This window comes from Lycium barbarum, chromosome 10, assembly GCF_019175385.1.
Source record: "Lycium barbarum isolate Lr01 chromosome 10, ASM1917538v2, whole genome shotgun sequence".
Classification (NCBI taxonomy): Eukaryota; Viridiplantae; Streptophyta; class Magnoliopsida; order Solanales; family Solanaceae; genus Lycium; species Lycium barbarum.
Genome location: NC_083346.1, coordinates 6,517,591 through 6,584,323, shown reverse-complemented (window position 1 = coordinate 6,584,323; position 66,733 = coordinate 6,517,591). Strand labels below are relative to the sequence as shown.

The 66,733-nt window shown below is 37.1% G+C and overlaps 4 protein-coding genes across 6 annotated transcripts; 2 read left to right on the top strand and 2 right to left on the bottom strand.

The window, feature by feature from the left end:
* Positions 1-20,275: 20,275 nt before the first annotated feature.
* LOC132612657 (uncharacterized) lies at positions 20,276-20,872 on the bottom strand. The gene has a single exon (XM_060326772.1). The coding sequence runs from the start codon at positions 20,870-20,872 to the stop codon at positions 20,276-20,278; it is 597 nt and encodes a 198-aa protein (XP_060182755.1).
* A 1,317-nt stretch (positions 20,873-22,189) lies between these two features.
* LOC132615282 (uncharacterized) lies at positions 22,190-23,870 on the top strand. The gene is made up of 2 exons (XM_060329847.1): positions 22,190-22,664; positions 23,271-23,870. The coding sequence occupies exons 1-2, from the start codon at positions 22,581-22,583 to the stop codon at positions 23,520-23,522; spliced, it is 336 nt and encodes a 111-aa protein (XP_060185830.1). The 5' UTR covers positions 22,190-22,580; the 3' UTR covers positions 23,523-23,870.
* A 7,602-nt stretch (positions 23,871-31,472) lies between these two features.
* On the bottom strand, positions 31,473-38,917 carry LOC132615793 (uncharacterized). 3 transcript variants are annotated; one of them, XM_060330383.1, is made up of 17 exons: positions 38,669-38,917; positions 38,469-38,563; positions 37,547-37,663; positions 36,878-36,913; positions 36,645-36,740; positions 36,224-36,307; positions 36,031-36,149; positions 35,797-35,898; positions 34,993-35,109; positions 34,459-34,527; positions 34,222-34,288; positions 33,544-33,597; positions 33,373-33,459; positions 32,796-32,843; positions 32,602-32,640; positions 32,005-32,144; positions 31,473-31,907 (listed from the first exon to the last, which is right to left on the bottom strand). In XM_060330383.1, exons 2-16 carry the CDS (start codon positions 38,484-38,486, stop codon positions 32,037-32,039), a joined length of 1,161 nt encoding a protein of 386 aa, XP_060186366.1. In that variant the 5' UTR covers positions 38,487-38,563; positions 38,669-38,917; the 3' UTR covers positions 31,473-31,907; positions 32,005-32,036. The 3 variants fall into 3 exon arrangements, with proteins under 3 accessions (XP_060186366.1, XP_060186365.1, XP_060186367.1); XM_060330382.1 differs by having other exon boundaries at positions 31,993-32,144; positions 38,669-38,915; XM_060330384.1 differs by having other exon boundaries at positions 31,993-32,144; positions 36,224-36,304; positions 38,669-38,914.
* Positions 38,918-44,656: 5,739 nt separating this feature from the next.
* Positions 44,657-47,930, top strand: LOC132612656 (uncharacterized). Its single transcript, XM_060326771.1, has 4 exons — positions 44,657-44,800; positions 44,883-45,794; positions 47,524-47,577; positions 47,925-47,930. The coding sequence occupies exons 1-4, from the start codon at positions 44,657-44,659 to the stop codon at positions 47,928-47,930; spliced, it is 1,116 nt and encodes a 371-aa protein (XP_060182754.1).
* Positions 47,931-66,733: the final 18,803 nt, after the last annotated feature.

The following is a 66,733-nucleotide window of genomic DNA, read 5'->3' as shown; positions in this document are numbered from 1 at the left end:
CGTCGATGAATACAATCACGAATAGGTCCAGAAAAGGCCTGAATACATTGTTCATTAAGTCCATAAACACTGCCGGTGCATTAGTTAGCCCAAACGACATTACTCGGAACTCGAAATGGCCATATCTTGTTCTGAAAGCTGTCTTAGGGACATCTTTCTCCCTAACTCTTACTTGGTGATACCCGGACCTCAAATCAATCTTTGAAAACCATTTGGCACCATGCAATTGATCAAATAAATCATCAATCCTCGGGAGGGGATACTTGTTCTTAATTGTCACTTTATTCAATTGCCGATAATCAATGCACATTCTCAAGGAGCCATCCTTCTTCCGGACGAACAATACGGGTGCTCCCCACGGGGATGAACTAGGCCGAATGAAGCCTTTTTCAAGCAAGTCTTTCAATTGCTCCTTCAACTCTTTCAACTCTGCGGGTGCCATCCTATAGGGAGGAATAGATATGGGATTAGTGTCTGGCAACACATCAATCGCAAAATCTATCTCTCGCTCGGGAGGAAGGCCTGGAAGCTCTTCCGGGAACACATCCGGAAATTCGTTCACTACCGGAACTGATTGAAGAGTCGGCGACTCAACTTCTACATCTCGAACTCGCACTAGGTGATAAATACACCCTTTAGTGATCATCTTCCTCGCTTTTAGATAGGAAATAAACCTACCCTTTGGTGACGCCGTATTCCCTTTCCATTCTAAGACTGGTTCGCCCGGGAACTGGAAACGAACCATCTTCGTTCTACAATCAACATTGGCGTAGCAAGAAGCCAACTAATCCATGCCCATAATAACATCAAAATCTACCATTTTTAGTTCATGCAAATCAGCTACTGTACGGCGGTCACATATTACCACTACGCAATCTCTATACACTCGGCTAGCTATCACCGATTCGCCAACGGGCGTAGACACCTCAAAAGGCTTAATAGACTCCGGCTCAATTATAGATCGACCCGCAATATATGGAGTAACATAAGACAATGTGGAGCCCGGATCAATCAAAGCATATACATCATGAGAGAATACCGATAATATACCTGTGACCACATCAGGAGAAGACTCAAGATCTTGGCGTCCAGCCAAAGCATAAATACGGTGCTGAGGACCGCTGGAACTGGGAGCTCTGCCTCTACCTCTACCATGGCCAACCTGCGCATGTGAACCTGGCCCCATAGGGCGTGCAGATGCTGAAGACCCGGCTATCGACCCTGATGGCTGGGCCCTACCTCTACCCTGTACTGAGGGGAAATCACGCATAATATGGCCTGGTCGACCACAAGAATAGCAAGCATCTGAACCTGATCGGCACTGACCCCAATGCAACTTCCCACACTGGGAACATCGTGGCACGGGTGGTCTAGACTGGCCTGAATCATCTCTATACTGAGGCCCTGAATAACTCGGGCTCGGCCCTGAATGAGCAGATCTATCCAATCTCTGGCCTGAAAACCGTGGGAGCGCACTGGTCATAGAGTAGCCTGCATGCCTAGGGGGCTGCTGCCGGTGCCCACCTCTGGACTCACTCATCGGCCCCGAAGATCTAGCCCTCTTGCTATGTCCCCTATCCTGTTCACGTTCATTCCTCCGCTGCTGTAGGTGTTCCTCCAATTCCTGAGCATGCGCCTGAATACGTGCAATATCCATGCCATCCTGAAGAGATGCAGTCAAGCATTTATCCATCAAATGTGGCCCTAGGCCCTTCACAAACCGGTGCACCCGATCGCCCATATCCGCTACCATGGCCGAAGCATACCTAGCCAAGGAATTGAAGCGGAGACTATACTCTGTAGCACTCATGCTACCTTGCCTCAGATTCAAGAATTTATCGGCCCTAGCTCGCCGAACTTCTGGAGGCATGTAGTGACGGAGAAAAGCATCGACAAACTCTTGCCATACCGGCGGAGGTGCATTGGCTCCCCGCGAAGCCATCCAAACCGTGTACCACTGGATTGAGACATCCCTCAATCTGTATGACGCTAGCTCCACCGATTCGGTGTCTGAAGCATGTATCAATCAGAGCGTCCTTAGCATACCATCAACAAAGTCCTGGGGATCCTCCTCCAGTTTCGACCCAAAGAATTCCGGGGGTTTCAAAGCAATGAAGTCACGGGCCCTTGCGCTAACAGTCCTGTCACCTTGCCCCGCGCTTGGCCTCTGAGTCTGGGCCGCAACCAACTGAGTCAACAAATTAATGGCCTCTCTTACGTCTTGGCCTGAAGCATTCGGCGGAGGAGCTGGAGCTGGGGCTGAGGCTCCCACGTGCTCCTCAGTAATAGGCACTGTCTGGGAGGACTGAGATTGAGCCGCACTCTGGGACTCATCTTCCTCTACTACTGGTGGCGGTGCTCTTTCAGCCCGCTTTTCTGCCACCGTCTTGCCCCTTTGGGCTGCTGTAGCCTTTTTCTTTTTAGGCATCTCTGAAATACACAACACACGATTTAAGAACAAGAATTTCTTACATCATAGCTTTATCGCACGATTCTTATGAAGAAAGAAGGTCATATATTCCTTAAGATATCCGCAGCTTCTCGTTTATAAGTGTGGCGCGCAACACACCCATAACCAAGACTCTACTAGACACGGCTCGTAGACACATCCTAGGACTCAACTGCTCTGATACCACTTTTGTCACGACCCGACTAGGGGGCCACGACGAGCACCCGGTGCTACCCCACCCGGGCACCCCCTAATCATGCATATCATAACATCTAGGTGAACCATAATTCATTTCATGCATTTTAAATCATTAATCAAGCTAGTCCCATTGGACGACCATCATCAATTAACATATCATGGGCATCTATGCCATGTCAAATATACAAGGCCGACGAGGCCAACAAAAGATATACAAAACATAGGCCGACATGGCCAAACATCTCTACCCACATACACATGACTACGAGCCTCTAAGAGTATGACCTATCATGAGCGGGACAGGACCCCGCTATGCCCATAGTTATATACACAAAAGAATGAGTACCCAAAAGATATGGCTCCGAAGGAAATGGAGCTCTCTATGAAATCTTCAAATAGGCAGCTATGGGTCAAGTCTGTCTCCCTGTGCACCTGCGGGCATGACGCAGCGTCCACAAACAAAAGGACGTCAGTACGAAGAATGTACTGAGTATGTAAAGCATGATTAACATTGATATACAGCATAATGAACAATATATGGAATAGCATAGGAGGGGAGACAATAATATCATCATCATCATGTCGCTTACTTACTCACATCGTCATTCGTGCCCCATAATAAAACTCGTACCATGCTTGTGCTCGTATTAGTGTACATATCCTCATTCGTATTCTTATACATAGTCTCATCACATTCTTTTACATAATATATATACATACATAATAATTTCGTATACATGGCATTTACATAGCGTACCCGACCTCATTGGATCAGTATTTCATATACATACTTGGCCAACCAAGGCTCAATGTTACTCATACCTGGCCCTACCAAGGCTTCAGGGTTATCCGTACCATCTGCAGATGTGTGCGCGCGTTTCGAAATCGTATACATATTCTATACATATTCATACACATATATTCTACCCGGCGTTATAAGCTCGGGGTTTCATTATAGCCCTTCATGGGCATGTATGAGCATAACAGCCCGTAGGCACTTTTAGCATCATTATTATCACCATCATCATTACTATCATTATCGTTATTGTTACTTCTATATCGTAGTCCTACTCGTCACCTGAGGTGCGTAGCGCATTCGTAGTACCAATCAAGGATAGTGAGCTTATGAGTTCGGAATGTGAAACATTGTAGTCAACATGCTCATATAGAGGGATTAGGAGTTTGGCCAAAGAACCATGCCTTATGAAAGAAGGGTTAGCCTTACATACCTCTTTGTCGAATTATTCTACACTTGCACGTACTCCTTCGATGCTCACGTTTCTACCTTCATTAAGGCCATACTATCATTAGTATCGATAACTAGTGCACATGGCTAGAACTAGAGAAAATTGGACAGCATCTCCTTTATCTATACAACATTTGTCCATATCATAATTCAACCCCAAACGTCAACAACACATTTATAATATCATTTCCATGGCCATTAATCATCTACATTATCCACATTCTCAATTCACTTCCATTTGTCCCTATTTATGGTCACAACACCCAACTTCGTTCATCCATATACAATGTTTATTTCATGATCTTAACGTCATTTATAACACACTCATATCACAATACAACAACGATCATGATTCAATTCAAACTATGTCTCAAAAACGTCACTATTCATCATTCATGTCCTAGTGGACCATGTTTTCTACAATCCATGCATTTTAATTCTCCAATACCGTAAACATCATATAAAAATCATGAATCTTACCTTAGAAGTTGTAGGGACAAGCTTTTGTTGATAATACTCCACTTTGAGTAAAACCCTAGTTTTTCTCCATTTGGGTTTCTTGACTTTAGATGATCCTTGATGGGTTTCTACCTTGGATTTACTTGTTTAATGTGGTTGATGGATTAATACCCTTGAAAACTTGTACAAAAGTTGTAGAGAGATGTTTTAGAGAGAGAGAGGAAATGTGGAAATGATTTTCATGAACTTGGTCTTTATTTATTAAATCATCACCGAACTGTCGGGTTCCATTATACGGTCCATTATACGGTCCGTATAATGGTTATACGGTCCGTATAATAGACCGTGAAATGGGTCTGCCCAGCACCCCTTCACTGTGACTACTTGACGGTCCGTTATACGGTCCGTAAAACAGTTTTACGGTCCGTATAACTGACCGTAAAACGTTACTAGTGAGCAACCTTTCACTGTGACCATTCGACGGTTCGTTATACGGTCCGTATAAATTTTATACGGTCCGTATAACTGACCGTAAAATTCCACCAGCAACCAACCTTCACTGTGATGGTTTTACGGTCCACTATACGGTCCGTATAACATTATACGGTCCGTATAATGAGCCGTAGAACTCATCAGTCACTGAACTTAGTTTCGCCACTTCGTTTGATCTCCGATCCTCATGGAACCTTCTTAACACTTGTTTAACACTTCAATACTAATCTAAGGGACGTTATAACTCTTTCCCAAAATGCCCTTAAGTCATCATTAACCCGATACTCGTATTTCGCTAGTTCATTCACTTGCGTACCAACGGAAAATTTTTCCGAGGTGTAACATTCTCCCCCCCTTAAGAACATTCGTCCTCGAATGTCGAGAACACCCGGGATTTTATAAAAATTTCGCCAGAGTTTCCCCTATAACATGGCACTAACAACCTGTCACAACAACCTATAATATCGATGCCACATAGGGCCACATCGTAACAACATGAAAATTTTGGCCACACACGACCCAGAAGCATAAAAGGAAAACATCCATACCTTATGATTTTTGACGTCTCATCTTGGACTTCTCCCAAGGGCTGAAATAAATGCGGGTACTTGGATTGTATATTTTCTTCCGCTTCCCATGTCATTTCCTCTCGATTATTATTTTTCCACAAAACTTTAACTGAGGCCACTTCTTTGTTTCTAAGCCTCCGTACTTGCCTATCTCATATGGCAATGGGTATTTCATCATAAGTTAACTTTTCTGTCACTTGAATATCATTCACTGGGACGACCCTCGTAGGATCTCCGACACACTTCCGAAGCATCGAGACATGGAAAACCGGGTGAACTGACTCCAAGTCTGGAGGTAAGTCTAATTCATAGGCCACTTTGCCTATCTTTCGCACAATTTCATAAGGCCCTATATACCGGGGATAAGCTTCCCCTTTTTGCCAAATCTCATAACGCCCTTCATCGGCGACACTTTCAAAAACACCCAATCCTTAACTTGAAACTCTAAGTCCCTTCGACGGTTATCCGCATAAGACTTTTGGCGACTTTGAGCCGCCAACAACCGATCTTGTATGAGCTTGACTTTCTCTATGGCTTGTTGGACCAAATCGGGCCCCATTAACTTGGCCTCTCCCGTTTCAAACCACCCAATCGGGGATCTACACTTTCGCCCATATAAAGCTTCATATGGTGCCATTAGGATGCTGGAGTGATAACTATTATTGTAAGCAAACTCAATGAGTGGCAAATGGTCATCCCAATTTCCCCCAAAATCTATCATGCATGCCCGTAACATATCTTCAAGAGTCTGGATGGTGCGTTCAGCTTGCCCATCGGTCTGTGGGTGAAATGCCGTGCTAAGGCGCACTTGGGTCCCTAGACCCTCTTGAAAGGACTCCCAAAATTTGGCCGTAAACTGAGTTCCTCTATAGGAGATAATAGACACTGGGACACCATGGAGTCTCACTATTTCTTTAACATAAAGCCTTGTATAATCTTCTGCCACATAGGTCGTCCTGACCGGTAAGAAATGAGCTGATTTAGTGAGTCTATCCACAATCACCCATATGGAATCATACTTGCGTCGAGAACGAGGTAGCCCTGTAATGAAATCCATATTAATCACTTCCCACTTCCAAGTTGGGATTTCTATAGCTTGCAATAAGCCACCCGGCTTTTGGTGTTCTATTTTTACTTGTTGGCAATTGGAACATTGGGCTACAAACTCCGCTACATCTTTCTTCATCCCATTCCACCAATATATAGACTTAAGATCATGATACATCTTCGTCGTTCCAGGGTGAACGGAGTAACGGGAACAATGAGCCTCTCTCAAAATCTGGTGGCGTAAGTCTGCCACATCGGGGACACATAGCTTGCCTCGGCATCGGAGGGCTCCGTCTCCCGAAATATCAAATGGTGACCCCTCTTTCTGAGCGAGCGTATCTCTGTACTGCATTAGCCTGGAATCCTCACCTTGCCGCTCTTTTACTTCCGCTACTAGCGACGGAACTGCCGAATTCTGAATGGTAGCTCTGCTGCCTGAGTCCACTACTCGGACCCCTAGGCTGGCTAGCTGCTGAAGCTCACGGGTCATTTCTCTCTTTTCTTGTCGCACATTGCATAAGCTTCCCATAGACCTGCGGCTAAGAGCATCGGCCACAACATTTGCCTTTCCGGGGTGGTACAGGATTTCGACGTCATAGTCCTTTAGCAACTCTAGCCATCGTCGTTGCCGCAAATTTAACTCTTTCTGCTTGAAGATGTACTGGAGACTCTTATGATCTGTATAAATATCCACGTGGACACCATATAAGTAATGTCTCCATATCTTTAAAGCATGGACCACCGCGGCCAATTCTAAGTCATGGGTAGGATAATTCTGTTCATGTTTCCGTAATTGTCTAGAAGCATACGCGATCACCTTACCATTTTGCATCAATACACAGCCTAGCCCGACGCCTGAAGCATCACAATAAACAACATATCCTTCCATTCCCTCTGGAAGTGTCAAGACTGGGGCAGAAGTCAATCTGTCTTTCAACTTTTGGAAACTACGTTCACAAGCATCTGTCCATTGAAACTTAGCTGACTTCTGAGTCAACTTTGTGAGCGGTGCTGAAATAGAAGAGACACCCTCAACAAATCTTCTGTAATACCCGGCTAAGCCCAAAAAGCTACGAACCTCTGTAGGGGTTGTGGGCCTTGGCCAAGTTTTCACTGCCTCGATCTTTTGACTATCCACTCGAATACCATCAGCTGCAACAATATGGCCCAGGAATGATACCGAGTTCAACCAAAACTCACATTTGGAGAATTTTGCAAACAACTCTCGAGCTCGAAGAACTCCAAGGACGGTTCGCAAATGCTCCGCATGCTCAGCCTCGGATCTAGAGTACACTAGGATATCGTCGATGAATACAATCACGAATAGGTCCAGAAAAGGCCTGAATACATTGTTCATTAAGTCCATAAACACTGCCGGTGCATTAGTTAGCCCAAACGACATTACTCGGAACTCGAAATGGCCATATCTTGTTCTGAAAGCTGTCTTAGGGACATCTTTCTCCCTAACTCTTACTTGGTGATACCCGGACCTCAAATCAATCTTTGAAAACCATTTGGCACCATGCAATTGATCAAATAAATCATCAATCCTCGGGAGGGGATACTTGTTCTTAATTGTCACTTTATTCAATTGCCGATAATCAATGCACATTCTCAAGGAGCCATCCTTCTTCCGGACGAACAATACGGGTGCTCCCCACGGGGATGAACTAGGCCGAATGAAGCCTTTTTCAAGCAAGTCTTTCAATTGCTCCTTCAACTCTTTCAACTCTGCGGGTGCCATCCTATAGGGAGGAATAGATATGGGATTAGTGTCTGGCAACACATCAATCGCAAAATCTATCTCTCGCTCGGGAGGAAGGCCTGGAAGCTCTTCCGGGAACACATCCGGAAATTCGTTCACTACCGGAACTGATTGAAGAGTCGGCGACTCAACTTCTACATCTCGAACTCGCACTAGGTGATAAATACACCCTTTAGTGATCATCTTCCTCGCTTTTAGATAGGAAATAAACCTACCCTTTGGTGACGCCGTATTCCCTTTCCATTCTAAGACTGGTTCGCCCGGGAACTGGAAACGAACCATCTTCGTTCTACAATCAACATTGGCGTAGCAAGAAGCCAACTAATCCATGCCCATAATAACATCAAAATCTACCATTTTTAGTTCATGCAAATCAGCTACTGTACGGCGGTCACATATTACCACTACGCAATCTCTATACACTCGGCTAGCTATCACCGATTCGCCAACGGGCGTAGACACCTCAAAAGGCTTAATAGACTCCGGCTCAATTATAGATCGACCCGCAATATATGGAGTAACATAAGACAATGTGGAGCCCGGATCAATCAAAGCATATACATCATGAGAGAATACCGATAATATACCTGTGACCACATCAGGAGAAGACTCAAGATCTTGGCGTCCAGCCAAAGCATAAATACGGTGCTGAGGACCGCTGGAACTGGGAGCTCTGCCTCTACCTCTACCATGGCCAACCTGCGCATGTGAACCTGGCCCCATAGGGCGTGCAGATGCTGAAGACCCGGCTATCGACCCTGATGGCTGGGCCCTACCTCTACCCTGTACTGAGGGGAAATCACGCATAATATGGCCTGGTCGACCACAAGAATAGCAAGCATCTGAACCTGATCGGCACTGACCCCAATGCAACTTCCCACACTGGGAACATCGTGGCACGGGTGGTCTAGACTGGCCTGAATCATCTCTATACTGAGGCCCTGAATAACTCGGGCTCGGCCCTGAATGAGCAGATCTATCCAATCTCTGGCCTGAAAACCGTGGGAGCGCACTGGTCATAGAGTAGCCTGCATGCCTAGGGGGCTGCTGCCGGTGCCCACCTCTGGACTCACTCATCGGCCCCGAAGATCTAGCCCTCTTGCTATGTCCCCTATCCTGTTCACGTTCATTCCTCCGCTGCTGTAGGTGTTCCTCCAATTCCTGAGCATGCGCCTGAATACGTGCAATATCCATGCCATCCTGAAGAGATGCAGTCAAGCATTTATCCATCAAATGTGGCCCTAGGCCCTTCACAAACCGGTGCACCCGATCGCCCATATCCGCTACCATGGCCGAAGCATACCTAGCCAAGGAATTGAAGCGGAGACTATACTCTGTAGCACTCATGCTACCTTGCCTCAGATTCAAGAATTTATCGGCCCTAGCTCGCCGAACTTCTGGAGGCATGTAGTGACGGAGAAAAGCATCGACAAACTCTTGCCATACCGGCGGAGGTGCATTGGCTCCCCGCGAAGCCATCCAAACCGTGTACCACTGGATTGAGACATCCCTCAATCTGTATGACGCTAGCTCCACCGATTCGGTGTCTGAAGCATGTATCAATCAGAGCGTCCTTAGCATACCATCAACAAAGTCCTGGGGATCCTCCTCCAGTTTCGACCCAAAGAATTCCGGGGGTTTCAAAGCAATGAAGTCACGGGCCCTTGCGCTAACAGTCCTGTCACCTTGCCCCGCGCTTGGCCTCTGAGTCTGGGCCGCAACCAACTGAGTCAACAAATTAATGGCCTCTCTTACGTCTTGGCCTGAAGCATTCGGCGGAGGAGCTGGAGCTGGGGCTGAGGCTCCCACGTGCTCCTCAGTAATAGGCACTGTCTGGGAGGACTGAGATTGAGCCGCACTCTGGGACTCATCTTCCTCTACTACTGGTGGCGGTGCTCTTTCAGCCCGCTTTTCTGCCACCGTCTTGCCCCTTTGGGCTGCTGTAGCCTTTTTCTTTTTAGGCATCTCTGAAATACACAACACACGATTTAAGAACAAGAATTTCTTACATCATAGCTTTATCGCACGATTCTTATGAAGAAAGAAGGTCATATATTCCTTAAGATATCCGCAGCTTCTCGTTTATAAGTGTGGCGCGCAACACACCCATAACCAAGACTCTACTAGACACGGCTCGTAGACACATCCTAGGACTCAACTGCTCTGATACCACTTTTGTCACGACCCGACTAGGGGGCCACGACGAGCACCCGGTGCTACCCCACCCGGGCACCCCCTAATCATGCATATCATAACATCTAGGTGAACCATAATTCATTTCATGCATTTTAAATCATTAATCAAGCTAGTCCCATTGGACGACCATCATCAATTAACATATCATGGGCATCTATGCCATGTCAAATATACAAGGCCGACGAGGCCAACAAAAGATATACAAAACATAGGCCGACATGGCCAAACATCTCTACCCACATACACATGACTACGAGCCTCTAAGAGTATGACCTATCATGAGCGGGACAGGACCCCGCTATGCCCATAGTTATATACACAAAAGAATGAGTACCCAAAAGATATGGCTCCGAAGGAAATGGAGCTCTCTATGAAATCTTCAAATAGGCAGCTATGGGTCAAGTCTGTCTCCCTGTGCACCTGCGGGCATGACGCAGCGTCCACAAACAAAAGGACGTCAGTACGAAGAATGTACTGAGTATGTAAAGCATGATTAACATTGATATACAGCATAATGAACAATATATGGAATAGCATAGGAGGGGAGACAATAATATCATCATCATCATGTCGCTTACTTACTCACATCGTCATTCGTGCCCCATAATAAAACTCGTACCATGCTTGTGCTCGTATTAGTGTACATATCCTCATTCGTATTCTTATACATAGTCTCATCACATTCTTTTACATAATATATATACATACATAATAATTTCGTATACATGGCATTTACATAGCGTACCCGACCTCATTGGATCAGTATTTCATATACATACTTGGCCAACCAAGGCTCAATGTTACTCATACCTGGCCCTACCAAGGCTTCAGGGTTATCCGTACCATCTGCAGATGTGTGCGCGCGTTTCGAAATCGTATACATATTCTATACATATTCATACACATATATTCTACCCGGCGTTATAAGCTCGGGGTTTCATTATAGCCCTTCATGGGCATGTATGAGCATAACAGCCCGTAGGCACTTTTAGCATCATTATTATCACCATCATCATTACTATCATTATCGTTATTGTTACTTCTATATCGTAGTCCTACTCGTCACCTGAGGTGCGTAGCGCATTCGTAGTACCAATCAAGGATAGTGAGCTTATGAGTTCGGAATGTGAAACATTGTAGTCAACATGCTCATATAGAGGGATTAGGAGTTTGGCCAAAGAACCATGCCTTATGAAAGAAGGGTTAGCCTTACATACCTCTTTGTCGAATTATTCTACACTTGCACGTACTCCTTCGATGCTCACGTTTCTACCTTCATTAAGGCCATACTATCATTAGTATCGATAACTAGTGCACATGGCTAGAACTAGAGAAAATTGGACAGCATCTCCTTTATCTATACAACATTTGTCCATATCATAATTCAACCCCAAACGTCAACAACACATTTATAATATCATTTCCATGGCCATTAATCATCTACATTATCCACATTCTCAATTCACTTCCATTTGTCCCTATTTATGGTCACAACACCCAACTTCGTTCATCCATATACAATGTTTATTTCATGATCTTAACGTCATTTATAACACACTCATATCACAATACAACAACGATCATGATTCAATTCAAACTATGTCTCAAAAACGTCACTATTCATCATTCATGTCCTAGTGGACCATGTTTTCTACAATCCATGCATTTTAATTCTCCAATACCGTAAACATCATATAAAAATCATGAATCTTACCTTAGAAGTTGTAGGGACAAGCTTTTGTTGATAATACTCCACTTTGAGTAAAACCCTAGTTTTTCTCCATTTGGGTTTCTTGACTTTAGATGATCCTTGATGGGTTTCTACCTTGGATTTACTTGTTTAATGTGGTTGATGGATTAATACCCTTGAAAACTTGTACAAAAGTTGTAGAGAGATGTTTTAGAGAGAGAGAGGAAATGTGGAAATGATTTTCATGAACTTGGTCTTTATTTATTAAATCATCACCGAACTGTCGGGTTCCATTATACGGTCCATTATACGGTCCGTATAATGGTTATACGGTCCGTATAATAGACCGTGAAATGGGTCTGCCCAGCACCCCTTCACTGTGACTACTTGACGGTCCGTTATACGGTCCGTAAAACAGTTTTACGGTCCGTATAACTGACCGTAAAACGTTACTAGTGAGCAACCTTTCACTGTGACCATTCGACGGTTCGTTATACGGTCCGTATAAATTTTATACGGTCCGTATAACTGACCGTAAAATTCCACCAGCAACCAACCTTCACTGTGATGGTTTTACGGTCCACTATACGGTCCGTATAACATTATACGGTCCGTATAATGAGCCGTAGAACTCATCAGTCACTGAACTTAGTTTCGCCACTTCGTTTGATCTCCGATCCTCATGGAACCTTCTTAACACTTGTTTAACACTTCAATACTAATCTAAGGGACGTTATAACTCTTTCCCAAAATGCCCTTAAGTCATCATTAACCCGATACTCGTATTTCGCTAGTTCATTCACTTGCGTACCAACGGAAAATTTTTGTGTAACAGCTTACCTCATCATAATCGTGATGTAAGCGCTTACCTCACCATAGGAAATTCATTCCTATAAATAGACAGCTTATGGTTCATTTGTAACACACCAAAATCTCAGACAATACATCTGAGTGAGAGCAAAAGTGAGGTATTCCATAGACTGTAAGAAAATAGTCTGTGAAGAAAAATAGAGTGTGAGTGATATTGTAGTGAGGTGGGAAAATCAAAAGAGTGTTATTTCTTTTGAGAGTGTAGTGGTCTTAGGAGTATTTGTACTCGTTACTACACAGTGTAAAATTCCTCTATAGTGATATCAGCTGCTCCTCTTGGCCGTGGTTTTTCCCTTATTCAGAAGGGTTTCCACGTAAAATCTTGGTGTCATTATTGCTGCATTTTATTCTTGCTGATTTAACCATAAGTTAGTGTTCCGCGTTTATCACTAATACCGTGAATATTATTTTTGCGGGTCTATTTTATTCCCAACATACTTACCTTCCACAAAGCAATGTGGCACTTACCGTCAAAGAGCTATATCATAAATAGATACAGTCAGACCTCTCTATAATAACCATCTTCTATAACAACATTTCACAATTACGGCCAAAATGTATCTGGAACGGACTTACATATAATGTTATATTATATGTTCTCTATAACATCTCATTATAGCAACCAAAAAACATCTGGACAAACGACACCACTATAGGGAGGTTTGATTGGACTTTTAATAATCACATGTCTTTTTTTGGCGGTGAAAGGGCAAATCAGAGAGTTTTTAGAAGCCATTTCAAATCGAAAGAGGAAATGAAGAACAAGAATATCAGATGTCATCACTTTGAATGACAGTAAAATATTCTGGTAGCTAAAAATTTATTAATTGCATTTAAGATACATGAAAACACAATCCTTAAACATTAGATAATATCCTAAATATCTTCTGACCGTTTGTCTTCTTTTAGAAACAGCAATTCATATCTATTGGATTCAAACACATTACTCATGTCTAATTCCATCCTATACGGAATCAAAAAATAAGGTTCCATGCAAATCAGCATCAGCTCTATCTCTATTGTCCATATCCAATCTAATAAGTTTGGTCAAAAAGATCAAATAAGCAGGAACTCGAACCAGATTCCGTGGCCTATATTTCAGACTCTCTTTCTTTTGCTCACTTGGGAACTCTATGAACCAATCATATGGACTAGTTATCTACTGTCTTTTTTCAAGTTGATGTATGTCAAGATATAGACAATAGAGGAACCTTCATATGCTAAGTAGTAGGTTGATGACTGACCCATAAAAATGTATACTGCTTTTACATTATTCAGTTTTAGATCATATGTGCTTAGCAGTATTGAAGCACTAAAGCAGTCTTACATAATCCAATACTCATTTTACAGTAAAATAGAAAGAACTACTGCCTCAGGAAAGAGAAATGAGCCATTCAGCTGATACTTCTAATGAACGTCGCAAGTATATAAAACAAGATGATCGCAAAAATCAGTCATCCTCTCAAAAAGGGGGAAGGGAAGAGAAGCAAAAAGATCTAGATTTTGAACACGGACTGCGTAAAGTTTCAAAAAACCCTTAAGTAGAATGCAAGATGGCATGCTCCAAACCCTGTAAATAGTTAGAACCATCAAGTAATTTTAAAACGACGACTTACAAGTGTGGAAACTAGGAAAATGTTTCCATTCTTGACTTTGTGCAGTTAAAAACTTGCATTGGGTCATGACAGGAAACTGCTTAAATTATTGGACTACTACACTCCTAATTCTTTTTAATTATCGAGAAATCCCTGGGGTCAGCTCGTGCATCGTTTGAAATTCAGTAGATAGACTAGCTCACACACAGTTCAAAATTCAGTGGATAATAGACCATCACTTCTACCCTTCTCCACTTAAATATCATGCTTCTGTCTACGGTAAGGTTCCAACTCGACACGTGCTAATCCATACATCAGGCATTGCACTCTTACACTAGATCAAGCCACGGGGGCTTTGGAGTATCACACTAATAACTATTCTTGGGATCTATAACTAAACGGGTGCCTAGGAGTCTTTAAAGGAGAAATCCTGCACCTAAGGTGTGCCTAGTGGTCAATGAAATGAGGTCTCGGGTTGAAATTTCATCAAAAGGTAAAAACATTAGGTGATTTCTTCCTTTTGTTCAAGCCTTAATGGCTTAGTTGCTCGAACTGGAGTGCGGGTATCCGATACCGATACGGATCCGAGTGTCGGATTCGACTAAATCTAAATTTTAAGATTCGGGGGTGTGGATCCAGGTATGGATACAGGTGCGAGGATTCAGCTAAGAAAATTATAAAAATAGATCTATAAAGAACACAACCCCTTCAATTGTTGGTTTCTCTCTGTTTGGCCTAAAACATGAAGCAAAGAATGGGAGATAAAAGAACTATAATAATGAAGATATGCCATTTTCCATGTCTTAAATCTGTTTTATCTTTCATTTTGAGAAATCAAAATCTCAATTTCACCCCAAATTTGTCTATGGACTTTGATCAAAGTATCCGAAATTGGTTGACCGAATCTGAGATGTATCCCGCACCTGCACCCGTCCCAGTCTCGCGTCGAGACTGGTTCGGCATCAAAAACGAAGAGTCCTTGCAACTTAACTTAACGGACAGAGTTACCCGGTACTTGTGTAGGTGGGACATAGCAGCCTAGCAGGTAACCACCCATATAATTAATCGAGGTGTGCGCAAGCTGACATGAACATCACCATTATAAAAAATAAAAAATAAAAAAGTATATAAAGGAAAAGTTTTATCCATAAGCTGACTCTTTCTGCTATTATCCAATTAGTCTGTCAAGAAACTAACACAAATACCATGTTTTTCCCCAATTGTTACTATGATTGATAGAATCGCTAATGTGGGTAAACGACAAGATTGCTGATGGTGCAACATGGGGTTTCATTTCATCCTGCTACTACTTTCTAGCAATAAGCATTAATTATAAATTCTAAAACAATTCACTGGAAGATTCATAAGAGATAGTATTGTCATGAAAAAAATTAAAGCATTTCGGGAAAATGAAAATAACCCCAGTACAGGAACACTCTGACTGGATGGTTGTTACATATTGTTTCATAATGTAGTACATTGTATCGTACTCTATTGTTTTGATGAATAAAGTATAGTTCCCATTCGTTATATAATATCACACATTATCGTTTCCATTCGTTACATAATATCACACATTTAAACTAACACATAATGGATAAAATATGACCATTAGATAATAATAAAGACAAAACGAGAAAAAGAAAGAAGGTAACGACACTAAACTAACAAAACATCAGTAACAACCATCCAAAAAAGCTGTAAATACAGTGAAGGAAGAGAAACAAACCAGATCATTGAAGATTAGATATGCTATAACAAAGAACAACACAACAAACTCAGCCAATCGTACAAAAGTGAATACAGAGTTAACAGCTTGAGTCAAAATCAACGGTGATGATAACAGCTTAGCCATAGTTTCATTTTTTTTTTTTTACCACACAGAATAAAATGGTAAAACCCAAAGTCTCAAAAATGTAAGCTTTCACTATTTGGAAAATGTGACAAATAGAATTGAATGTTCAAAAAATTTGTATTTATAGTTTAACTACTTACATATTAGAGTTCTTGATTCATTTACTCGAATTTCTTGCTTGTTAGTTAATGCTCAAATCTTACAATTTTTTTCTCTTTCTTGTGAAGTTTTTTATATGTGAGAATATTTTCCAAATAAAAACAAAAGAAATTTAAATATGGATAGAAAAAAAATTAATCCATTTTTTCATCTTTTTCTAAAATGGAGTGTACATATTTCATTTTTTTAGCCCAACTAGGCTAATCATAAATTGAAAGAGATTAATTCCGTGATCATTCTTATTGATTGAGTTGGTTAATATACAACATTTACAACGTAATATTAGGCTACAAATGAGGAACTAATTTGACTAATTGATGCTAACGTATACTAACCTAAAATAGGAGATTTACAAAATATTCTTTGACTAAATATTTACATAATCTATCACACCCCCGACCCCCGCAATCGAAACGGGAGGTTTACGAACGCTTAGACTGTCCCGAAAATCTTCAAATAAGACCTGTGGCAGTCTTTTAGTGAAAATGTCAGCGATCTGATATCGGGACGGAACATGAAGGACACGAACGTGTCCGCGCGCCACCTTCTCACGAACAAAATGGATATCCATTTCAATGTGCTTGGTGTGCTGATGTTGAACTGGATTTCCTGAAAGATAAATGGCACTTACATTATCACAATAGACCAAAGTAGCCTTACGGACCGGACAATGTAGTTCCAAGAGGAGGTTACGTATCCAGCATGATTCAGAAACAACATTAGCAACCCCCCTATATTCTGCTTCCGCACTTGAGCGGGATAGAGTAGGTTGGCGCTTGGATGACCAAGATATCAAATTATCTCCCAAAAACACGGAATAACGCGACGTTGAACGTCGTGTGTCGGGACATCCCCCAATCAGCATTAGTATAGGAAACCAAATCAGTAATTGAAGATGGGTAGAGATGCAAACCATGATCAAGAGTACCTTGAATATACCGAATAATCCGTTTAAGAGCAAGCATATGCGTATCTCGTGGAGCATGCATATGGAGACAAATCTGTTGTACGGCATAAGAAATATCCGGTCGGGTGAAAGTAAGATACTGAAGAGCACCTGCAAGACTCCGGAAATGAGTTGGATCCCCACAAGGATCACCAGAAGAAGCACTGACCTTCGGTTTAGTGTCAACCGGAGTGGAAGAAGGCTTACAATATGACATTCCTGCACGTTCAATAATTTCCTCAGCATAATTTCGTTGTGAAAGAAACATGTCACCCTTGTGACGAGTCACAACAATGCCAAGAAAATAATTCAAAGGACCTAAGTCCTTCATAGCAAATTCCGAGCCAAGAAGAGCCATAATTGAACGGCGGACAACATCTGAAGAAGCAGTAAGAATAATATCATCCACATATAGTAAAATGTAAGCCATGTCGTGCCCCTTGCGGTAGATGAACAAGGAGTGGTCAGACCTGCTATTAGCAAAACCAATGGAAGAAACAAAATCAGCAAATCTTTTATACCAAGCTCTCGGTGCTTGCTTAAGCCCATATAAGGACTTGTGCAACAAACACACATAATCAGGATGAGATGGGTCTCTAAAACCCATTGGCTGATGCATATACACTGTCTCCTTGAGCTCGCTATGAAGAAATGCATTTTTGACATCCAATTGATGAATGGGCCAATGCTTAGATAGAGATAGACTTAATACAATGCAGATAGTTGCTAGCTTCACTACTGGACTGAAAGTCTCACCACAATCAATGCCAACCTGTTGTGTTTTTCCATCACCTACAAGACGGGCTTTATGCCTCTCAAAATCACCATTAGACTTTTCTTTATGAGTAAAAATCCACATAGAACGAATAACATTCACATTAGGTGGACGGGGTACCAAATCCCATGTCTTATTTTTAATAAGAGCATCATATTCATCATCCATGGCAAATTTCCAATTCGGGTCACATAGTGCATCCAACGGTTTATGAGGTATGGGGGACTTCGTAACCGTTGTATGTAGATTAAATGGGCGCTTGGGCTTAAAAACCCCGTGTTGACTACGAGTGACCATGCGTGGTTGGGTATTGGGTTGCTGGACAGGAGGAGGAATGGGTGAGTTGTGTGGGCTGGGGACAGGCTGTTGGGCCAGATTCGCGGGCTGGGCCAGAGGAGAGGAAGACGCATGCTGCTGCCTAGGTGAGCAGGAGTCTGCGTGGGCCTGATTAGCAGGCGGCCCATCAGAGAGTGGCGTGGGCTGCTGGCCCAGACCAAGCGAAATAACACTGGGCAGCGTTGGTTAAGAACAAGGCTGCGATGTTGGGCCGTTTGTGAGATGATGGACCAAGTAAGGGGAAAGGCCATCATCAAGGAAGTCATAAGTGGTGGCAGTTGGAGTATGGATTTTAGAGAACGGAAATTGAGTCTCATCAAATAAAATGTGACGAAAAATAATGATTTTATTTGAGGATAAATCAAAACATTTGTAGCCACGATGGTTTGGTGGATATCCCAAAAATACACAACGAGTTGACCGAGATTGCAACTTGTGAATAGTAGTAGATGGACAGAGGGGATAACATAAACACCCAAAGACCCGGAGATGAGAATAAGATGGTTTCCGTTGGTAAAGGACTTCTAAAGGTGATTTTTGACCCAATAACTTGCTTGGTAAGATATTAAGGAGATAATTCGCCATTTGCAATGCATGATGCCAAAAAGATGGAGGAATAGAGGCATGAGCAAGAAGAGTCCGGATGACATTATTTATTGAACAAATTTTTCTTTCGGCTTTCCCATTTTGAGAGGATGTAAGAGGACACGAAAGACGAAAAGACATCCCATTGGACTAACAAAATTTTCTGAATTGACCATTATCATATTCCCTCCCATTATCACATTGGACATTCTTGATAGGACGTTCAAATTGAGTATGAACGTGGGCCTTAAAAGCTAAGAATTTTGAGTAAACATCAGATTTTCTAGCTAAAGGGAAGGCCCACAAATATTTGGTAAAATCATCCAAAAAAGGAACGTAATAACGATGCCCCATAGAACTCAAAATGGAAGAAGTCCACAAATCACTATGAATAATGTCAAAAGGAAATATAGTTTCGGAAATAGAACTAGCAAAAGGCAATTTAACATGTTTACCAAGCACGCAAGAATGACAAATACTAGATGAACTAGAACTATTACATTCAATGCTTTTATTGTGCTTAAGAAAATCCAAAATAGAAGCTCCCGGGTGACCCAAACGATCATGCCAAAGTGTAGAAGACAAGGTAGCAAAAGTTGATGGTGAATTTGTGGTATTTTTTATGGTGGATAATGGATAAAGATCACCCCTACTATCACATCTCATGAGAGTCGTCCCCGTCCGGAAATCCTTCACAGAAAACCCATAAGGATCAAATTCAACACTTACAGAGTTATCAGTAGTAAATTTACGAACCGATATTAAATTCTTTATGAGTTTTGGAGCATGAAGGACATTTTTTTAAAATAATGGAGGCTTCGGGGGAGACAATTTAGCATGACCACAACCACGAATTGGAATTGAATTACCATTACCAACAACAATACCAGTATTATGATTGCTCAAATTAAAATAAGACGAGAGAGTACCGTTCGTGGACGTCATATGGGATGTGGCGCCGGTATCCATATACCAATTGGGGTCGGGTTGGCTAAAGGTTATTGTGTGCAAGGCGGATTTAATGTCAGTTGGAGCCCACTGTGTTATTGGACCTGCTGCTGTGGTCTTGAGCCCAAGATCCCTGGTTGGGCCATCATCCTTGTTGGGCCAGAAGGTGGACGAGCCCACTGTGTTGTTGGATATGGGCAAGGGGGAGCCCAGTGAGGCATCCATCCCCATGGCCAAGGTGAAGGAGGATTCTGCCACTGCTGCTGCACCGGTACCTGCTGCGTCTCGCCGGAGCTACGACCACTACCGTGACGGTTGCCACCGCCGCCGCCAGAACCACGATTTTTGTGGTTATTTTTGCCCCGATTATGGTGAGAATGACTCGAATTGTCAAGAGACGCAGAGTCATCAAACTCACGGTGGGAAGCTGCCACCATAGCCGCCGGTGAGTCATCATTCATTTCAGCCAATGCCTTTTCCTCAAGGCACAGACTCGAGCGAGCTTCGGAGAATGGTGGAAGGGGCTTACTTTGACGGATATGAGTGCCCACGTTCTTGTACGCCTCGGTGAGGCCAACCACCAGTTGAAGAACGAGGCGGTTGTCGGTTACTGGAGCCCCCACGCTCTTGGGTTGATCGGCCAGGGTCTTGAGTCGTTGACAATACGCCAAAGCGTTTGGAAAATCCCACATCTTGACATGAGAGAAATCGTGTTCCAAGGCAACGGCACGGGAGTTCTTGTTGTCTTGAAAGAGATTACGGAGGCGATCCCAGGCCTCCTTTGCCGAGATATCTTCTTCGATGATTGTATGCAATAAGTCAGTGGAGATGGTTGCATACACCTATTGAAGTACCGTGGCATCCAAGGTGGACCACAACTCCTTTTCTTTGTCGGTGGAAGGAGCCTTCTCCTTTCCGGTTGGCAGAATGTGGGAAAGGACACGGTGAGACCGGGCATGAAGCTTGAATAATTCGGCCCAAGCCGAAGAATGTTCCGTTTCCATCTCAAGAGTGATCGGAATGTGATTCTTGATGTTGGAGACAGCCAAAGTAGGGTGGAGCTTGGTGTCTGTCATTGATGGAAGACAAGGAAAATGGACGGAAAAATAGAGGAGGGGGAAGGAGACTAGGGCAGCGGAAGATGAAGGTGGAGAGAAGAAAGAGAAACCCTAGTATCTGATACCATGAAAGAGATTAATTCCGTGATCATTCTCATTGATTGAGTTGGTTAATATACAACAGTTACAACGTAATATTAGGCTACAAATGAGGAACTAATTTGACTAATTGATGCTAACGTATACTAACCTAAAATAGGAGATTTACAAAATATTCTTTGACTAAATATTTACATAATCTATCATAAATTATTTTAGATGGTAACAATTATATGCATTGTTGTTTTTTATTAGTGTGAGCAGATATGAACAATGAGTTCGTCTATCGAATCATAAGAGACGTTAGAGGCAAATTAAAGATGGACGATGCTCGATACAAGGAAGGATAAGAATAGATAACTGTTATGAGAAAAGATGTTTTAAGGGGGTGAAATAAATTTTTTGACCCTTTACAAACTTTTTTAATTTTATGACTCTTTTACGCTGGTAAAAAATAAAGATTAGCGAAATTTACCAAACACTAAAAACAATGAATTTAGAGACCATACAAAGGTGGTATGTTAGTACAAATTAGTACTACAAAAGAATCAAAAGTAGTGTTGCTTTTGAATTGCAAAACAATTATTGGATTCTATTGTGTCTAAATTACCTTTCAAAAGAATGTTACTATTAGAGAATCTTCTACGTATTAGTTTTTGTGCAATTTTATCTCTGCATAGTTTTAAATTTTCTATTTTGGTTAATTGATTTTTTAAAAGCAATTAACTGTATTTAGGAAAACTTTTCTATTTATCCAATCCAATGGAGATGACTTATCTGTCAATTGTCATGAGAAACTTATTTTTCAAAATAGCTGATAGAGGCCAATAATGACACACATAATTCCACTCACATAGTCACCTAGTGTGTTACTGCTATGCCTGTGACTTCCCACTTGCACTATAATCCTAACTGTGACCCAACTAAACCACTCATTTCACTTCCCTTCCTTCCCCCAAAATCTCCATTTTCCTTTTTGCCTTTTTCTTTTCCATTTTCAAACAACACACACACCCCTGACTTCTAATTTTAACTCTTTCTTGACTGTTCATTGCCATTAATCCAACACCCCACTTGTTCTTCTTCCTAACTACTTTATTTATGTGAAGAAAGATGAAGAACCAACCTTAAAGTTACAATCTTGAGTAAATTTTTTTTTCTTTTCCTCAAAATTGTGAGAATATATTGAACAAAGATATATTCATCTTTGTGTTTTGTTAAGAAAGAAAGGAAGAAAATAAAGATGTCTGCTACTATTAGTGGGGTTCTTTTCCCCTTTCTATTTTTTGTGTTATTTATTAGTTCTCATAGTGCCCCAATTTCCCAAGTAAGTTGTTTTCTCTCTTAATACTGTTTCTTGATAGATCCCATCATAGTTCTTGGTATAAAGATTGAATTTTTATGGAATATTTAGATATGTTTTGCTTATGTAGGCAAAAGGGTGTGAAATTGTGACTATAAAGATTGAAGTTTTTATGGAATGTTGAACTATATTTTGCTTATAGGCAAAAGTTCTGAAATGGTGACTCTAAAGATTGAATTTTATGGAATATTGTGATGTATATTGCTTCTCTAGGCAAAAGGGTGCCTATAAAGATTGAATATTTATGGAATATTGAGCCATGTTTTACTTCTGTAGCCAAAATGGTCTGTGATGGTTGTCTATAAAGATTGAATTTTAATGTAATATTGAGTTGTATTTTGTTTCTATAGGCAAAAGGGTCTGAGATTGTGCCTATAAAGATTGAAATTTTATGGAATGTTAAGCTATATTTTGCTTCTGTAGGCAAAAGGGTCTGAGATTGTGCGTATAAAGATTGAATTTTTATGGAATATTGAGCCATATTTTGCTTCTGTAGGCAAAATGGTCTGTGATGTTTGCCTATAAAGATTGAATTTTTATGGAATACTGAGCTCTTTTTTGCTTGTGCAGGCAAAAGGATCTGAAATGGTGCCACTAATTGAGCCAGGGAAGGCAGAAAAAATGATGCTTATGCTGAATGACACAAGGAGGAAGCTTGGGAGTTTTCAGATTTGTGCACTTTGCACTTGCTGTGGTGGGGTAAAATCAGTATGCTTGCCTACTCCTTGTTGCTATGCTATCAATTGCAACATACCAAACAGGCCTTTTGGTACCTGTTCTTTCACTCCCAAAACTTGTAATTGCTTTGGATGCCATTACTAAATCCCACAAGAAATCAAAAAGTATCTCTCTTTCTATAAAAGAAAAGAAGGGGAGAAAAGTTAAGTCACATTAGATCTTTTTTTGGTCTTTGATTTGTTTTTCTGTGAGTCTGAAAGGGGAGATGGAATATCTGTTCTTAGATTTGATTTGTTTATAATTGTTTCAAGGACAGCTATTTCCAGGTAATCTTTTGCTACTTGATGATGGGATTTGTGCCCTTGAAGTAGTGTTAGTGTTTACTTTTTCAGTAATGAAAAAATGTGATTCTTTTTTCTAATTAAGTAGCAAAAAACATGGATGAAGTACTAGTTTCAGAGTGAAGTATAATACATATATCCATTGAGTGTTTCTCTCTCTTTAATGAAGTTTAGTGGAGTTGTATATTAACAATGTTAGCATATTTTATTGTTGTTGATAGTTTCTTTCATTATAAAATATTATTTGCTTAAAATGAGGATGGCAATTGAGGTATTCATTGATGTCATTAAGTTATGTTTGTTGTCTCAATGTTTTGGTCATTAATTAATTGGTCAATGTATGGATAACTTTATTTTTATAGGAAAACGATAGTGTAAACACTGAGCCTAAGGTTGAATTTTATCTTGTTGTCTTAGCAGCTAGTCAATTGAAAAATATGGTGTACTGGATTTTCTAGAGAATAGGACAATTGTTGTTTATTATTGAGGTCGAAAGGGTCTTCATGTGATATTGGTTTGCTATTTAACAAATGATGCAGCCCCCACAAGTCCCTATTATGTATAAGGGAAAGAAGAGGAAAGATTGGGAGAGAGCTTTCACTTACCCTAAGCAATAAAGAAATTAGATGGGCTTTTATTGCTAGTGGAGAAGAGAATGAATAGGGTTGTTGTCAATATAAACAAACTTAACAATTATGGTGGGTGGAAGTTGGGTAGGGTAGTTTATCCCAGCTACCATAATAATGCACTGGTGTTTAATTGTAGAGTGCTAGATTCTATGTTCTAAACTTTTCATTTTCCATTGCATGTGTTTAATTATGGTGTCACCATTTATTTCAGCTTTATGTGTGATCTATGTAGATGATGCTAAGTACTTTGGATTAAGTCTTGGTCATGTCAGTACATTTACTTTAGGTCCTACATGTTCTAGGAGTCCTTTTAGTCTTGTCAAAAATTTATATGTCAATATAAAACATTTAAAGATTATACTATTTTATATTTTATTTTGTATAATATTGAGACTAAGATGAGTTTAATGAGTGACATGATTAGTGGTTCTAACTGTATATCAACTTGCTTTGGATTGAGTTGTATAGTAGTTGTAATTCAGAGGTGGTGAATCATGACTTTGTGTGTCAAGGTGCACCTTTCCTCAAGAAGAAAAGGTAGTAGATATATTATAGAATTAACACATCATGGATGGTAGATAAGCATGTGGTGGTCACATGTAACGGTTCTTTTTCTTATAAAGAATAATGGTGTGGTGTTCGAGCCGGTTTGTGTATTTTGATTGTCCTCCTGGATATCTGCTTCCTCCTATCAATTATATTGCTCAGACTCTTCAAAAATATTGTCGCAGCCGTATCGGATCCTTCAAAAATACACTACTTTTGGAGGCCGACACACATCCATTGACATTTTTAAGTGTCCGAGCAGCATAACCTACCAGTACAAGAATCGGAAAACTCTATCGGCGGAGACTTAGACAAATACAAAAAAGTCACCTTGCAATTTTTTTGTCTCCGCTAAGAATTGAACCTTGGTCTCATGTGTTTTTTAGCTTGTTTGGCTAATTTTGAGTTTTGATGGCACTAACTATGCAAGCTTGTGAGTGAATGAGAATGTGAATGGGTGGTGCTGACCAACCAAATCTGAATCTGCTGTTTTAAAACTCTTTGACTCTATAGATGTGTGTGTGTAGGGAATCTAATTGACCTTGAGTTTAGGACAATTATCCTTTAGCAACCCATGTGACCCTTCCTTGGGACAAAATAAGAAGTTTTGTATTTTTGTTTAATCAGCAAGAAGTATGGTGAGATGAATGAAATTCTTATATCTTTAAAAGTCTTGGGTTCGAGTCTCGAAAATGGAGAAATTCCTGACATGAAGTGTTTCTCTGTTTAGTAAATCCTATGCGACACGAACTCGAATTAATTTCCCTTATGAATTCCGGATACCGAAAGCATAAAATAAGGAAAAAGAAAAGAAAAGAAATGTTTTAAAGAAGTGGTTGCTTTTGGTGATAATTTATGTTGAGTTCAAGAGTTGCTGCTATTTCATTATAACTTATATACAATGCTACTATAATTCTTTTTACGCTATTAAGTTACTCAAAAGATGTTTATATAGGCAATTTTCAATAAAATATGAAATTTGTAATCTTGAAATAAGACAAATTATGTTACGATGAGTAGAGATTAATGGATAGCGTCAAATTTCTCTACATTTTGGTGTATATAAATTAATTTCTTTCGTTATTTAATAGGAAAAACACTACATAACTAGAGATATTGCCATCAAAAGGGAAAGTAGTGACTTATATGCACATAAATTTAAAACTTAGGTGTTTTTTTTTTTTTTTTTTTTTGGGAGGGGGGGTGGGTGGGTGGGTGGGGGACTGGTGAGTAAGAATTTAAAGATATATTGTGAGGTCATTACATTGGAAGACAGGGCATCAAATGACATTAATCGAACATTTCCAAAAAGCCTAAAAGGACCAATAGGTCGGACAAAAGAGTACTAACTATGAGCTAGGGTTAAATTTTTTTCCCAAATTAGAGCAACCAAAGAAGATGGCAAAAAGATAAAAAAGGAGGACCATATATGTGTTTTAGATTAAAGAGAAAAGAAGTCAAAGAAACATGTGCTTCTCTGTTTGAAAATTTGGTACTCTTTCCTTTTATAAAATAAAATTTTAATAATTTGAATTTTTAAAGGCTCTATTGAATTTAAATAGCATGTATCCAAAATTAAAGAAAATGTTAGCTTTCTTAGAAAGATATAAACTTTCAATCATGAGCATCATTCATTTTCCTTTGGTTAAAAATATAAACAAAAGTATAAGCAAAGAGATAAGAAGTCTTCATGTAGAAACAACCAAAAGACCTCAAATCATAAGCAACAGTAAAGTAACCTAACAACCATGGCCAATGAGAGGGTCGGGATATAATGGTAATTGTTCCTTCGTCCTTAACCAAAAGTCTCAATTTAAGTTCTAGATATGAAGTTGATTTTATTAGGCAACAGGTACCAAAAACCAGGTGGAGAATAAAAAACCCAACTATCATGTTTTTTTCTTTCTTTTTTTTGATACCAACAAGTTATAGCACGATTTTATTCTGTTGTCTTTTTCTTTTTAGCCTAGTTTGGATATGCAGTTGTGGCCAGCTTGACATAAAAAGGTGGAAAAGAAGATAGTTCAGCGCACAGATTTTCGATAATGTACGCAGTTTTATTTTGTATTCCTGCAAATATTGTATCCAAATATTCTCGACTTTCTGTCTATATTAGACTTCGAGCCGTTACTATAATCCACCATAAAGGTTGTGGTACAATGAATACAATTCCTTCTATATTAGACTTCGAGCCGTTAAAATAAAAAACATCTTGATAGGAGTGCCCTACTCAACGTCCGGTGGGGACTAAAGCCAAATCTAGATGGTGTCAACCGGTTCCAACCGGAACCGGACCGGTAACCGGTTAGGAAACCGGCCGGTTCCGGTTCCAAAACCGGAACCGCCTAACCGGTTCCGGTTCCAAAACCGGAACCGCCTAACCGGTTCCGGTTTAACCGGTTCCGGTTAACCGGTTTGAAGGTCCAAACCGGAACCGGTCCGGTTTGGACTCGTTAAATTTTTTTTTTTTTTTTTTTTTGTATTATATATATATATTATAGTATTTATTTGTATATTGTAGGTATATTTACATATGTTATACAATTTTATAATTAAAGTTTAAATATTTACTGACTAACAGCCTAACAGCAAGTCAGCAATACAGAATAATGCTTTTCATACACATATATATGTATAACTTACATATACTTATATATATGTACTATATACTTATATATATGTATAACTTAATATATATATATATATATATATATATATATATACTATATGTACTTATATATATGTACTATATACTCTATATACTTATATATATGTATAACTTAATATATATACTATATATACTTATATATATGTATAACTTAATATATATACTAAATATATGTATAACTTAATATATATACTATATATATGTACTATATACTATATATAGGATAGCTTAATAGATATATAGGTATAACTTAATATATATACTATATATACATATCTACTATATATACAATATATACTATATATATTTATATAATATATATACTTATATACTATATATACTTATATATGTGTATAACTTAATATATATACTATATATACTTATATATATGTATAACTTAATATATATACTATATATATGTACTATATACTATATATAGGATAGCTTAATAGATATATAGGTATAACTTAATATATATACTATATATACATATCTACTATATATACAATATATACTATATATATTTATATAATATATATACTTATATACTATATATACTTATATATGTGTATAACTTAATATATATACTATATATACTTACTATATATACTTACTTATTATATATACTATATATACTTACTTATATACTATATATACTATATATACTTACTTATATACTATATATACTTACTTATATACTATATATGTACTATATACTATATATAAGTAAGTATATATAGTAAGTATATATAGTATACTTACTTACTTATATATGTGTATAACTTAATATATATAGTATATATACTTGTATATATGTACTGTATACTATATATACTTACTTATATACTATATACTATATATACTTACTTATATACTATATATACTATTTTTTCTATATATACTATATATACTTATATATGTTTAAGTATACTATATAACTTAAGTATATTCTTAGTATATTTTAGGTATATTCCTAACTTAATAAAAGTAAAAATATAAACACAAATAAATAGAAGAAAGCTCAATGAGCCATATATTTTATTCATTCTTGGATAACATTTATTTGCAAGTTGTATTTTTTTTAACTTGCAAATAATACATGAGTTATACAAAAATAGTAGAATAATAAAATCACCAATTTTGAACCATTTCGTTAATTTCCCCCACATCATATTCGGTCATGGAAATATCTTCAAAGTCTTCCATTTGGTCCGGTCCACTAGCTATCAAATCTTCAATTTCTTCGTCTTCGCCTTGCTCCGCTTCTGAGTTTTGGTTGCGTCGCTCCGATCTAATCCAATCTCGAATGCACACTAGTACTTGCAAGCTAAAGCCGGATAATGAATGTCTATGGTCTCCAATTTGCTGTCTTCCTTGGCTAAATGCGCTCTCCGAAGCCACGGTTGATACTTGAACCGTAAGGATATCTCGAGCCATTCTTGAAAGTATCGGATAGCTTGCCTTGTACTTCTTCCACCATGCTAAGACGTCCACCTCATCCAGTTGGCTGATATCCACATTTGGCTGCATCAAATAAAAGTTAAATTCATCAAAGTTTGCAGTAGAAGAAGATATAGGCTGTGAATCCCCCCCACATTTGAATCCCCCCCACATTTGAACCCGTTTGCTCTCCCCAAACATCCATATGTTTGGTTCTCATATGAGCATTTAGTGTACCCGTTCCACCATCCTTACCAGTTCCTTGCTTAAAACTAAATACTTGTCCACATAGGGTACATGTAACTGATTGATTTTCCCTATCCTTAGTCATAAATTTCCAAACTTTAGCTGTTGGCCTACGAGTTCTAGGCGGTTTGTCTTGTGTATGTGATTGTGCAGGACCTGTATCTCCTATAGGATTTTCGGGGGGTTGTGTTTCATCATCATCATCATCATCTAAGTCTTCATTAAAAGTGTCGGTAAAATGTTGTTGCATTGCCTCATGACCTAAAAGTGGATTATTTCCACCAACATCAATACCTAAATTAGGTGTTTCTTCCACAAATGTTTCCTCATTAAGCGCACCCCTAACAGTACGACTACTACTACCGGCACCACGTCTTAATCTCTTTGACATTATTAAATAGAAATAATTTAAATCACAATAAAATAAATTACAACAAATTAAATTGCTAGAATTAAATTGCGTAAATTAAATTTCAAAAAATAAATTGCTAGAATTAAATTGCGTAAATTAAATTTCGAAAAATAAATTGCTAGAATTAAATTGCAAAAATTAAAGATAGAGTTGGAACGAAGGTACCAAATTGCCGGAATAATTTCCAACAAAGCGAAGGCGGCTAGAATTGCAAATCCACCAAAGCTACTTCGGATTGTTGCAAAATCACCAACTCCACCAACAATATTATAATTGCAAAATTAATAATTGAAAGTTCAAACTATAATAAGACTTTGTGGCTAATTATTGCAAAGTAACTATAATTGAGAGATTGAGATTTGAGAGAAAGATGAAGAAGAGTGAATTGAAATGAAAATGAAGAAGGGTTTATATAGGGGTGGGGGAGGGGTTAAAGTGTTAAAAAAAAAAATTTGGGGGCCAAAAATTAAGAAAATGACCGTTTGGCAACGGCCATTTTTGCAAATGGACCGTTGCCAACGGTCCATTACCGAGGCCCAAGTCCAACGGCTCTTTTTTTTTTTATTTTTTTATTTTTATTTTAACCGGTTTAACCGGTTTAACCGGTCCGGTTCCGGTTAAACCGGTTTAACCGGTTCCGGTTAAGAAAAATTTGGAACCGGACCGGTTAACTAATATCCGGTTAACCGGAACCGGTTAACCGGTTATACCGGTTCCGGTTCCGGTTCCGGTTTAACCGGTCCGGTTACCGGTTAAAACCGGTTACACGGAACCGGTTGACAGGCATAATGAGAGGCCCTAACTTTTCTTTTAAAAAAACTTCTTATATTTATGAAGTCTATTTTTCTAACCGGTGCAATCAACATTGGTAACAAATATATTAGTTTTTCTTCCCCTTTTAATTAAAATCATATCTTTTTACTTTTAAATGCTACTCTCTCCATCCCAACTTATGTGATCCTTTTCACTTTTCGGGAGTTAATTTGACTAAACTTTGAAACTAAATTTGATTAGTTAATTCAATATTTTAAGATTTAAAATTTATATATTTGAAAACTACATGAAAAGTACTATAAGTTATAACTTTTTTTCACATCAATTTGGTGAAAAATACATCTTAGAATGTTGGTCAAAATTTATGCAATTTGAATTTCGAGAAGCAAAAAGTATCATATACATTAGGATAGAGGGAGCGATTTTTTTTTTTTTTTTTTTTTAAAATAAAAATAATAATTCATAAATCTATTATTATTGAAAATGGGCTCCCCAAAATTAAGCCATTGCTTTGGCTGCCTTACCCTTCAGCCGACAATACTTCCTCTTTAATGAACCTTACGTGGGCGAATTAATTCAAATTAGTAAGAGCCTAAAACGAGTACCGGGACGGGAAACAAGAATAATTATTACAGATATCTAAGACTTCCCTTCACTTTAATAGTTGAAAGAAAAGAAGAAAAAAAGATTATCAACAAATTGCACTGAAGTCAAAAGATGATTAAGAAGTATGAATGTGTACAGAAACATTGTCATACATGAAAATTGTGCATATGATAGCAAGACCTTTAGAGAAATGGTCACCTCGTGACAGCTAGGACTATATTTGAATGGATCACTTTGAGTTTTGAGTGTATTATATCATAGGAAAAAGGCTCAAATTTTATTCATCAAGTATACCAAAGATTTACATTTTATTCTCAGTATATTTTGAATGACCTCAAAGTATAACAAAGGTTAAAACTAAGATACTTTGTATAGCAGAGGGGTTCCTTTGTAGCTTTTTGCTATATAATATTTCCGTGATAACCGTGTAACTTTTCACAAAAAATTGCTATTCATAGGGTAAAGGCTACCAAAAAGGGTGAACATTTACAGAGAATCTCAATATATTACATACATTGCTTAAAAAATGTGTAACTCGAATTCCTATACATACAGATACTACACAATCTTTATCACTTTCAACTTTTGAGTATCATATTTATCTATCAAAATTGCAACTTTATAGAAACTGTACATTCTGGCGTTCTAAAATTTAAATTCTTCTACTTTACATTTTTGATGATCATATGATAGATATCTGATTCTTTAAACTGTGAACTCACAAATTTGAGATCCTTCCTTCTGTTAAGGCGAAAATTTTAGCATTGATCATGCTCAATTAGGCAGCTAAATATGCAAACTTTGCCTATCTCCGTTTCTTGAATCTGCAGCATCTCGCCCTCATCTTATCCCATTCTTTTCAAGAACCTACACGTGGAAAATGGGCTGGTTGGGTCAAATTTCGACGGGTCAAAACGGGTTGAATCAATAAAAAATGAGTTGAATTTGCCACCTCTCCGAGAACCTGATGCACTGAAAGTCTATGTAAAGCAAGCTTTACGTCTCTGACTCTGCATAGGGATCCGTCCAACACGTGTCCTCCTCGACTGCCTGTTTCCATCGTCTTTTGAATATCTTATACTCATTGTAGGATTGTCTTCTCACCTGAAGAAGCTCACAACATAACTGGAGTTAAAAAAACGGCTTTTCATTTCTGAATGAACATAAAAAGGAGTGTTTTAAGTGCATTCTTCGTTAGTATTAGACTCCTCGTTTCATTTCACCCTAACATGGCAGAACCCAAATAGCTTGAGATTGAGGCGTAGCTTTTATTGTATTTCATGTTAGACTTCCACTCAATCTTGATACTACTAAATCAGTTTTACAAGATACCAAATGATCATACAATATTGTCAACACACAAAATCTCTCCTTCCACGCATATTGAAAGAATGACATGAGACATCCCGGAGGAAAATGGAACAGAAGAAAAAAGGAATAAAAGAAAGAATAATGGTTTCTTCGCTCAGATCATAATGACAGTTCGGCCAACTAAATTTTGACTCCAATGTCAGTTTGCAAAAATAGTAGTGTTCATGATAAAAGTGGACCAGAAGCTTACCTCCACTCTGAAATTGAGAGCATTGGGTTGAGATGGTGCCTGCATTCATGAAAATAGTATTTAGCTCTGATGTTAAATAAAAAACGCGTTAAAAACTCATGAGTAAACACATCTATTATGGTGGACGCGGCAGGTAAGCTTTTTACTCTTTCTAATATAAAAAATAATCGCTGGATAAGCTATTTAAAACATACTTGTTTTCCAAGGCTTGTGATGTTTTCTCCACTCACTGTCAAATTCTTCTGCATGATTGACATCAACATGAAAAAGTCAGAAATTGAAGAGGAATAGCCTGAATGCGCAAATCTCAGGAAAATTTAATTGTTTCACAAATAAGAAGAGAAGAATTAGAACTTTGTAATATACTCAAAAGAATGTTGTAAGTGTGGACCACAAGCATAACAGGTTGACACATAGAAAGGAAACTTTACTGCTGCTACTGCTTAATATTTTTTCAGAGAACTACAAAAGGAAATATCATGTTGAAGGAAAAAGCATTGTGTTACATGTCTCTTTATGCCGAAATGAACTCAAAACAGTCGACTTCATGGAGTGAAATGTGTAAGTACAGACTGTCGATCAGGCGGGAACATCAACCTAACGTGACTGCTTCAATATTATCTCACACATACAGTTTATTTGTCGGTTGCAGTTTTCAAAGTTCATTTTGAATGTGCTTGTGTTCTTCTCTTATCTTGAAGTACTTGAAGAGTTAAAAGAAAAAATCAATGACTACAACAAAAAAATAATGTATTACCATGTTGTAATTACCTTCTTTTCAGGCTCTCCTAGTGTCGGAAGGCCATAATGAACAATGTATTCAGCATCGACAACCCCAATATTTAGAGTTCGGTCTCCCTATGACAAAAATGACCAAGGAGCATCAACAACTCACGACTGTAACATAAGAAAAATTAATGCCCTGCCCAAATCTAGAACTACCTGTGCACAGTAACCAAGTTGCATGTCCAAACCCCAAGCATGGATCAAGTCATTCTGTGAGAAAACAGAGAACTAATGAGAAGTAAATATTGATTATGCCGGATGAACTGAACTAAACAGCGGATTAGAACAATGATTAGCCTGTTCGACCAAGCTTCTAAAATCTGCTTATTTTGAAAAATACTTTTTGGCAGAAGTGCTATTCAAAAAAGTACTATTGGAGAGTAGCAATTTGTGTTTGGCAAATCAATTTGTAAAGTACTTTTGTCAACATTAGAGCAATACTTGTGCTTGACCAATATTTCAAAAGTGCTTCTGGGAAAAGCTACTTTTTTTAACTTTTGAAACACAACTTCTGCTATTACTCATGAGTACTATTTTTTCCCTAAAAGCTTGAACAAAAATACCTCAACTTTCTAAAATAAGCACTTTCTGGAAAAAATAATTAGTACCTTTGGCTTCCCAAAAAGTTGGCCAAACAAGCTATAAGTTGAAGTCAGCAGCCAGTAAAAATGAATGATTTCAGCTGTGACATGATCCAGCTTATCATATAAACGGGCAATCTATATAACTTTTTCTTCAAAGACCAAGTTTTAACAGTACAAACACAAGAAATGCAGCTATAGCATGACATATATAATTATATGGTAACAATACATCGTTTCTAAAAGGAAAAACCTGGATCATATACCAGACGCAGCGCCAGGCAGAGTTTGAAAACACAGGAGCCATTACTTCTATCCACCTGCAATATCAGAGACGCCTTATGACTTCCGTAAAATAATTGAATTTCTACCTTTTCCATGCAGAAAAGGAGGTTATTGCTGTAATGTTCTGATTTCTGTTCCTAATTATTTCCTATCAAGATAAAAAGACTTTAACCCATGAGTGGTGCATAAAACAAAATTAAGTTACCCTGTACAAGGAGGAGCCATACTGTTATAGTCACACCGAGTGCCAGTATCGCCAGCCTTATAAGTCCTCCTGCAATGTAATGTGTTTAAATCAATTAATTCCAACATCACAATATCTAGTCCTTTTTAATCAAAGGCCATAAATTCATACAGTTACTAGCATTAATAAGTTTATGTTTGACTAATCAATTTGAAAAGCACTTTTGAGCAGCAATTAGTGTTTGACAAAGCTTTTAAAAAGTGCTTCTAAGTAATAAGGTACTTTTTTTTTTTTTTTTTTTTTTTCAGTTTCTCAAAAATAGCTTCTACTTCTACTCAAAAGCACGTTTGTTTCTCCTAGAATCTTGGCCGAACACCTCAAGTTTGCAAAAAAAAAAAAAAAAAAAAGCACTTTTAGCCTTGGACAAGCTTGGCCAAACAGGCTATAAGTGGAAAACTAAAGCCTTATGAGTACCATTCTTTTACCGCTATATGCTAGCTAAAATATAGATATATGAAAGAACATACTAAGACACAAAATTGTCTATAAAAAAACCTGTGCACTCTTGATCTCCTTCCACGAGCAGTAATCTGATGATGCACCTCTGATTTTCCGATATCTAGTGCTGGTTGTGAAATCTCAAGACCTTCTTCTCTCACAATAGATATATATCTACATGGATAATGCAAGTCAGGTTTAGTATATACAGTATTTGATTGGAACACTTCGTATCTTTTTTTAGTGGTTTCCAAAACATACATAAAACTGAATGCATATAATGCAACCAAAACAACCCTCCCCTTCTATCAAATGGAACATGTAGTAAAGATGTCAAATAGAGATATAGGACATCCTATCTAGACAACTATTCCACTATAGTCAAACCACTCTATAACGACGTCATTTGTCTGGATATTTTTTTGGCTGCTATTGTGAAATGCTGTTATAGAGAACATATACTATAGCATAACATGAAAAATCGCACATAAAACTTGGCCGTTATAGTAAAATGTTGTTATAGAGGATAGTTGTTATGGAGAGATTCTGACAGTATATAGATTACTCATAGCAGTGGATCTACTCCTCCAAAGTTTATGAAGATTCAACAAAGACAAAGCCAAAAAAGAAAAAGAGAATCAGCAATTTCGTATCAAGGTTTACAACGAAGAAACTTCGCCGAAATTAATACCAAAATTTAATATTGGATCATAAAATGATTATTTTTACTGGGTATGTTGTTGTTGTTGTAAAATGATTATTTTTCAAATGCAAAGTGAAAACAATGAAATGGCTCCAACAAAATAGTTCAGATGGTACTCCATCTCCTTTATTCTTGAGTATATACCAACTTTCACATACCGTTTTGGGTTGAAATTTTCTACTCCGAGGTCTTCATCCCAGAGGAAGATATAACTGTACTCAGCAACTATATCTGGATGTAAGAATCTCTTTGCAAACCACCTGTTATATTCATAATTACAAAAAATAAGAGTTAAGTGCAAGCAGAAAATGTTCTATACTAAAGCAACTGCATATGAAAAATACGCATGTGTCCTTGTTTCCCTCCATTGGAGATGCAAATAAAAAGTGTACCATTTTGTTTGGTTCAAAGCTGAGATGTGTAGTACACTGTTACTCCATTTAAAAGTCCTCCATTCATCAACAATACCATCGTAGTGAAAAAGCATCACCACAAAATCACTTGATAGAAACTGCCAACCAATTCAATGAGTGGACTTATGGTAATTGTATGTCATAAAATATGCAAAATATTTAAACAACTCACCTTTTGTACTATTTTGTTTACTGTTTCCTTTTGCTTTATCCCAACAGCTGCGGCAAACAGGTACTTTGAAGGCTCTTTTTTCTGCTAAACCACAATTAGAAAGTAATTGAGTTGTATTTGTACTGTAGTGTGGAAGAAAATATTAGAGTAACAGTTGAAATTTTAAGAGAAAATGGCACATTTTACCCTAAATTAGATTTGAAATATAGAAAGTTGCGAAAGTTTCACAAAATAATATTATTAATAGAATGTGCCAAACATTGTTGGATGTACTAAGAAGGAAAGAGTATCATATAGAAGGGAAAGAGTGGAAGAGTGGTATCTTACTTTGTGAAAGAGGTACGATTCATTTTCAACAGAAACATTGAACTCTCAATGTAGAACTTATGAGGAACATGGAAAAGATGGATATGAAATTAACCTCTGGATAACCCCATAAGGGCCGTCTTTCCAAGTTGGAAGTCTTAGCAATAATACCTTCAGGTAACGGCTCACTTCCATTAGGCCTGCATTCATTCTAAAACGGATGACAAAAATTATTTATGTGAAAAATAAGAACAACATCAAGGTACTCAGAAACCAATGAATAAAGTCAATCCCATTAATTTATGAGTTTGTGAAAAACCATGAATCAATAAGGACCAATAAACAAACCTTACATGAGCTTCGCACTTTCCAGCGAAAACTTTTCTGCACAATAGAATTCTTATGATTATCCATTCCCATTGTGCATAACTAGTACAGATATTAATCAAAACACGAAAAATACAACTTGCTCTTTTGTATATAAGTCACAAACACTATGAGAATGAAATAGATTGTAATCGGTTACCCGCATTTGGACATACATTTATATGCAAATAATGAACTATTATATGGCAATCAGTGTTGTTTTACCATTTCGTTCGTAGTTTCAACTACAACTTGAAATAGAGAATTCAAAGTTGAGAAACTGATTGGAGGAGTGTTTAAGTGAAATCATAGTTTTTACTGGCAAAAAACTTCAACCCTGTTTGGAGTGTGATTCACGTCCAAACACAAATAAAATGAGTACTATTTTTCAACTTCAACTTCAAAAACTTGTTTTTTCACCTTCAACGAATTATGTCCAAACGAGGAATCTCAAGTAGGCCATATTCTGTTGAGCACAATTGGCTGCTCATAACATGAAAAAAAATGAGTGTAAAGAAGTGTAATGCTGGAGTTGGTCCTTAAGTTGCATTTTGAAATGATAAAGCTTAAGTTGTGAGCAACTAATTGTGCTCAACGATACACAATATATTCCATAAACCACAGGAGAGATCAAGAGAATACGACATGCACCTCTTTATGAATCTCTGCAAAGCTCCCTAACAAGAAAATTAGACACAACACGGAAGCTATAGAAAAGAGGGCACATAAACATGACCTCTTGCTTTTTGGATCTTTGAATAATGGCACCTGAAAGTACCAAGAAAGAATCTCATTAGCACATTGAACTGAACATTTCATATAACAAGCTACTTCTTAGTTCTTAACACTACCAAATGATACTAAAATCAATCTAAAGAAAAAACACTATCAAATGAAAGCTTAAGGGAAAAACAAGACACAAGAACTGGTCCCCCCACAACTAATTGCCCATAATAAATGTCTTGTATTGCTATAAGCTATGTTGCTCAGACTCATCAAAAATGTTGTTGGGTGTGTGTCGGATCCTCCAGATATTGTGTATTTTGAAGGATCCGACACGGGTGTGGAAGCATTTTTCGGAGAGTCCAAGCAACACAAGCTACAAGATCAAACCTTTTTTGCATGACTCTAAAACTTTCCGAAATAGATAACATGAAACATCAATATAGTGACTTTAAATTCTTCTTTGATAACCAAGTAATCCCCTGTTTACGATAAAATATGATATGAAAATTAGAACATTATATACAACAATTGGCTGCCTTGTATCAATGGCTTACACAATAACTACATATGGAGGCCGATGAAGTGTATAACCAACGGGTTCAACTGAATCTAGCATTTCCGACACGAAATGTAGATATATACTATATGTGAAAAATGCTAAAAGTTTTACAAACGTTAAATTCGAACCCATAATTTCAGAAGTAGTATAAATATTTTGGTAATAAGATCATGAACCGGTCAAATTTAAATCCTGAGTACACAAACAACATTGCATGAACTTAACCATTGATGAATGCTAAACATGCAAATACGTGAAAAGATAAAAACATAACAAGAAAAAACTTACATAGCCTGAGGGCTTCATGTTCTTTCAAATTAATAAGAATAATAAAGGATCGACTGCTGCCTCTGTCTCCCTGAGATAAAACACTTCTCTGTTTCCTACATAAAAGCACAAATGGATATTATATATAAACACATCAGATTAAAAAACAAAAAAAAACATTTTTAGAAGGCAAATAAAAAGGGTCCTCTCCATAATTCAACCTTTTTCTATATTTGAGAAGAAACAGAAGATTTCCCACTTTTCCTTTTCTTGTTTTTCGGTTAATCTATTGCCTAAAAAATGTTACAAGAAAGAAGAAAAGAAGGATGTTTTTGATAATATATTTGATTGTAGATTTGTTAGTGGGAGATTGTAGAGAGGGGAAACTGAGTCAATTTTTATGACGCGAAGACTACGGCAACAAAAGAACATAAAAAAGAAGATGGAAGTGTGGGGGACGTTGTGGAAGACAATTGCGCGGTTTCCAACTACCAACAATAGTAACCATGTCGAATAAAGATTTAAATTATAATATCTGTAAAATATTAGTGTCTGACTAATTTGCGCACTTGTACCTCTTTGTTTTTTTTTCCATCCCAATACGGCAATACTTGCTACTTGCCAGTAATAAATTTGTCGACATATACTACTCTCTCTATATGATATTTTTCACTTTTCGAAAGTTAATTTAATTAAGCTTTGAAGCTAAATTGTATTAATTTAACTTAATATTTTAAGATTGTTAAAATATACTATATACTATTTGAAAACTACATAAATAGTAAGTAGTACTTAAGTTACAATTTTTCTCATATCAATTTGGTGAAAAAATACATTTTAAAATTTTGATCAAAGCTCATCGGAAAATGAGGTATCACATAAATTGAGACGAAAAAAGTATATTTTTACGATAATAGTGTCCGAATTAACTTGCACACACTTCGATTATTTCATTGAGTATCTGCTACTCCCTCTGTTCCGAAATAATTGTCAAGGTAGCAAAACAAATTTATCCCTAAATAAATGTCACCTTAGAAATTCAACACAAAATCGGCAAATATTTCCAAGTATTAATGAAGAAGCAAAATACCGTACCAAAATAATTTTTCTCCAACAAGCACGAGGTTGTTCCTTAGAAAATTGATCAAACACGTTTTGTTCTTATTGGCACTTGTGTCTTTGTCACCTTTGGTCTAGTTTCCCTCAGTTCAACCAACAAACACTTTGGGAAAAGAATACAACAAACCATAACTAACCACCTCATCCATTGGCCCGCCACTTACGCTTTTGTTAAAAACAAACGCATAATAGGAAGAAAAAAGACAGTTACCAGTTTTATGAAGGCAACTTTGTTGGAGGACAAGGACATTCGTTATTTCATAGGACAAAGTGTAAAATTTTAAAATGAAAAAGGAAAAAAATGTGAAAGATGGAACGTTTTAAAAAATTTCACTTATTTATTCTTCTAGTTATTACTTCTTCCATTCACTTTTACTTGTCCAGTATTCTAAAAATAGATTTTTACTTTTACTCATCACTTTTAGCATATTAAGAGAAGATAATTTTTTTTCCTGTTTTACCCATAGTAATAATTACTCATTCAAATCATCTTTCCAATTCATTAAAAATATGCACCAATTAATATGGGTAAATTAAGCATTTCATTTATTATTTCTTAAGGGCTGTGCAAAATTCATAGTGGACAAGTAAAAGTGAACGGAGGAAGTACTTATTAGTACGTAACTTCGCTTGTATGAACTTAATTCACATTGTTGGTTCCAAATTAAGATTAAAAGAAAAAAAGAGTTATAAAATTGAGAGTTAAAGCAAAACCAATTAATATACTCCCTCTGCCCCAAAAAGATTTTCTTAGTTTGACTTGACACAGAGTTTAAGAAATAAATGAAGACTTTTGAAATGTGTGGTCCAAAACAAGCTTTAGATATTTGTACGGCTGTAGTCTGTAAATCATCTCATAAAGTTAAATTATTTCTAAATATAGAAAGGTATCAATCTTTTTGGGACAGACTAAAAAAGAAGGAAGACAATCTTTTGAGACGGAGGGAGTATGATGTACAGAATAAGGACCAAGTCAATCAAGATCAGTAATGTCTATTTTCCCAGTGACCAACAAAATTTTATTTGGTAGATCTGAATTATGGCAAACTTACACAAATAACTATCTTAAAAGGTCCAACTTACTCCCCATAGCAACCTTTTCTAAATTACCATCCTTAGCTAACATTCATCTGCATTTGATGTATTTCAGTGATTTTTTTAATGTATTTTAGTGATTTTTTTAAATGTATTTTAGTGATTTTTTTTTGATGTATTTCAGTGATTTTTTTTTGCTTTAATGTATTTCAGTGTCTTTTTTTATATGTATTTCTGTGATTTTTTAAAATTTATTTTAGTGTTTTTTTTTTTTTTTTTGCTTTGATGTATTTCAGTGGCTTTTTTTGATGTATTTCAAAATACACTGTGTACATTCAAAATACATTTGAAGCCAAATACATTCAAATTTTCATGTATTTGAAAATCACTGTTCATCACTGTATTTGAATGGATTCAAACAAAATTTCAAATACATTATGTACATTCCAACTACATATGAAGCCAAATACATTCAAATTTACGTGTATTTGAAAATACTGTATTTGAATGAATTTCAACAAATACATTCAGATATAAGACAAAAACATTCAAATACATGACAAATACATTAAAAAAACAATGTGTTTGGCTTTTAACAAATACACTAAAAAATACAAGACAAATACATTAAAAAACAGTGTATTTGTGAGATGTAGATATTGTTGAATGTATTTGTATTTGGCTTTTAACAAATACACAAAAAAATAAACTCAAATCCGCAGATCTGAGCCAGCTAAATCTCACAAACACACTGTTTTCTGGCCATATCTAAAACACGACGGCGACACCACCGTCACCGTCGCTATCACCACAGATTTGAGCAGCCATAATACGTCGCCGTCACCGTCACAAGCCGTTACCAGCCACCGCAATACGTCGCCTTGACCAACAACCTCCCATCACCATCGCCGTCACCAACAATATCCCTATCTTGTCGATTCTATGTTTTAAAATTAACATGGAGTAAGGTGGATAATAGTAGCCTGCTTCCGGTCCTTTTTCGATTGCTAAAACTTTTGATTGTTATATGAATCTAGAATTTAATCATCTTAAAGATGAACGGAAACTAGCAAAATTAGGTAGGACCAAAAGGGGACGGGTTCTTTGGAAGGTCTTTTCTTAGTGAGAATTACCTTAAGATCTGTGTTTCACGCCTGGTGGAGCGGCTGTCTCCGGTGGTGGGGTAGTAGCGGCGCAGGCCATGGTGGTGGTGGTTATTTCGGCGCAGATGAGAGAAGGGGAGAGAGAGAGAGTTTTTTTTAGGGTTTTGAGAAATGAAAAATCTGAAACGGGTAGTGAGTGGGAATAGAGAGAGATATATGTCTTTGGGTATGTATTTTTGATATAGCTACCAATTATAATTTAGAAAAGTTAATTAGCTACTAAATATAATTAAATAAAGGGTAGTTAATATTAATAATTAGGTCTTAAAAGAAGCTACAATGAGTAAAAATTCTCTGAATTATTGTTGTTGGGCCAGGCCCAGGCTAAATTCTACGATCAATTGGCGCGAATGCCCCTCTTTTGGGCCGGTCTTTAGATTTTGCCCCTCAAAATGGTGGTCTTTAATTATTGTCCTTCCGAGCAAAACTAACATAGTAAAAAGACATTACTACCCCTAACCGTTACATATAAAACACAACAAAAATCGTTATTCTCAAATCCTTGTATCGTTAACCCAGCCCAACTTCGTTCCCAAACCAGATTTCTCAATTATTCAAATCGTTGTTTCAAGCCAGATTTCTCCATTGATTTTGCTGCTACAACATCAGTAAAAGGTACAAATCTTAATTCAACTCAATTTAACGATTTTATTGAGTTTAGATTGTTAATATTTGAAAAAGATCATCTTCTACGACCTGATTATTAAGAAACAGATGACATTACGCATGATAAAATTATTCAGGAAAATAGAATCAATTGGATTTAATGCTTTGTTCTGATTTTAATTACTTTATACCTTAATTAAATTAGTATACAATGCTTATTTACTTGAAATTGTAATTATAGTAAATTCAATTTAAATCAGGCAATGCTTATCGATTTAAACTTGAATTAAGGTAAACTGTGTGCAAATTTAGAACAAGTATGCCGGAGGAGGCAAAAGTTCAATTTACAAAAGAGTAGAGTATGCCGTTAACAGCAATGCTTTGAACCAATTTCATAACAAGTATGCCGGAGAAGGCAAAAGTTCTGATTTATGTAGAAGTATAAATTAGTCCAGTTGCGTCAATCCTCTAATTGGAATAACTGTTGCAGGCATTTGATTTAAATTGGATGAAGGTAGGGGAGGTTTTCATTTTTTTTTAAACCAAAAACAGTTACTGCATTATCATCAGCAAAACAAAAATTGATTATGCCGGAGGAGGCAAAAGTTCAATTTACAAAAGAGTAGAGTATGCCGTTAACGGCAATGTTTTGAACCAATTTCATAACAAGTATGCCGGAGAAGGCAAAAGTTATGGTTTATGTAGAAGTATAAATTAGTCCAGTTGCGTCAATCCTCTAAATTGGAATAACTGTTGCAGGCATTTGATTTAAATTTGATGAAGGTAGAGGAGGTTTTCATTTTTTTTTTTATGTTTTTTAACCAAAAACAATTACTGCATTATCATTAGCAAAACAAAAAGTGCTTATGTCGGAGGAGGCAAAAGTTCAATTTACAGGAGTAGAGTATGCCGTTAACGGCAATGTTCTGAACCAGTTTAATAACAAGTATGCCGGAGAAGGCAAAAGTACAATTTACAAAGTAGTAGAGTATGCCGTTACTGGCAAAGTTCTGAACAAACTTCTGAACAAGTATGCCGTAGAAGGCAATACTTCTCTTTAGAAGCCATTAAAGTAAAATTCTACAAACCTAAATAAACTTACACTTCATTAACATACATTTATATATATATATATATATATATATATATATATATATATATATATATATATCCACAAAACATAAAATCCTAACTTCATAAGTACCAAACTACCATCATCAATTCTAATTTCACGTGTACCCATTCCAAATTGCCCCATCGTCAACTTGGCCAGTGTGCTGGAATAACCTCTGCCTTACAAATCGTAATACTCTTCGCAGATCATCATTTTCTCTACTTAGAGCACCGTAAAGAGCCCTCAGAAAATCTATATCTCTTTTGATATCAGCAATTTCATGAGTAATTTGCAAATTTGCAATATTAGGATGGATTTGGTTATGAGGATGGGCATGTTCATGTGCTTGCCCGTGGCCACCATTAACATGTACAATATGTTGATTTTGGTTCATTTTGTATGATTATATTTGGTTTTCAGAAGTAAAGTGTTTTTTTTTTCTTTTTCAAAGTTGTGTTGGTTTATATAGAAGTATAAATTAATCCATTTTAAATTGGAATATCTGTTGCGTGGATTTGATTTAAATTGGATAAAGACAGAGGAGGTTTTTCAGTTTCATGAAAATAACTGTTGCAATTTCATTGGAATAACTGTTGCAGAAACAGTTACTCCGTTTTTGAAGAATGCTGGTAGCGGCAAAACTTCTGTTTACAAAATGGTAGAGTATGCCGTTTCAGGCATACTTCATGACTTTACATACAAAGCCTGTTGGGAAGAGCAGAATTTAAATTTTCAGAACTAACAACTTAAATACATTTCATTTTGTTTTTTTCACAAGTGAATCTCTCTTTATGCAGGAAGTTTAACAAAAAAAAATGACACCAAGATGCATCTACGTAGCCTTCAACGGCAAATGGGACGCCGCCTGCAATTATGTTAATCATGAAACCAAGCTAATACTTGTCAATGATGGTGTAAATTTTCAACAATTCACTCAACAGATATTTGCGGGGCATACACAAGATACTCAGCAAAAAGAGGCCAACATATGGTTTGACACCAGTGGGAAAACATCCAAAGGGATGCGTGTAACAAACGACATTGATCTTCACACTTGCTTGTACCTGCTCAACAACAATGACAACTTCAGGAATTCCCGTTTCATATTAGAGTTCGATTCAGCTGATGCGGAGGACAACCCATTACAAGAACATCATAATGAATCTATCCTAATGACAGAAGGACAAACCATAGAGGAAATTGACAGACAACTCTGCATTGCTTATGAAGAAGACATGTCTGAAGTTGGATTGGATGACGAACAACACAGCCCTATTGGACATAACCTTGGGATTCCACTTGAGCAGAGCGAGATAGTAACTCCTAACCAGACACCTCAGCAGCTACAATGGCAACCGCCAAACATTGAGCAAGTTGTATGTTGTATCACTTACTCAGAGCATGACAGTTGAAGAGACACAAACACAGCCATGCAACAAAACAAAGGCACTAAAAAGGAAGAGGATACAAAATGATACACAAATTTTGACACCTAGTGCATCGATTGATCAAATAGAAGTTGGCATTTTATTCAAAGACAAAGATACCGTGAAAAAGTGCATGAATAACATTGCAATTACTCGTCATCAACAGTACAAGGTAGAAAAGTCATGCACACAACGGTATTACATCAGGTGTGTTGATCCAACCTGCATTTGGCATTTCCACAGTTCAAGGTTCAGAGGATCAGAACTTTTCAAAGTAGTTAACTTTGAAAAGAGACATAGTTGTTCAATAAATTTCATCACCTCTGACATGAGGAATGCAACTTCAAAAGTCATAGCGGAATACATTACAGACCTAGTACACCATACACTACAAGAGATAACACCCAAATTTGTCATTGAAGAAATGAGAAGCAGATATGGCTTGCACATTGGTTACCACAAAGCATGGTGTTCCCTCCAACACGCTTATAATGTCATAAGAGGAAGCCCAGAAAATAACTACACACTTCTACCGAAATATCTTCACATGATGAAATTAAGAAATCCTGGAACAGTTGCTAACATCAAATGGACAGCTGACAATAAGTTTAAATATGCTTTTTTCGCGTATGGAGCATCAATTGAGGGTTGGAAACACTGCAGACCAGTAATGATGGTGGATGCAACTTTCTTGAAATCAAAATACCGCGGTGTGCTCATGATAGCAGTAGCAAAAGATGGAAACAACAGCATATTTCCTCTCGCATTTGGTATTGCTGACTCTGAGAATAATGAATCCTACAGGTGGTTCTTCAGACACGTGAAAAAGGTGTTTGGCACGCGCAAAGACCTATCAATTCTTTCCGATCGCCACTCGTCAATTGTATCCAAATACCCAGCATGGAATATGCATCTACCACATGGAGAAGAACTTGCAGAAATATTTCCCATCCGAAGCGATCCTATCACTATTATACAATGCAGCAACTACCTACAAATAGGCAGAGTTTCGTACCTATATGTCACAGATACAACAAATCGACCCAAAAGCTGCAGAATACATAGAAGAAGAACCACCGGAAAGATGGGCACGTTCATTCCACACCAACAGGCGTTACAACATGCTCACAACAAACAATGTCGAGACAATGAATTCTGTATCGAGGAAAGCAAGGGAGTTTCCAATAATGGCATGTATTGATTACATCCAGAACAAGCTGCAAAATTGGTTTTACCAGAGAAAATTGGACGCAACAGGACCGTCCCATGATCTGACATGTTGGGCTGAAAAGATTCTGCTTGAAAAGATAAGTAGAGGCTTCACAATGAAAGTAAGTACATTTTACCAACACACACTTCAATATTAGTTTGGTGAGAAATGCATAGTTTAATTTTAACCAAACACAAAAGTTATGCTGGATAAAGGAAAACTATCACCCTATTTTTATACTTCGTTCTGCCGGAAGGGGCAGACACTTGTATTAACTAGCATGGAATTATGCCGGTGAGGGCATAACTATTACACTGTTTTTATGCTCACAATGAAAGTAAGTAGATTTTACCAACACACTTCAATCTTAGTTTTATGAGCAATGTATAGTTTAAAATTAACCAAACACAAAAGTTATGCTGGACAAAGGAACAACTATGACCCTATTTTATACTTAGTTCTGCCGGAAGGGGCAGAATCTTATTTTCAATGTACAGGAAGTATGCCGGAAAGGGCATAACTCTCATATAATCTGAAAATTGCCACAAAAAATATCACTCATTTATATTTTCAATTTCCATAGGTAGAAAACATAACTCCCGTCAAATTTGTTGTGAAAGATGAAGGATATCAATACAATGTAGACCTGAAGAATATGACTTGTGAGTGCTTGGAGTTCCAAACTGACGAGTTACCGTGCACACATGCCATGGCAGTTATAGACAAAAGAAGTTTGCCAAAATCTACATACTGTGCGGACTGGTTCAAGAAACAAGCCTGCCAAGAGACATACAAAGGTGAAATACTATCAGTTGGAAATCAAGACTCATGGATTATTTCACAAAACATTATGGATATTAAAATAACGCCACCTGATGTTAAAATAAGACCTGGAAGAAAACAAACAAAAAGATATCGCCCAAGAAGAGAATGAACAAAGTACACATACAGATGTGGTAGATGCAAGTTCTTTGGACACACTAGGGAAACCTGTAACCACAGTCCAGCTCTCAATCCATATTCAAGAAGATACAAGAAGAGGAAATTGTCATCCTAACATCACACTCTTATACATTGTTTATATGAATTTATCTTATGATTCTTGACGCATAATGCACACTCTGCCTGAAAGAAATGGCAAAAATTTGGTATTACTAAGACTGAGACTTCAAGCATCTTATCACTCATTTATTCTTCTGTCCATTCTTTCTTTTATTATTTTCTTTTATTAAATTGTTATCTTCTTGTTGCTGATAATAAAAGACTATATAATAGCAACAGATAAATGTCCCTACATGAAATCTACAATTCTCTACCATAAAACATTGAGGAAAAAGAAAAAATATCATCAACTTTAATTATCCAGTTTTATAATTTATGCCTCCTCTGACGGGTATAACAGTTTTTGCCGGGGAAAATGGCAAAACAAAATTGGTATCTCAAAGACTACATCCTGGTAAGTTTAATAAATGTGTGCCTTGGGACATAACAATATTCCTTCTCTCTGTTGTTTTCAAGTTTTACATTTATGCCGGAACTGGCATGTCTTCCGCTTACAAAATAAATAAGTATGCTGTTAGGGGCATACTTATGTGCTTTGTTGTTTATAAAATATTTTAAAATGCTGAAAAATTGGAAAAAACATTCAGCACAACACAATTAACATTAAGTAAAATATTTCATTCATTCATAGTAAAATTTCATTCATACAAATTTTGGAGAGCAACAAAAAAAAAAAAAAAAAAGAACATACATAGACTAAAAATAAAAATTCATTCATACTAAAATAAAAATTATGAGCAGATCTAGTCTATAACTACAATCTCCTCCTTCTTCTTAACAATAATCCCTATGCCAGCATTGCACTCAACAAGCCTAAAGCATAGAGTATCTCCTTCCTGCAGCCCATTGGTATCAACAAAGTCTTTCCCACCCCTGGCAAAGGCGCCGATATGCACCAACTTTGTAAGTCATCTTGTAGTAATGCCGACCATAAAGCACATAGGCTTCACATTCAAAGTTCGGAAGACTGTCTGAGATGTCATTTGGAAGGATCTGCAACGAAATAAACACACAAAATTATTACTAAAAATAAGGATGAATGGAATAAAAACCCAGATGAAAACAAAAAAGTTTCTTGATGACATTTACACATACAAAGTCATCGTTAAGGACATAGGACCTGCTTAACCTTTTCTCGAAATTCACATCCATTGTTATGTGGCAAAAGTTGTATAAGAAAGAGATAACAGATCCCCAATAAATGCATTTTGGATGGTCAATAACTTTAAAGGGTTTGTCTTTGTTGCTGGTTTTGACAACTTTTCTGAACTTAAATTATGCCGTAATGGGCAGAACTTCTATTTACAAAATGAGAAACTATGCCGACCCCGGCAAAATTCTATTACACAACCACCATGAAGTTGTGATGGAAAGGGCATAACTTGGATTTTCAACAAAATAACAGCTTTTATGAACAGATAAGTTGAGATTAAAAATGAACACCATCAAATTACAAAGGGGCTTAAAGTTGAAATTTATAACACAAACAAACTATACAAACTTAATTTCTGCCGGAATGGGCGGAACTTCTATTCATAAAATGACAAAGTATGCCGACCCCGACAAACTCCTATTACATAACCACCATAAAGTTGTGATGCAAAGGGCATAACTTTGGTTTTCAACAAAATAACAGCATTACGTGACAAATAATCCCCAATAAATGCATTTTTGGCTGGTCAATAACTTCAAAGGGTTTGTCTTTGTTGCTGGTTTTGGCAACTTTTCTGAACTTAAATTATGCCGTAATCGGCAGAACTTCTATTTACAAAATGAGAAACTATGCCGACCCCGGCAAAATTCTATTACACAACCACCATGAAGTTGTGATGGAAGGGGCATAACTTGGAATTTTCAACAAAATAACAGCTTTTATGAACAGAGAAGTTGAGATTAAAAATGAACACCATCAAATTACAAAGGGGCTTAAAGTTGAAATTTATAACACAAAAAAACTATACAATCTTATAACATTTACAAAAAACACAAAGGGCGCACGAAAAAAAAATTACATGGTGCAAAAATAACTAAAACAAACTATTTTTTTCCTTTCTTCACAGATCTAGCTCAACTAAAACAAACTATATTTTTGCTTTCTTCACAGATCTTGCTCTCTTTTTCATCTCATAATCACACTCCATATTGTTATGCTCATGATAATCACTTCCAGCTGTATCTGGTGGCGTGTCATAATCCTTTTTCAGCTTATCTTTCGCATGACAAACCAAATTGATTGACCACTCTTTCATGTAGTCCATCAAACCAGAACCATCCCAATCAGCAGGATTTTCACCACTAATCAGCATATCAACAAACTTGATAAAAAAACGACCACAATTATAATATCTGAAAGTCATAAAAGAGAGATGTTTTAGAACAACAGAAAACCAAAAACAATAAACAAAAATAAAAATCAACAAAAAACAATGGGAAAAGCTAAAAAAGATAAGAATTAAACGTACAATCCTTGCTTTGGACAGGCAGCCCAGGTATATGTCAGATTACTGAAGTTATTGTATGATGGCCTGAATAATTGAAAATCATTGACCTCCAACAACGTAGGGATCATACCACAGTAGGCCTCGAGAATGCGAACCAAACGATCATCATTATGATTGAGTGAGTTATAAACTACCAATTTACGCTCATCAATCATAAAAACAGCAAGTACATAGTGAGAAATTGCTTTAGGATCATCAGATCCTGGGCGAATAGGAATTAATACCCTATCGACATTCTCCCACGATATACCACATTTTCCTCTGTGCCCATACACAATATTACTCAGCAAAAATGCATCATCACTGCCGCCAGCATACCAGTGGTAATTAACCGGGTCTTGGTAGTATCTATTGATGTCAAATTGCACAAGCTGATCAAACATCATATCTACGGTTGCGTACTTAACAGCATTGGCAGCTGGAGGATGATACATCATTTTCTTCCTCAAATAATATAGCATCACATCAATATGTTGTGTTAAGGAAAAAAAAATTAGCGATTCAGCAATAAAGAAAAAAAGAAGCAAGAAGCAAGAAGCAATAACTAATAGAAAAATAAGAAAAGAAAAAGTAAAAGACAATCACGAACCTCATCATTAAGCGCATAGACATCATGGTACAGCTCCAAAAAAACATCCTATATTTTGGCTCAACATCACCCAACTTATAAACTTCACTCAGTTGGTTCAACTTTCCAGGATACATTACCTCATCTTCTTCCCTAATTAAAGAAATGGGAACAAAAATTAGAAAAATACAAACAGAAGTTTGGTTCACAGAAAGGAAATTTTATGAATAAGGTTTGCCGGAAGAGGCAAACCTTATGCTTGAAAAAGGGAAAAGTATGGCAAGATTTGGGTTTCAAAAAGTAAAAGTATGTCGGAGTGGGCAGAAAAAAACTTTTAAGAAAGCACACAATAACTAAAAACTTACCCAGTAGGTCGAAATCTACTTGCTGGAAGATTTTGAGGATTGATAAATTTTTTCCAAAAGGTCACGACAATTTTGCTTTTGAAGTAATGGAATGGACACATCCTTCTGTACTGTTCATCCCAGTCACTTTCGTCCTTCCGTGACCCAAAAGGAAGATCGTTTCATCCAGAATATAGCATCCATCCGGGTGCCGGGGTATCACCCACTACTTTCCTTTTCCTCTGGCGCCTTGTCTTCAAGGAAGATAGCACTTCCGCCACTTCAACAACAGGTTCTTCTTCAGCAATTGGAGGGGTTTGACTAATAGTACTCTCTTTGACAGCGGAAGAAGCGACATTTACAATATCTTCAAAGGACACATATCGAAAATTGTGCTCAATTCCTTGAGATTTATCACCCTTTCCATCAACAACAGCAGATTCCCTTGGAGTACTGACTTGAACCGGGTCTGCATTGGCTGGTTCGCTCCTCAATGGCTCAACCGTATTAATAGGCTCGGGCAGGTCTGCATTGGCTGGTTCGCTCCTCAATGGCTCAACTGCATTAATAGGCTCGGGCATAACCCCAATATGAGGAACAACATCGTGTTCATCACCCTCGTTAGAAACTTGAGCTTCAGGTGTTTCACGTCTTATATGCTCAAGATTTTCAAGTTTTGTTTGCTCAAGATTTTGAGCCATATCTCCTTTTGGTGGAGATACAATGGATTCTTCGCAATTGGCGTCACCAAACTGTTCAACGCCCAATTGTTCCTCCTCAACAATCTACCTAAAGTAACAAATTAAGAAACACAACATCCGTCATCAAAGCAAAAATATTAAAATAAAAAATAAACAAATTGTGCAAGTGGTAAAAGATTGAAAATTATGTCGAAACAAGCAGAAATTAGGTTCACAAAAAGGAAAATTTACGAACAAATTTCGAAAAATATGCCGGAAGGGGCAAACCTTATGCTTGAAAAAGAAAAAAGTATGCCGGAAGGGGCAAGATTTAAGTTTCAAAAAGTAAAAGTATGCCGGAGACGGCAGAAAATAACTTTCCAAAAGAGATGAGTATGCCGGAGAAGGCAGAACATGAGTTTCCATATAAAATGTGAAAGTATGCCGGAAGGGGCAAGAGCTAAGTTCAAAAACTAAAAGTATGCCAGTGTAGGCAGAAATATAACTTTGCGAAAAAAGATAGTATGACGGAGTAGAGAGAAAATGAGTTTGCAATAAAAGGGTTGATTATGCCAGAAGGGGCAACACTATCATTTGCATAAGCAAAACATAAAAGAGCAAACAAAGTGTTAAAAACAACAAAGTATAGAATGTAAATTTACCAAAGGCAATTCAACCTCAACATTTCCAGTTGCATTTCCTTCAGCTTGAGATACAATGGATTCATCATGATGAGGCGACACCAACGTATCACCCTCTTCTATCCTATCATCTCTGGCAGGAGATAAATCTCGTTTGAGATGATCAGAAACCACCACATCTTCATCTTGAATTTGCTCAAGATTTTCAAGCATATGTTCTTTCGGTGGAGAAACGTTGGATTCTTCACGATTGGCGTTACCAAACTGTTCACTGGCAAATTGTTCCTCCACAACAACCTACATAAAGTAACAAATTAAGAACACAACATCCATCATCGAAATAAAAATATTAAAATAAAAAATTAACAAATTCTGAAAGTGGTAAAAGATTTATGAACAAATTTTGAAAAAATATGCCGGAAGGGGCAAAGCTTATGCTTGAAAAAGGGAAAAGTATGCCGGAAGGAGCAAGATTTAAGTTTCAAAAAGTAAAAGTATGCCGGAGTGGGCAGAAAATAACTTTCCAGAAGAGATGAGTATGCTGGAGGAGGTAGAAATGAGTTTGCATATAAAATGTGAAAGTATGCCAGTGTAGGCAGAAATATAATTTTGTGAAAAAGGTAGTATGCCGGAGTAGGCAGAACATGAGTTGCAATAAAAAAGGGGGTTATGCCAGGACAGGCAAAACTATCATTTGCATATGGGGAAACAAAAAAGAGCACACAAAGTGTCAACTACCAGAAAAGTGTGCCAGGCAACTTAGATTTAGAAAACAACACAGTATAAATGTAAAATTACCGAAGGAAATTCAGCCTCAACATTTTCGGTTGCATTTAGAGATTCAACTTGTTCAACATCTGTCTCCATGGGACATGTCACATTTGCTTGGCCTTCTCCAAAAACATCTTCAAATGCCACATTTAGAGAAGCATTTGCATCTTGTAATGTTTTGCGTAATTTTCTTCTCTTGTAAAACTGAATTTTGCCTCCCAACTCTGTCTCATCAACGGTTCTTTCACTAGAACCGGCTTGCATATCTTCCATCTGAATTTCTTGATTACTTTCACCCTCAACATTAGAAAAATCAACACCATTGACCCCCTCGTCTCCGGTGGCAGTTTCAGATTCCCAAAATGCCTGTTCAAGATCAGCAACATCTTCCTCAACATCAGACTGCACCGATCTTCTTCGTTGCCCAACGGAAGATTGCTCAACATTTTTACGAGGCATGACTTGTTTAGTTTTCCTTTTAGCAGCAGCACTTTTACGAACAGATCTTGTGCTCTTGCGCCTACCCTTTTCAACATGACGAGGAGAATCAACATGTCGACGAACATTTTCAGCATGAGAAGCAGTTTGGGATTCAAAATTTAACCCTGCTTTTTGCAAAGCAGAAATCAGCTGATCCATCCGGGCCTTCTCCTTCTGTTGATTATTCAAAATCCTATCCAATTTAACATCACAAACATTTTCCAGGAACTGTGAATATAAACAAATACAGCAAAGTGTTAAACTCAAGAGAAAAAAAAAAGGAACAAAACTTTTACAGGAAAAACAGAGAGGACCCGTGAGAAATACCTCAATGCGACGCTCTAGAGAAGAGCTTTCACTGGATTTGCCAGCAATATTGGCATCTTCAGATTCACTTTCATCAACACTTGAATTGTCCGGAGATTCATCAACCACCCCTTTACCTCGCTATTGAAATAAAATCCATACAACAATAATAATAAATAATGACATCAAAATAGAAAAAGAAAAACCACATTAAAAGTTAAACGAAAAGTAAAGGGCAATAAACACCATTACCTTTCCACTCGTGTACTCTTCGGATACAAGCAATTTCTTCACCTCATTGAAATGTGGAGATTTCTTGCTGACATACGACAACATCAGAGGTTCACGACAATTGCCAATAATATCAACATATTGTTTGCGATAGTCATTGAACCTAGACCAAACCCAAACACTAAAGCCAAAAACAAAACCAACAACACCATAATCAATGGTATGTCTGTTTGTCCCTTGCTTATATATTGATTTGAAACACCTCAGGAGTTCGGCAAAACACAAAGACCCCCAATTAAACTGCTCAAACAATTCAGTGTCCTCTATGTATACAATATGCTGCCACAACACCTTTTTATCAATTCTACCGCCCAATAAAACACGACCAAGAATGTATACCTCTGCTAGCATCACCGTATCAAGGTCATCTTCAAAATCTACATTTTCAGCACTCATCACATTCTTCAAATCCCTCATTTCCAAATTCCTTTTACCATCTCCAACACCAAAATATCTTCTCAAAAGACGACTGCCATTGATTTTGTTATATTTAGCATAGAAAGATCTAGGAGGTTCAGTAATTGATAACCCAGTGACTCTCTTAAATGATTGCTCTGTAAATGTCACAAGTTTATCTTGTATATTAAAATGCATTTCATTGGTTTCAGAACACTGAACTTCCGACAACAACATAAAATTCACCAAGATACCCGACATTTTTATATTATGTAATTCCATAAATTTCCCAAAAGGACGATTCTTCAAAATTACCAACTGTTCTTTTGTAAGAAATTTATCAACAAATTTAACAAACTTTTCATCCCCTCGCCATACAACACTGATGCGTGTGTCCGTCCACTCTTCCGGAGGAATATAATAGTCAGCAACTTGTCCAAATTGTCGTCTCATGATTTAGCACACTGACATGAGCAAAACATAAAATTCAATCAGGAAAAAAAAAGGAAAAAAAAACACATAAAAAACATTACCAACAAAAATACATTACCAAAATGCATTACCAAAAACGTAAAAAGGAAAAAAAAAACAAAAAAAAAACAAAAAAAACAAAAAACCCTATTCAAATAAAATACAGACACAAACAATTGAAGGAAATAACTCATCAACAAGTAATGAAATAGTAACTAATAACTTACAGATGAAATTGAAACCCCACTAAGAGAAATCAATGAATGATAAAGATGATATAGGAAACGTGACAAAGCAACTGCCTTCAACTTTAAAGTGAACAAACGAAAATAAAAAGTAAAATATAGGAAGAGCGGGCAATATATATTGAACAATTTTTTTTTTTAAAACTGCACACGTGCTAACCACGTGAAAAAACTTATGCCGAAAGCGGCATAATATAAGTGTGTTAGGAATAAAAGTTTGCCGTTTTAGGCATAACTGTGTGGCTTTATATAGAAGTTCAAATTAGTGCATTTTAAATTGGAATAACTGTTGAAACGATTGAATTTCAATTGAATGAGGATACAGGGAGTTTTGTAGTTTTTTTCTAAAAAAAAAAAAAAAAAAAACAAAACAGTTAGTGAAATTTGAATTGAGGTAACTGTTGCAATTATTGACAAAAATACAAAGAGTTTTCAGTTTTTTCTTTTCTTTTTTTTTTTAAAGAAAAAAATTAATACATTTTCAATTGGAAGTAAATGTAGAAATAGCTATTAGAGATATTGGGAATAAGAGTCACTTTTTCATTATCTTTTTTTATTTCTAGCGAAAAAAAAACTGTTACTACGAATTTAGAAGTATGCCGGAAGGGGCATAATTTCTGTTCCCAACGGGTAAACTTATGCCGGAGGCGGCAAGATTAAAATTATTGATTTTTTTTAAAGCAAAAACAGTTACTAAAATTTAAATTGGAGTAACTGTCGCAACTATTGACAAAAATACAAAGAATTTTTCAGTTTTTCTTTCCATTTCTTTTTAAAAAACAAAATAATTAATACATTAATTGGAAGTTACTGTCGCACTTATTGGAGATGTTTTGGAACAAGAGTCACTTTTTAATTATCTTTTTTATTTTTAGGAAAAACAGTTACTTCCATCTTAGAAGTATGCCGGAAGGGGCATAATTTCTGTTCCCAACGGGTAAACTTATGCCGGAGGCGGCAAGATTAAAATTATTGATTTTTTTTTAAAGCAAAAACAGTTACTAAAATTTAAATTGGAGTAACTGTCGCAACTATTGACAAAAATACAAAGAATTTTTCAGTTTTTCTTTCCATTTCTTTTTAAAAAACAAAATAATTAATACATTAATTGGAAGTTACTGTCGCACTTATTGGAGATGTTTTGGAACAAGAGTCACTTTTTAATTATCTTTTTTATTTTTAGGAAAAACAGTTACTTCCATCTTAGAAGTATGCCGGAAGGGGCAGAACAACTATTGAGAAAATGGCAAAAGTATGCCCGTTAAGGCAGACTACAGAACACAGTTTGAAAAAGTGAAACTTCATTATATGTACAGAAATGAAAGACCAATTTACATATACATCATTCGAAAAAGGGAGAAACACAATAACATAACACTTGCCGTAAATAACAACAAAAAAATCAATTCACTTTCCTAACTCTTCTGCAGTACAGTATATATCTTCAGCAGCAGAACTCAACCGTTTCTCAACTGGAGTACTGCTTGGTGTAAGCAAATACCAATTAGGATAACCATCATCTTCTTTGTTTCCATCTTCGCATCTCGGACGTTTTCTACTACCATCTTCTTCTTTGTTTCCATCTTCGCATCTCGAACGCTTTCTACTATCTTCAACAGCAGCTGCTACTTCATTTACATTTTGTGATGCTTCATTAGAAGAAAACAAAATATCTCCGCGTTGAAAAACATCATTAATTGCAGCAATTTCTTTAAGTGCTTCTTTTTTTTTGCGCGGTCTTTATTTTCTTTCACATATTCCTTTTCAAACTGAGAAATAGTTTGAGTTTTATCAGACAGTTGACTTGATGAAGAAACAGCAGCATCACAGAGCATATCGAGCATGGGAGATGTCTCATTTTTTGTAGACCTTGCTTTACAAGCTTTACAAGATTTCTTTTCGCTATGCAGTTGAACTAAACTTTCAACACAACGCATCACATAATCAAATTTACTTTTCAAACTGTCAAGTCTACTTTCTAAATAAGTTCTTTTAGCACTTTCAGAAGCTGCTACACCTGACTTTGTTTCATCATGTACACGAACTAAGCTATCCACAACATTAATCGCGCCAACAAAATTTTTATCCAATTCTTCGAAACGGCTATCCAAAGACTACAAAAAAACGAAAAAAAAAAATTAAACAAAGAAGAAAAGAAAATGAGAATAAACAAAAACAATGAATGCAGCATGCAAAGTATACATATCATATTAAAAAACTCAAAAATAAAAAAATAAAAGGCCATACCTTTACTTGATTGACAATTGTAGATCGTTCATTATCAAGTTGCTTCTTCACACTAGACAAAACACCCTGTATAACAGATCAATAAAACAACACATTACTTTTGATGTCACTAAATTAATGTTGAACAAGTATGCTGGAACCGGCAGAACTGAAGTCTGAAAATGAAAACAGTTTGTCGGTAGGGGCAGAATTCAAATATGAAAGGAGAACTGTATGCCGGAAGGGGCAGATTTTAAGTTTGCAAAACCAAAAAATATGCCTCAAGAGGCATAAACTTTCATTTCCAAAACCAAAACAGAGAAGACTGCAAAATGTGTTACCTACAAAAATTAGTCTCAAAATGAGAACAGTATGCCGGTAGGGGCAGAATTGAAAATATGAAAGGAGAAATGTATGCCGGAAGGGGCAGATTCTACGTTTGCAAAACCAAAAAGTATGGCTTAAGGGGCATAAACTTTAATTTCCATAACCAAAACAGAAAAGACTACAAAAATGTCTCCTACTAAAATACTATACCACAAGGCCTCTAACTCAGAATTCATTTAAACAACCAAAAACACAAAAAGCAAAGTACAACTTACATCAACTATCTGAGAAGTAACTTCAGATGGAAAAACCGCACGGGAAGAACAAGGGCCTGAATCATCAGGAAATTTAAGTGCAACTGGATAATCCAGCATCTCTTGTTCCGTACCAACAACAACAGCATGGACAATAAATTTCTTGAATCTCTATAACACAATATAAACACATCAATTTAGACAAAAACACAAAAAATAACAAAAGGGAAAATGAACCAAGAAAAAGAAGCATCAACAAAAGGGGAACACATACTTTTTCAGCATGGAAGAAATTATCAGTAATAACTTTATAATCAACTTGCTTTGAAGGACCCCAAGACAACATACGAGGAGACTTCAGACCATGAAAACTTGAAAACCCTCGAAAGATAGGGAAAACCTCCAACAGCCACACATTTAAAGCGTAAGGGAAACCACTAGTCATATAACGTGTAGATGGCGTGCTCTTGAAAGTCTTCACACAACCACGAATCGACCGTACCAACCAATTAAAACTAAGAGAACCCCAAGGATAAGACACCCGAAGACTGTCATCGTCAATTATCTTCATTAGATGACCTTTAACAACACATTTCTCGTTACGACCCAACAAAACCCTCTCCAATATATAGACCTTGTTATACCCCATTTTAACCGGGTTGAAATTAGAGTACAACATATTGGTGATTCTTAAATTGCTTTGTTTTAAGGAGTCGTCACCTAATTGATTTTAAGGTGAATTAGGGCACCTAATTATTAACTAAGGTAAAGCTAACTAAACCTCCGTTAACAGTCTGCTTAATCAGTGTGATTCTAGGTAAGGGTTCTATATTATCCTAAAGGGAAGGTGTCAGGCATCCTTTAGAATCCGTTAACTACGGTTATCCGGCCAAACTTAGGTTAATTAATTAATGCTAAATAAGGTGCTTCGAATTTTAAGAAAAAAAGGGCTAAGAAAGGTTGTTAAGGTTTTAGGGAAAATATAAGAATGTTGTTTAAAATAAGATTTAGAGCAAATGTAATAATTTGCATAAGAGAAGACTTTAAATAATTTTAACATAAAAACTGAAACCTAGGGAATTAACTATTGGTTTCTTCTTTAAATTTAACTACCCGTTACTAGTAACATCATCCCCACTAATCCGCTAGGATTCATCTAATGTTAAGAAAATGAAACAAGGCAAAGCGTTAGTCATTCAATACCAAAGCAAAATGCACAACGGAGCATAAAATAGAGGAGGAAAGGAATTAAATGGATCGGCCCCTTTCAGGCCAATTGCTGTGCACTGTTGCCGCTGTTATGGGTCTCGGCCCCGAATCATTTTACACAGCTGATGGGGCTGACTCGATAGAATGTTTCATTGGGCTTTGGCCCAACATCGAATGCGGAAGAAGACGAGTTCCTCGGACTCGCACGCGGTGGTCATGCATAAAAACGAAAGGAAAAAGATTAGTATGTAATCGATAACTATGGCTAACGATAGACACAGAACATGCTACAGAGATCTACTTCCTGACAGATTAATACTTCAAACAAATAATAGATTAATAGTTCAAGTTGCTCTGAACTACACTACTATACTTGAATCATAGACATAATGGGATAAAGACTAGCAGCTAAATATACATGAAACTAACACTTCAAACTACCTTAAAACATTAACACGAAACATGGAGGTACACCATTTAAGCAGCTAACATGAGATCATACTGTTGAATACTAACCAACTATATTAAGCGAGAAATCGAAACAAACGAGCAAGAATTAAAACGCACATAAGAAAACAATGAAACTAAAAGGAGATGAAGATTACCAACTAAACAATACAATACGTCTGCATCCGAAACAATGCTAAAAAAAGCTAATGCGCCTAAACATGCTTGCAACCATTAACGAACATAACTAAACAAGAATGACAACCAACACACATAAGCAGATATTGAACTAGTAATTAAAAGCTACCACCATACCATCCTAGAACACATCTAAGCGGGGAAACAACTACAAATTCAAGATAACTAAAAAGAGAAGATTCACTGACCTTCTTCGGGTGCAGCGAAGTGGGTGCGGAGGGTTTCCAATCTACTCGAACACTATCAAATCCAAGCTTGCGATGTTCGGATTTTTTACTCGATTCAGAAACTGCTACCACTACTGAGCATTAAAACTTTTTGGGATTTTGTGCGGCTAAAACAAAAAAAACTTCTAAATTCTATGGAGTTTTCAGGCGGCTAAAAGAAGAGAGAATTTCTATTATAGAGAACCAAGATTTATAGGTTTTTCGTTTGTGAAGAAGAGAGAGAGGAGCGGGGGGACAAAGGGAAGTGGGGGACAGAGGGAAGTTGGAGAGACAGGTGTGGGGAACAGGGAGAAGTGGGGGGAAAGAGGACGATGAAAGAGGGAGAGAAGAGAGCTGGGAGCAAGGGGGGTGTGCGGCTGAGAGGAGAAAAAGATGAAACCCTTAGGGGTTTCATTTTTGTTATAATGAGAATTGGGCCGGGCCGTGGGTTAATGGACTGGGTCAATTTTCTTTTGGGCTGAATTGGCTGAAAATGTGGGCTGGGCAGATGAAAATAATGGGTTAACTGATTTGAGCTGGCTATTTTAAAATATTGGGCTGGATGAAAATAGTTTGACTTCTAGATTTAAATAAGAGACCCATTTCAATTAATCATATACTGAGTGTGCTAAAATATCCCCTAATATAAAGTATGTATTTGTTAGTACTCAGATGAAAATAACATGATATGACGTCGCAATAGTTGTGCAATAATATTTTGAAATTCAACAGTAAGTAAACGCTATTATTAAATTACGCGAAGATAAATGCGATGCGTGTGCATAAGCTGGTAAAAGTGCTGAAATGATAAAAAATTATAATAATACTGGTAATAAAATAATAATAATAATAATAATAATAATAGAAATAATAATAATAATAATAATAATAATAATAACAATAATAATAATAATAATAATAATAATAATAATAATAATGGTAGTAGTAACGGTAATAAAAGATAATAACAGTAGTGACTACAACAGGATAATGAAATGCCGGTATTAATAAAAGCTAATAATTATAGTAAAAAATGCAAATAATTATTTTTTAAAGTTGCCAAAATATTGGAAGCGAAAAATAGGTATTTCGGAGGAAAGGTGGGACAAAATTGGGTGTCAACAACTTGTCCCTCTTTGCCCGGTAATGATGAAAAAAATTTTGGGCAAAGACGTTGACTTAGTAGCCTATTTTGTCCCGGCTAAAGGATTTTGGAGGACTAAGGGTAAAGAAAATTTGAGAGGATTATGGCCGAACTCCGGTCTCCGAGGTGCCTACATATCTCGGGCTGCATGAGAATCAGGCCGTGTGTAGTTTTGGGATAACTACGACACCTTATGACTAACGAATCCCGATTGGCGCGAATTTTTGCAAAATATTGTTCCAGTGTCGAATTATGATGACACTGGGTATTACGATAGAACTCGAGAATTCTGAAAATTGAATTGCTGGAATGCAAGTAGAATGCTTGTGATTGGAGACGAGTGTTCGAGGTAGATCCTTGACCCTTGTCGGGAAGTCTGATTATCCTTCCCAACCAAATTGCCCCAGTTCGCTGCCGAAGAAATAGTTCCACGAGTTGATGTGTGACGCCAACTTTAATATTGTCAAAAAGCCACAAGCTAAAAACAATTGTTAGCAATAAAGAAATATATGTGTAAATAAGACAGGGTTGGAGAAGTTTACACTTGTAACCCCTGTTTCGAAAGTTGAATCCACAACATACTTTGGAGATGCATTAAATTTATGGCTTCCACTTGAAGAAGAATTAAGTTGACATTGATATACACTTTAACGAAAGCTAAATCCACATCCACGTTTTGTTTTTAAGGAAATCTAAAACCATGATGATGTCCGCTTTTGAGGAAGTCTAATTTATGACCACATTCAAATCCATATGTACAAAATTCATAGTGCGTAAATAGTAATCCACGTCCTCATTTGTGGAATCCATGCCCACATCATAAAACTCATGATGTAGAAAAAATGAATTCATATCCACGTTCGAAGATCCACTCTGTCCAAATATAAATCCACATCCACGTCCACATTCCAATGGTACAAAAATATAAATTCGCATCCACTTTCACAAACTTTAAGTGCAAAGAGATAAATCTACTTCCACATCCACGAGATCTATAATGTAAAAATAAATCTACGTCCACGAAATTCACTGTGCTGAAATTTAAATCCACGTCTATGCCCCAAAATCCACAATGCAAAACATAAATCCACGTCCACTTCCACGAACTTTATAATGTAGAAAAATAAATCTATGTCCACATCCGCATTCCACGGTACAAAAATATAAATCCACATCCACTTCCACAGACTTTAAGGGCGAGAAAAAAAAAATCCACTTCCACGTCCGCATTCCACGGTACAAAAATATAAATTCACATCCACTTCCACGGTACAAAATATAAATCCACATCCACTTCCATGGTACAAAAAAAAATGTAAATCCACATCCACTTCCACGGTGTAAAAAAAAATTAAATCCACATCCACTTCCACGGTACAAAAATATAAATCCACATCCACCTCCACTGTACAAAAAATATAAATCCACATCCACTTTCACTGTGCAAAATATAAAAATCCACATCCACTTTCGTGGTACAAAATATAAATCCACATCTACTTCCACGGTACAAAAATATAAATCCACATCCACTTCCACAGTACAAAAATATAAATCCACATCCACTTCCACGGTACAAAATGTAAATCCACATCCACTTCCACAAATTTTGTAATGCAAGAAAGATAAACCCACGTCCACGTCCACAATGTTTATAATGTAAAAAGATAAATCCACTTCCACGTCCACAATATCCACAATGCAGAAAATAAATCCACGTCCACTTCCACAAATTTTATAATGTAAAAATATAAATCCACATCCACGTCCACATCCACGAAGTCATTCATGTGAAAAATGATAAATCCACGTCTACTTTCACAAAATTTATAATGCAAGATAAATCCACGTCCACAATGTTCATAATGTAAAAGATAAATCCACTTCCACGTCCACAATATCCACAATGCAGAAAATAAATCCGCGTCCACTTCCACAAATTTTATAATGTAAAAATATAAATCCACTTCCACGTCCACATCCACATCCACTTCTATAAATTTTATAATGTAGAACTTCATGTCCATGTCCACAAGATTCATAACATGGAAATTTAAATCCACGTCCACTTTCACAAATTGTATAATGCGAGAAAGATAAATCCACGTCCACGTCCACGTCTACGTCTACAACATTTATAATGTAAAAAGATAAATCCACTTCGACGTCCACAATATCCACAATGTTTATAATTGAGATATAAATCCATGTCCGCTCTCACAATTTGTAATGTAGAAATGTATATCCCCGTTTCTGTCCACATCCACAAAACTATTCGTGAAGAGATATAATTCCACATCCAAATTCACATCCTGTTGTGACGTAAGTTAAATCTACAATTGTCCCCACGATTTAACATAGGATGCAAGATTTCGATCTTGTCATCTCATTAAATACCAAATTCTAAAAAACTTGTTAGCAACTTGAAATAAATAAATATGTATGAAGTGATAATAAAGTTGAGGAATTTAAACCGATAACAGGCAACCGTGTCCGTATCCACTTTGAAGAAGGTTAAATCCACGATCATGTGCTCTTGGTCCCTCGAGAAATGCCACGAGCTAAAACAACTGTTAGTGGTAAGAATATGTAAATAGCTAGGTTTGAAAGAATTACGCTCACAACCCTTAGTTGAGAAGATAGATTCATGTCCACTGTTGCGATCAAAATTTCATGAAGAATGGAACAACATCCACCGTTTAGCGCAAGCTAAATTTACATCCACATTGAAGAATATTTGGCTTTTACAGAAAGATAACTCTTTGTTCGCGTCCATAACTAAAATTTGAAGAAGAGTCAAATATGCTCCACATCTATGTTAATTGAAACCTGTCTCATCAAAGAAAAATTGTGAGTTTAAAAGAAAATTGGTTGACTTGTGCTTGTTGGGGAACTTGGTCCTTGAATTGATTCTTGTCTCAGTTGCGTCCACATTCTTCGATGCCTCACCAGATATTTTGCTTTGCCAAGGAGTTTCAGTAATAAGTAATAAAGAACGTCTTCTGAAATTAAGAGTAATGAGTTTTGGATGACTTTGAAAAGGCATACTTAGTGGCTCTAATAGATAAAATGATTATGAAGACTCGAATTCAAACTTATCAACATTTTAGAAAGACATGGACGAACTTCATTTAAGACCACTTTTGTGCTACTTCTAAAAAAAAAATTTGCCCAGTTTCTAGTTCTAGAGGCGCTTGGTTCTAAACAGTTGAAAAGTGAGAAGTTATAATGAAAATTTTTGGAAGCGATTTGACCGATTTCAAAATTTTTGTCCCAGTTTCAAGATACTAGGACACATGACTTTAAACAATGGGAAGACCAAAAATTTATACAAAAATCTTTATGTATATTATAGGGACTAAAATGGTTGGACAAACCAAAGACTTTGAAATTTTAAAATAGAAGGGCCGAACCCGCCTTGGGTTGCCTACGTATCCCAAAGGAATCAGGCCAGACGTAGTTCGTGAGTAAAAATAAGAACTTTTGAGGGTTTTTTTTTAAAAGGAGGGCCGAACCCGATGTGGGTTGCCTACGTATCCAAAAGGAAATCAGGCCACACGTAGTTCCAACCCACAAAACAAAGACACAGAAATTTTTTGAAAAGAGCGGCCGAACCCTATATGGGCTGCCTACGTATCCAAAAGGAATTCAGGCCAAACGTAGTTCATTACCCACAAAACAAAGACACCGAAATATTTTGAAAAGAGTGGCCGAACCCGATGTGGGCTGCCTACGTATCCAAAAGGAAGTCAGGCCAAGCGTAGTTCATTACCCACAAAACAAAGACACCGAAATATTTTGAAAAGAATGGTCGAACCCGATGTGGGCTGCCTACGTATCCAAAAGGAAGTCAGGCCAAGTGTAGTTCATTACCCACAAAACAAAGACACCGAAATATTTTGAAAAGAGTGGCCGAACCCGATGTGATCTGCCTACGTATCCAAAAGGAAGTCAGGCCAAGCGTAGTTCATGTTACAAGCAGGAATAAAATTGAGGTTTTCTAATAATGTGACCGAGCCCTATGCGGGCCGCCTAAGTATCCCACCGCGGGAATCAGGCCAAGCATAGTTCAAATTTAGAGGTGAAAAGAAGTCCCTTAATGTAGAAACATCGAGAGGACGGTGCTCAATCCGTGCAAACTATGGTAGAAGGCGGTGCTCAGCCTTTGAGGAAACATCCAGAGGGCGGTGCTCGGCCCATGCAACATATAGAAAGCGGTGCTCAACCTTTTGCAGAAATTCCAAAGGGGCGGTGCACAACTCAATGCAATATATAGAAGGCGGGGCTCAGTCTTTTGCAGAAGTTCCAAAGGGGCAGTGCACAGTTCAATGCAATATATAGAAGGCGGTGCTCAGCCCATGCAACATGTGGAAGGCGGGTGGTCTTCTAGCTCGCAGTCAACACGAATCAACCGCTGGGGGAAATAATAAAAAAAAAAAGAAAACCTCAAAATGAAGAAAACTGCGTTAGTATTGTGCGAATGATTGCTGCTTTAAATAAAATAATGCGGGCATTGGGCAAATAATGTTGAAAGAAACACATATTGCATAGCAAACAAATCACATAGTAAAAAAATATATAACAAATAGAGCGCGACCTATTATGCACGGGACCTCTTTTGTGCCAGAGGTAAGGCTAACACCAAATACTCGGGATTGTGATAGAGTGATCCAAGCCATTTAATTGAGACAATTGAGGACGGCGCTACATGTCAGAACCAAGTAGACATTTCACATATGCTTGATCTGTATCTTAATTAGTCCAACTCAAATTCTTTAGATTTGCAAAATTAATGGAGTATTAGTTTGAAATGTCAGCCAGTCAAAACTTAACAAATCAAACTTGAAATGACGATATAGGAGTAAGTAATAGTACTAAAAGTTTATATTCGTTTGGATGGTTGATATCTTGGTGAAAAAAAAAATAAAAGAAGAAGAAAGAAAAGACGATGTTGTTTGAATAAGTTATGTCGTGCTTACTGGTTTCTCACTAGGACGTTACTAATGTGATCAATCTCCTCTATGCCTTGGAAAATTTAATCTTTTTGATGGTTTTCTCACTTTTGACTAAGGGTTTACTAAAAAAATAAACATCTTGAACCTCACATTTTATATTCAAAACCTTTAACCAAGTGTATTGAATAAGCTCACTGTGCTGGCTGGTTTCAGGGGAAGGTATATGCAAACAGAATTCAAAAATATAACGGAAGCAGCAAAGGCAGAGCTCATGAAACTTGTAGGGAAAGATTCGATGTTGTGACTGGGATTTAACTTAAAAGCTACAAAATGGTGAGGATACCATTAGCTATCTAAGATATGCTGCTATGGTTCCCTCTTGTTTCCTTGGGATGAGCATGAAAGCTACATCCTATTTCTTTCTTTTTTTCTTCCCCTGCTTGCATGAGCAAGAATACATACAGGTAACGTCTTTCTGCTAGCACTTTTTAGGTGATTCACAACATTAAGAACTTCGGATCCTATCCTTCCAAAGGCAACTACTTGAAGAATACAAAAGCTTCCCATCAAGAGTAACCTTCTTGATGCAATTTCCATATCACAATTGAGGACTACTGTGAAAAGAGCTAAGGAATAAGGTCTCCATTAGAACAAATCCATTGTTGGTTCACAAGTGCAGCAAGATTTGACCATAGCAGCTGCATAGCATTAGAGTGTAGTATCTATTCTTTTTAAATGGGCAGCAATTTGATCGTAAACAAAGCAGCAGCCTTTTCCATCAAAGATAACTGGAACGCAACAACCAGTCTATTCCAAGCAGTGATAATATGCCTTTGAAGGCAGAAATACAATGGTCTCAAAAGTGCAGCAATGCGCCTCAAATGTAACAG

Coding starts and splice junctions, on each gene's coding strand:
- LOC132612657 (XM_060326772.1), bottom strand. CDS start 20,872: ATGTGGGATTTTCCAAACGCTTTGGCGTATTGTCAACGACTCAAGACC.
- LOC132615282 (XM_060329847.1), top strand. CDS start 22,581: ATGTCTGCTACTATTAGTGGGGTTCTTTTCCCCTTTCTATTTTTTGTG. Junction 22,665..23,270: donor ATAGTGCCCCAATTTCCCAA/GTAAGTTGTTTT, acceptor TTGCTTGTGCAG/GCAAAAGGATCTGAAATGGT.
- LOC132615793 (XM_060330383.1), bottom strand. Junction 32,844..33,372: donor TAGGAGAGCCTGAAAAGAAG/GTAATTACAACA, acceptor TCAATCATGCAG/AAGAATTTGACAGTGAGTGG. Junction 32,145..32,601: donor CTCTCAATTTCAGAGTGGAG/GTAAGCTTCTGG, acceptor GAGCTTCTTCAG/GTGAGAAGACAATCCTACAA.
- LOC132612656 (XM_060326771.1), top strand. CDS start 44,657: ATGACAGAAGGACAAACCATAGAGGAAATTGACAGACAACTCTGCATT. Junction 44,801..44,882: donor CACTTGAGCAGAGCGAGATA/GTAACTCCTAAC, acceptor TCACTTACTCAG/AGCATGACAGTTGAAGAGAC. Junction 45,795..47,523: donor CCGATCGCCACTCGTCAATT/GTATCCAAATAC, acceptor CGGGTATAACAG/TTTTTGCCGGGGAAAATGGC.